Below are 72,089 nucleotides of genomic sequence, written 5' to 3'. Positions count from 1 at the left end.
ACCCTAAGGATGAGGCAAAGCAGCTCATTCGTCTCCATTCTTGGTTTATCTCTGAACAGGAGGGAGCCATGGAGGTCCATTGTCAAAAGCACTGCTGAAATGGCGGGCTGTTCCCTCAGCTGGGCACCTAGGATTTGGTATGGGTGGGCTGGGTACCCAGGCACTGAAAGAAAAGCTGATTTCTCTGGAGCTGATCCTTATGGGGCGTCACTCTTCCCTGAGCTTCAGAAGAGGTTCTAGAGAGAATGACAGATAACGCTGGGCACATCTCTGAGTCAGGATGACCACCTGAATCTGGCCCAGGACTCTGAACACATTCCTCGGTCCACCCAGCCCAGCCCTGGAGGCCCAGCTCAAGAGCGTGGGAGGCCTCCTGCAGGTGCCCGAGTCCTGTGCTTCGTGCCTGTTCTTTACTTCTTTTTAATCCCCCGATGATGAAAGTCATGCAGATGAACACATTTTCTACAGAAATGGAAAGCTAACCAGGAGCAAGTTGCGAGATGCTCCGGAGTCTTCACACTTGGTTCCCTGCAATAGGCTGAATATAAAACTATGTATGTTAGAGGCTTGCTGTGTGAGTAACAGGCTTTGTGATTCGGGATTATGTTTAGAAGCAAGTTGTAAACATGGGTCCCTCTGGTACTTCCAGGAATCAGCACTCCAGAAAGGACTGGGAGACGGAAGCTGCTTGTCTCCACCCCACTCTGCTGTGGATGGCTCTGAGCGAGCTCTGAAGAGAGCTAAACCTGCACCTCCTCCTCTGAGTGCTGTATTTAACATGCCACAGATGGGCTTGATGTAGTGAGTGCATAGCCTTTCGAGTTTCACCGTAAAATGCCTTGTCAAAATGATGGGCCGTGTACTGAGGATTTGAAATCAAATGTCACAGTCTAGTTATAAGGGATCTTAGAAAAAGTCAGGTCTGGCTAGAGGTAGGACATCGCCACAGAAACCTGAAGCTTCTGACTCACAGAAAGTAAAATAATTAGGATCATATTATCCTGGAATCCTAAAAATGCAGTGTTCTTAAGGAATTTTTCTGTCTGTCTGTCTGTCTCTCTCTCTCTCTCGTCATCCACATATGTAAGAAGGTGTGACTTTTATTAACTTATGTCTAATCCCAGAATTAATTGTTCTTAGGAAGGGAGCTGTCCTTGTTTAAGAAAATACTGTCATAAACTATTTGGTGAAAATCTAAAACCCTGAGGGTGTTGCATGATAAGGTACAAAAGGACAAAAAGATAGCTAATCTGCCTCACTTTAAAAAAATGTACAAAAAATAGTTAAAAGGAATCTGTGAGATGGGTCATGTACAGTGATGTTGCTGGAGTCTCAGCTGTGGAATAGATGAAGGACTTCTAAGAACTGGAATGCTGCCATTATATTTTTAAAAATTATTTTAAAATTGTGAAATATAACATGCACACCAAACATGAGTGCATGTTTTAACAAGTGGTTATGAAACCATCAAGCACACATCTAGGGGTCTGGGGTCCTGGAACAATCTCGTTCCCTGGACCCCGGACCCCAGATGTGTCCTTTCCCCATCCCAGCACACCCGCTGCCCTCGTTTTGTGATAAATTCTCTTCCTTGTTTTGACTTTTACAGCCCCCCCAAAAATATAGCTTAGAATCTTCCAGAAATATCTACATATAATGTAACACTCAGACCCAAAGTGTTCAGTTTGATGGTTTTGACAAATGTAAAAGCAGCAACCCCATCAACATGTAAAATATTTCAATCACTCCAGAAAGTTCCCTCTTGCCCCCTTCTGGTCAATCATTCAGCTGTTGGAGGCCATGGCAACTCTGATTTCTATAACTGGGTTCAATGATCCAGTTCCCTAACTGCACATCAATGAATCATACGATATGTACCTTTTGTGTCCAGTTTCAGCGTGTTTTTGAGATTCATCCATGTTGTACGAATTGGTGGGTTGTTTTTTTTGACTGCTGACTAGTGTTCATTGTATGAATACACTACAGCTTTTCTTTTCACACCCAGTTCTCCTGGTAATGAATGTTGGAGTTGTCTTCTCTTTTTCTGTTTTGGCTATTATGAATGAAGATGCTGTAAATATTCCTGCATAAGTCTTTTTGTGACATATACTTTCACTTATTTTGGATGAATATCTAAGAATAGAATTGTGGGGGCATAGGTCAGGTAGGTCTTTGACTTTGTAAGAAACTGCTAAACAGTTTTGCAAAGAGGTGGTATCACTTCACACTCTCCCTGCTGTTCCACTCTTCTCCAGCACTTGGTACTGTCAGTCTTTCTAGTTTTAGGTATTTCAGTGGGTGTGGAGTGGTATCTACTAAAATGTGATTTTAATTCACATTTCCCTGATGAAAAATGATAATGAGAAAGTTTTCATAAACTTTTTGTCCATTCATAAATCTTCTTTTGTGAAGAGTCTATTCAAATATTTTGCCCATTTTTTAAAAAAAGTGGATGTTTTGTCATATTATTGATTTATAAGGGTTCTCTATATATTTTGGTTACAAATCCCCTGGTTATAGATATTTATGGTAATTATTTTCTCCCAGTCTGCAGCTTGCCTTTTAATTTTCTTAAAAGTATCTTTTTTTCAGAGCACATTTTAATTGTGATCAAGACTAGTTTGTTAATATTTTCTTTTATGGTTTATGTGTTTTGTGGCCTAGTAAGAAATCTTTGCCTACACCAATGTTAGAAAGATTTTCCCTTAGATTCCCTTCTAAAAGCTTTATAATTTTATACTTCACATTTAGGTCTAAGATCCATTTTGAGTAAATTTTTGTATATGGTATGAGATAAGACTTGAGATTCATTCTGTTTCCCCAAAGGGATATTTAGTTGTTCAAACACCATTTATTGAAAAGACTACCTTTTCCCCATTGAACTACCTCAGCATCTTTGTTGAAAACCAATTCACCTTATATGTGTTAGGTCCGTATCTGGGCTCGCCATTCCATTCCATTTATCTGTATGTCTGTCCTAAAGCTGATACCATACTCTCGATGACTGTAGCTTTGTAAGTCTTGAAATTGTGCAGAGTTAGCCATCCAATTTGGTCCTCATTTTCAATACTGTTTTGTCTATTCTCGGCCCTGTGCATTTCTGATAAATTTAGAATCAGCTTGCACATTTCTATAGAAACACTTTTTAGAATTTTGTTTGGGATTACATTGAGTCTATAGATCAATCTGGGAAAATTTGACATTTTAACAATATCAAATTATCTAACCCATTAATTTTATGTATCTCTTTATCTATATTGTTTCCTTTAATTACTCTCTGCACTTTGTAGTTTTCAATGTAGAGGCCTTACATACAGTTTGTCAAATTGTATTTCAGTTTTTGATGCTGTAAATGATCCCATTTTGTTTAAAATTTTATTTTTCAACTATTAGTTGGTAGTATACAGAAATACACTAGATTGTATATATCGTCCTTTTAACCTGTGATCTTGCTAAATTCACTTAATAGTTCTAATAGCTTTGTTATTGGATCCTTTGGAATTTCTTTATACATAATCTGAAAACAAAAGTTTTGCTTCTTTTTTTCTGATCCGTATGTTTTTCTTTCTTTTTCTTGTTGAACTGGCTAGTAACTCTAGAAAGATATAGAACGCAAGTGGTGAAAATGAAAATCCTTGTCTTGTTTCCAATATAAGGGGAAAAGCAACTAATCTTTCACCATTAAGAATTATGTTAGTTGTAGTTTTCACAGAGGCCCATTATCAGCTTGGGTAGGGACCCTTCTATTCCTAATTTGTTGAGAGGGTGTTTGTTTCTTTTTTTAAATCATGAATGAATATTGACTTCTGTTAACTTTTTTCTGTGGCTACTCCTATTATCATCATATGGTTGTTTTCCTTTATTCTGTTAATGATAAATTATATTGGTTGATTTTTAAATGTTAACCCCACCTTGCATTCCTGGGATAAGTCCAACTGATCATGATGCAGTTTCCTTGTTATTTATTACTGAATTTGATTTGCTAAAAAAGTGATATTTGTAATTATGCTCATGATTAAGGATATATGTCTGTAGTTTTCATTTCTTGTAATATCTGTGTCTGATTTTGGGTAATAACAGGCCTCATAGAATGAACTGGGGAAATATTGCCCCTTTTTCTATTTTCCAAAAGAATGTGCAGAGTTGCTATTATTATTTTTTTTAAAGTTGTGCTAGCATTCACCAGTAAAGTCAGCTACATCTAGAGTTTTCTTTATGGAAAGTTTTTTTTTGTTAGTATCAACTCAATTTTTTAGCAGATACAGAGATACTCAGATTTTCTATATTTTCTTGTGTCAGTTTTGGTTATTTGCGTTTTTCAAGGAATTTATCTAAGTTGTAGTTTTCGGCATAAAATTGTTCATTCTATTCTTTTATTATTCTTATAGTATCTATAGTATCTGTAGCAATGTCTTCTTTTTTATTTCCAATATTGGTAATTTATATGTTCCTGTTTTCTTAATTACTTTAGCTAACAGTTTATCAATTTTAATAATTTTTTTCAAAGAAACAGGTTTTAGTTTTATTAATTTTTCCTGTTGCTCATCTATTTTCAATTTTAGTCATTTTTGCTTATATTTATTATATCCTTCCTTTTACTTGCTTTGGTTCTAATATACTTTTCATTTTCTTCCTTGAGTTGGAAACTTAGGTCATTGTTATCAAATTTTTCTACTTTTCTAATATGAGTGTATAAAGCTATAAATTTTTAAAGCACCATTTTAGCTGCATCCCACAAATTTTGATATATTGCATTTTTATTATCATTCATTTTGAAATATTTTCTTTTATCTCTTCATTATTTTCTCTTGAATGCAAGGGTTATTTGGAAGTGTGTTGTTTCATTTCCACAAGTTTAGAGATTTTTCCTGATTTCTTTTTCTTATGGGTTTCTAATTCAAATCCATCACAATTAGAGAACATACTCTGTATGATTTCAGTCCTTCCATATTTATTCAGACTTGCTTTCTAGCCAGCACATGGTTCACCTTGGTGAATGATCCATACGCGTTGGTAAAGATGTGTATTCTGCTATTTGGGTGAAGTGTTCTACCAATGTCAATTATGTCATGTTGGTTTACAGTGGTGTTCAGGTCTCCTACATCCTTCTGATCTTCTGTCTTGTTCTATCAGTATCACTTTTTAAGTTGTTACTAGCACTGCCACAATGTAATTATCTCCATTTTCCTCACACAAACACCTTTCTGTATGTTTAGTCCTAACTCAATTTAAAAGGCTGAATTTCAATGCAATTGGAATAGGGACAGCCCAGGTAACATGGAGACAAGGTGCCTAAATTGAACCACATTAGAAATCCCAGATGGTAAGAACAAGAAATGTCCACTAAATGTCTGGACCTTCCTAGAAGATTTGGAGAAGGCTTGGGGAGATAACTGAACTATTATATAATATGTGGAGTGTGATTTAAATCCAACTTTATCTGGAATCCAAGCGACAGAGTAACAGTAAGATGTATACATTAATCAAATATTTTTTTAAAAATTATTTTTTTAGGGCCGAGCCCGTGGCACACTCCGGAGAGTGCAGTGCTGGGAGCACAGCAGCGCTCCCGCTGCGTGTTTGGATCCTATATAGGGATGACCGGTGCGCTCACAGCGTTCACTGGCTGAGTGCGGTACAGCCGGTCTCAAAAAGGACAAAAAAAAAAAATTATTTTTTTAGAGTAGTTTTAGATTCATAACTCATATATTTTTAACTGAGCATCTACCATGTTGCAAACACTATTGAAGCATTGGATCCCAATAGTGGAGAAAACAGTTAGGCCCTGTGTTAGTCAGGGGTCTTCAGAGAAACAGACTCAAAATGATATAGAGAAAGAGATTTATTGGGAAGGATTGGCTAAGCAGTTATGGAGGCTGAGAAGTCCCATGTTCTGCTTTCTGCATGCTGGAGGCCCAGGATAGCTGGCTGTGTAGTTCTGACATAAACCCGAAGGCCTGAGAACCAGGGGAGCCAATGGTGTAAGTCCTGGCCCAACTCTAAATGTCAGAGAACCAGGATTGCTGATGTCCAAGGGCAGGAGAAGATGAATGTTTCATCTCAAGCAGAGAGAGATAAGTTTATCTTTTTTCCACATTTTACTCTATTTGAGTCCTTAATGGATTGACTGACGCCCTCCCACATTGGTGAGGGCAATCTTCTTTACTTAGCCTACTGATTCAAATATTCATCTCTTCCACAAATAGCCTTGTAGACACACCCCAAAACAATGTTTAACCAGCTATCAGGGCATCCTTAGCCCAGTCAATTTGCCACATGAAATTAACCATCACAGTTCCTTTCTTAGTATAGATTATATTTTAGTGGAGAAGACATATATTAAGCAAATAAATAAATGTATAAAGTATAGATAATAATAAAGCTATGAAGACAAATGAAGCAGAGTATGAATATGAAGTGTAATGGGGAAGTGTATTTTTAGACATATTAATTATGGACAATCTCTCTAAGGAGATGATATTTTCCTGAGATCTGAAGTGCAGAAGTGAACCATGCAAAGATTTGAAAGGGAAGAAAGTATTTCACATAGAGATAACAGCTGGTGCAAAGGGCCTGAGGTGGAAGCTTGCTTGATCATGCAGAAAAAGCAGGAGATATGTCTGAATTTACAATGTTTTATGACACCTGGACAGGAATCTCCCTTTCCCATTGACCTTTATTTTGAGATGGGCATTGGGGGGCATGGATCATTTTTGCTACACCCAATGCCTCTTCAAACCAAGAGGAGTTATGATTTGCTGCACCTCGCAGCACTGACAGAAGAGGGAAGTTTCTGTGTCTTGTTAAAAGTTTTAAGAAGGGGGCTGGCTGGTTAGCTCATTTGATTAGAGCACGGTCTTGTCACACCAAGGTCAAGGGCTCAGTTCCCAATCCTGGCCAACTGCCTAAATAAATAAATATATAAAAAATTACAAAAAAAAATTGTAGGAGAGAACAATGTTGGAGTTCTCATGGTTGTATGGACACTCATACTGATTTTGAATGAGGCTGTTCTGGGAAGGAAATACTTTCTCCTAGGAATATTCTGATATCTTTAGGAGAATAGGTAGTAAAGGCCTCCCAGCTTCATCCCAGGCATCTCTAAAGCAGAGAAACAAGGACACACTAAGTGCAGGTAGGGTGACCACCTATCTTAGTTTGCTCGGGACTAGGTTAGTCCTTGGGACACATCCCAGGCAAACCAGGACTGTTGGTCACTCTACGTGCAGACACTGGCTAGGGGCTGAGCCTCCCTGTTCTTCTGAGGCTCAGTCCTCTCCCAGGGAGCCTCAGACCTGTTGACCACCCATGGGTGATTCAGGACACTCCAAGCTTGAAGTTCTTTACAACTGGGTAAAGTTGAGCTCTGTGACAAGAAGCCAACTTTCTTCTTCCTTTTTTTTTTTTTTTTTGGTGGCTGGCCAATAAGGGGATCTGAACCCTTGACCTTGGTGTTATTAGCACCAAGCTCTAGCTAATTGAGCTAACTGGCCAGCCCTAAGGAGCCAGTTTTCTGCACGTGCCTCTGTAGTTAGTGAGCCTGGGAGCCAACACCAGGAGATCTGCTGAGATCCCATGGTGAAGATTGTCCATTGTCCCATCCCTCCTTGCAAAGGAGGACCCTTGGGCAAGGAAAGAAAAATTTGCAAGGACTGAACAGTACTGCTCAGGGGCCTCAGCTTACATCTGAGCTTAGTGCCCATGTCTGGACACTTAGTTGCAGTCACGATAGGAAACTAGAACCTGAACATGGTTTCCCTGGGAGACCCCAGCAGAGACTGGCATGAGCAGGTCTGGTAGCTGACATAGCAGGTGGTGGTCAAAAATCCTCCCAAAATTCTGTGAAAGACCACTGTTGTGCTTGTAATTTTACTTCCAGGGTGGTGTTGCCTGGATCATTTACCTCGTACAGCTCTTCAAAATTAACAAAGTACTTTTCTTTTTATTATTATTGGGTTTTTTTTTTTTTTGCTGTACGTATTTAGGGTGTGTAACAATGTTTGATATACATAGTGAGATGGTTACTATAGTCAAGTGAATTAACATATCCATCATCTCACATAGTTACTCTTTCTTTTGGTGGTAAGAGCATGTAAAATCTACTCTCTTGGCGAATTATCAGTACGTAATACAATATTATTACCATAGTCATCATGTTGCACCTTATATCTCTAGACTGTTTCATCTTGCATATCTGCAACTTGTACCCTTTGACCAACATCTCCCTATTTCCTCCTCCCCTCCCCCTGCCCCTGGTAACCACCAGTTTATCCTTTATGCATTCAACTTAAAAGAAAAGAATTCCACATAAAAGTAAGAACGTGCAGTATTTTTCCTAGTCTGGCTTATTTCACTTAGCGTAATTTCATCCAGGTTCATCTATATTGTTGTAAAAGGCAGAATCTCCCTCTCTTCTGAGGCTGAATAATATTGAATATATATATATATATATCTCCATTCATCTGTCGACTGACACTTAGGTTGTTTCCATATCTTGGCTACTGTGAATAATGCTAAAATGAATACGGGAGTGCAGGTATCTGTGTGATACTGATTTCATTTCCTTCGGGTATATGCGCAGCAGAGGGATTGCTGAGTAGAAAGTATCTTTCATTTGTCATGCAGATAATAATGAGCATGTGCCAGAAAACTAATGTTTGCTCTTCGATACTTTCTTGAGTCAATGAAGAATACTGTAAGTATGACACCTAAAATTAGAGACTAAAAATAACGTCAATAGAGGTAGAAAATGTTGCTGAAGGAGAATAATTCAGAAGTCAAGGCCAAATGTCCCCTGGACGTGGCTGTGGACTCATGGCAAATACAACACGGAAAGAGAGCATGTGAGTCGGAGGACTGCACCAGTCGAAGTGGAAGCTGCACTCTGCAGATGCTGGAGAGCGAGGCCTACCTGCTGCTGCCATTCCACCGGTTGGTGACTGCTCCTTTGCAGAGGATTGAGGGCCCGCTAATGGGGAGTGAGTTGTAAAATATATACAGGCTCTAGGACCTGGATTTTAATGGCTCTAGGGACAACTTCAACTTAGGACAGTGGACTTTCCTAGACAAAATGTGATTTTTTCCTAGTTTAGTGAAGATACTAGAAATGTGACTTTCCTTCAAGAGTTGTTTAAAATGTATTTCATGTTGATTTATGAAGCAAAGAGGAATAAAAAAATCTAGTTGCCTTACTTGAACCATGAACATGCAAACGACTGGGCATTTTTCTCATGGATAAAAAGGAGGACAGTAAATGAAGCCAAGAGAGAACTGTAAGTAAAGGCCACAGGAACTTTACTGTGTGCTGAGGCTTGTTACACACCTTCCGTGTCTGTGTGCTCACCTCGCTTTCTGACCACAGTGGCCCTTGCAATGAGGGGATCTGGTCACAGCTGTGTCACTATCATCTCAGGACCCACCGTGGTGGCTACACCAGTCCCTGTGTGGCTCAAGGGCAGGACCTACTGTGCCTGGCCTCACACCCATGCCATATGCCCCTTGTCTTTTGCTTCTGGGCATCCCTTTTGTCACCGAGGAGTAATGATGTTGGTCCCACCAGGTCCATTCATGCCCAGCCCCAAAGTTCAGGGGCATCGGGGCTCAGGGGAGTGAGCTTTGACCAAAGGGGGATGGGAGCTGGATTGTCCATTATCCTCCCCTCCCCCTCTGGGTGGACGGTCTGGACTTGCAGTCACTTTGTAGAGTCTCTCTAAAGCGGTACTGCCAGGTGAGTGGTCAACTTGTCCCAAAGCTGTGGCCAGCTGGTGATGGCTCTTTCACGGCCTCCCCTCCCTGCCCAGCTAAATCTAGGCCTATAAACACTCAACAAAGAGTTGCAAATAAATTAAAAGTTTCATAGACATTTGGAACATTTTACTGCAGCACTGAAATTTATATATTTGAATATATATATATATATATATACTCTGAATATATGTATATTTTCAAAACTAATGGACTGCAGTCTGTTAATTTAGTTATCCCCCCTCCTTTTTTTCAAATTAAAATTTGCAAGATCTGCCGTATCTGTTGATTCTTTGATTCACTCATGATAGTCTTGGGGTCAGGACGGTGTTCTTTCTACCGCAGGATGATTACATTAAACCCTCTCTGGTTGAAGCCAGGTCTGGGCTTGTGGACACTTCCCGTGCTGTCCACTAGCCTTGCCCCTCCTTCCCATGTGCCTCTTTTAAGTGACCAGGACTTTGGCTGTAGTGGCTCTTCCTCAAGGAGTGCCGAGACTGCAGTCTGGCTGCCAGGAGCACCTGGCACTGACATTAGTGATAGGTAAACAGAGATTTTGCTCTTTATTTAGGAAACCATATGTTTTAAATCAATTTTTGATGTTTTGAATTCATGCTTTAGGATAGGACAGGATTTTACATTTGTACTAAATTATAAGCCACATGTTAAAGACAAATCTAGTTGAAATTGATGGTGTAGAACCACAGGAATCAGAGCTATTGTAGTTCGCCCTCATTTCTCCAGAGGGGGAAACTGAGTCCCAGAGAGGGGCACGGATTTGACCACAGCTGCACAGCCAGTGCCAGCACTGTGAGTGGAGCCCAGTCTTCCAATGTCCATTTCTCAGATTTTCTGGCACTAATGCTACCTCTTTTGGCTTTCTTTATTCCTATTATAATACATGTAAATACAGCCTTTCACCTTTCCAATTGACTGAGTATTCTTAACCCTTCTGTTAAAAGAGAATCTTTAAAAGAGAATTTAGTCATCACTCTTATACTTTTAACTTATTAATGAATGAGGGAATCTGTAAGATGTTACAACCTGTTCAAAGAAGAATTCCAAGTACTGTGCACGTAAAGGCACATAAGGGATACAGAAATGATTGTGCCAGTAGGTGCAAAATGGGTCAGGAATCAATTGCATTCTGGCTGACACAACTAATTTGCACTTCTATGGGCAAATGTAATTTGCATGAGTATCAGTTTTCTTATACAGAGTTGAAAAATAGCTCAAAGACTGGGAACAGGGACCCCAAAAAGGCATGCTAGACAGAACACACAGTAATCCTTTTTTCTTTGTTTTGTTTTTGCCCATTTCAAAGTCTTTCACAATTTCCCTGAGCAGTAGTAGGAACTAATAGCTGTAATTTAAGAACTGACAGTCTGAAGTACAGGTTTTTAAACAAAAGTTTCCTTGTCTTGGTATATGCACTATTCACTTGTCTACCACAAGTCCAATTTTGAAAACTGTTGAGTTTGGAGGGAAATCCTATTTAACGCTTCCCCTTTCTCCCTGTTTTCACAATAGGGGATTTTACAATCATATTGGGTCAAATGAAATGATTTTATAGCCCAGGTGGAATGACATCAGACCAGTTGTAATTATCTGTGTCAGTTCCACATTTACATAGCACAGCCTCCGAGTCCCTCTTTAGCTGGGGCCCCAGGGACATTCCTTCCCCTCTTTCCCTCCTGGACAGATATTTAAACTCATCCAAACCAATCGACCAATGCAAGTTTTCCCCTTTGCAGCTAGCCCAACTCTGACTTGGTGGTTCATTATAAATGAGCCCCAAATCACCATACTCACTGCTGGTCTGAGTAATTCTGCCTGGACTTTGGCCTTGAGCCTTGTTTTTGTTCCTGTAATGTGTCTACTCTCTGACCCACCTCCATTCACAGCCCTGCCTCAGTGGGGCTGGGTGTCTCCACCCTGGGGCCCTGAATCTAATAAATCTTTGTGCTCCCCTCCCCCCACCCAGACCAGTGCTATCTTCCTACCTGATGTCTGGCCATTTTCCACCCCACATCAACATGCCCTTCACGATCTTGCCTTAGATTTCCCGAGCCATGTCTGGATATCTTTGCATCCCTTGAATGTGGTAGTTCCCATTGGGCCGAGCATCTCTTTAAGTACCATCAGCACCTGCCTTGCCCCAGTGCAGAGTCTAGTGCAAAGCCAAGTGCTCTCTACTGTATAATCAGCCAGTCTTGCCAGAGTCTGAGGCTGAGGCTGGGAGCGAATCATGAAATAATGTAGAAGGTCAGTTAGCAGTTCGTGATCTTACGAACTTATTGTGCTTCTTAAATAGTTATAAAAACAAAGTGATCCAGGTGAACCCACATTTCATTAACATTCATTAAACAGAATTTGACAAGCACCTACTACGTGCCTTCATGCTTAGGCTTATTATTTTTAACACTTCTTAGAACACAGAAGTGTCAGGTGTGATGTAAATTTAGCCCACTTGCTCATGTACAGCCACGCACAGACACCAGCACTGTGGTCCGAGGTGAAGCAGCATCTCAGGATTTTTTCTTTAAAACATTTAGTAAGATTTATAAAATTACATTATTTACTTGTCTAGGTGTATTAGTAGTCCGGCTATGCATACTATGTCAACTCTTTTCATGAAAATTATTTAATCATTCTATCTCGGTGGCAGAAGAGCATAGTGGAAAAATAATGATAACAAATGACAAAAACAATATCAGTCATAAAACCTTGAGATGGGCTGTTAGAGAAGAGCAACACAGAGATGAAATTTGGTCTTCTTAGGGCCTTACAGTGTGTGTGGCTTAGAATGACCGCAAGGGACATCGATGCTGTCTCCATGAAGCTCCCAGGAGCAGAGGAAGTGACCTCGGCCAGAGTTAGTTGCCCCATGAGGGATCTTCAGGGTAAACGCCCTCCACGCACTGCTATACCAGACTCAAGAAGGGTCTAAATTTACACTTTTCCTGGTTCTTTTAGACAGTGCTTATTTAGCAAAATCAGGTACAATTTCAGATGTAATCCAGAAATTCTGCTTTAGAGAACAACCTTAAAAGGTGGCAAACGATTAACACCTTTGGAGAGTTCCTCTGCAAGTAGATGGTGATTTGTGGATGGGAGGCCCAGGAGAGCATCAATAACTGGAGCATTGTAATTATTTCAGGTTAGTTACATAGAGGATAAAATTAGTGCCACTTACGTTAGCACAGTATTCTAGTGAGAATGTGGCTATAAAAAGGATGACTTAGAAAAGTGTTATAATTTTATCTGGGCCTCTATTCTTTAATATACAAAACTATGATATGGTGGCAAATAAGATGGTTTCCAAGGTTTGGCTCACCTAATATTTCCTTTTAATAATGACTTATAAAGTCTCTTGTTAAGTAGAAAAGTGCATAGCACAGTTAATGGCAAATAAAAATAAGTTATTTGTAGGCTCTCTGGCTATTTGTCATGAAATTCTAGTTAAATGTTTATTGCTAGTTTAAGTTAATGACGGTATCAGAAAATTTCTAGCTATGTATTTTATAAAAGAAGAAGTGATGTGTTAGATGTAGCATCCAATAAACCTAGGCAAAAGCTGGCGATTTTACTTTCTGTGCTTGTAGAGGAAGTGGTTCATTACAATAGCTTCAGGTCCCGGTTTTCGAATCTGCAATTAGCAAAGCCGTTGTTTTACTGAGTCGGCTCCTTCCAAGGTCACTGACAAATGAGAAAAAGCCTGCCAGGTTCCAAAGGGGTGCCCCTGAAGGTGCCTTGCATGGTGGTGGCTCATAATGTGCCCTCAGGGCAACCATGGTGAGGACTGACGAGAGCACAGCCTCTCCTTCCCTTCACCTCCTGACTCGAAGCCAAAGTAAGCTGTCCCTTGCCTCCCGGGCCTCTCTGTGACATTTGACAGTGACCGCCCCAGCCTGCTCCCTTGAAGTGTATCCTGGGCGCCCCAAGCTCTCCTATCATTAGGATTCCCCTGGTCCCCTTCTCCCATGGGCTCCCATCAATTCCTGATTCTCTCAAAAGGCTGGTCTTCTCTTAAACTTGCAAACACGAGACCTTTAGCCCACCCAGGATATTAATCAGGGGCTCTTTTACCTGGAAGGCAAGGGCTCCTCATAAGTTTGAATGACTTGGGTTTTTTTGTTTGTTTTTTGGCTATCTATAGTTTTTCTTTCGTGTATTGCTTGGTGTCGTTATCTTTACGCATTTTCATTTGGGGGTACTCTTAAAAACATTTATTTATTTTTTACATAGTAATAATACTATGGCTTATATCCTTGGTTTGTCATGTATGTTGCAAAAATATTTTCTCATTTGCTTTTTAATTTTATTTATGGAATTTTTTGGAATTTTTGTTTTGTTACGTTTGTTTTATAAAAAAGTAATTTTTGAGTGTTGTCAAAGCCAGTGCTCTCTTAGGGATCGGGTGTGCCTGGCACTGGTACAGGGGGGTCCATACCCTAAATAACGGCTGTTTTGACTAATGCCATTCAGGCTTCCTGGAAAAAATTTCTCATCTCTGTCTCACATTCTTGAAAAAAAGTGGTCAAGTCCCAATGCTAAGACAGTGTGTATGCTGTCCTACCTCAGCTGAGAAGACACAGAGCTCTTGAATGGGGAAAACTGGGTCACGCAAGCGTTTGGGTGAGAAAAGAGACAGATTGGTCACTTAGTCACATTCTGCCTCTTGGAGAGTATGACTTCAATACGTTCTTGAATATTCAAGTACAATTTCTTGGTTGGGCTAAATGTGCATTTTCTTGCATCTTTGCCTTTTCAAGTTCTTGAATCTGGAGAGCTTTCATAATTGCATGTGGTGGCCAAGGAACATGTTGTAATACTGAATAATTTGTAGCTTTTTTTCTCTCTCTATACAGATGCACATACACACATAACACACACACCTTCTCTATAAGAATTAAAATCATTTCTCTCTATATAGTATCTTATACTCCCACACACTATTCTCTCTATAAGGATTAAAATAATTTTTGTACATATAGTATTTTATACATACTCACACGTCTAAACATAACAGGTATAAAGCATAATTCTATTTCTTTATATTGGCAACAAGACTGTGAATACTAAGTTTGCATATCGAGTTATTTTTATTAAAACATTTAGTAAGATTTAATTAGTGAAAATAAATTTAAAATTTCAGCTCTGTGTAATTTTGATTTAATATTCTGAAGCCATTAATTAAAACTTTGTCTTTTAATTTCAATAGATAATTTTGAATAGTTTAGAAGAAAAATATTTTTTGAAAACCCACGAAAATAATTTTACACTTGATCTTAGCCAAAAGGCTGAGAAGTTGATGAAAATAATTTTAGATTTTTACCTTCATTCAATTCATACTCTTGAGGAAAATAATTGAAATTCGTGGAATGCAATTAAGTTTTACTTTTTCATTAGTGTCAATGGAATACAATTCATGTTGAAAACTTTTTTCTTTAGCGGCTTTATAGAGGTATCATATACATATCATAAATCCACACATTGTAAGGGTATGATTCACTGTTTTTTTTAGCAAATGTTTACAGCTGTGCAACCATCACCGCTATTCAGTTTTATAATGTTCCTATCACCACCAGAAAGATCCCTCACACCCATTTGCAATCAATCCCCTTCCCACCCCGGACCCTGTACATTTTAGTATTTTTACCTTCTTAACATTCCCCAAATTTGTATTGTCTTGAATGTTTTAAAACTATAGATAAAATCACACTTTTGAGATCTATGTGGATGCACGTAGCTTCAGTTCATTTTCACCACTGTTTAGTATTCCATATATGAATCCCCCCTCCCACCATTTATTTGAGCTCCCATTGGGGACTTCAGGATGTCCCCGGCAGTTAACCATCTCATAACTGCTTCCTTGCACACCTGCCCAAGGTAGACTTACTGGGGCTTTGGCTTTGTGCATTTTCAACTTTGCATTTGCATCCCAAGGAGTAGTGGCTGTGGGTCCCCTTTGCTCCGTGTCCTTGCTAACACTCTGTATTGTCAGACTTTCCAGTTTTTGCCAATCTGATAGGTGCAAAATTGTATCCCAAGTAGGTGTTTGTTTACATTTCCCTATTTGCTGGTGAGGTTGGGCAGCTTCTCACACCTTCCCCGGCCATTTGAGATTTTTTTCTGTGAATTACCTATTCTGATCCTTTTCCTCTTTTTCAATATATTGGGTTATTTGTCTTCTATCGATTTGAAGGAGTTATTTATACATTCGGGACACTAATCCTTCTTTGACACAGGTGTTGTTCTTCAGCTGGTAGTCCCGAGGGCAGTCACACCACAGCTGGGCACCTGCAGCTTTTGCTGGTGTTGGCCTAGTGTAGGCACAGCAGGTGCATGGCCTGGCGCACAGGCATTGCTTCCGGTGTTCTTCCCCTTGTAATAGCCCTGCGTGTCCATCAGCCCTGTGAGCTGGCCCGCTAGAGTCTCCATCTGGGACCCACAGTATTTGGGAGCTTGGAATATGCTGAGCTGTGGCCAGTCATCCCCATAGATTTTATCTTTAAAGATAGCAAAGGCATGGGGGTGTGGGATGCTGTTCAGGATGACCGAGTGCTGCTGGCCACTGAAAGTCATCCTGTCAATACAGTTCAGATAGTCACCGGGCCAGTGGATCCACGGGTCATTCACGGAGATGCCAGTGGGCCACTTCACATCCTCTGACACAAGAGGTTGGGTAGTGGAGCCATCCATATCGCTTCGATAAATACCAGGCTTCAGGTCTCTCCGGTTGGTCCAGAATATCACCCCGACTTGAGGCATGAGAACTAGAGCCCTGGGCTGACAGAGCATCGAGGAACTGGTGATTGTGACCTGGAAGTCACCATCTGGAGTAGCTACCTCAGTCTTTTCAAAGCCAGCATCTACCCAGTGAAGTAACTGGCTGAGGGGCTCAAAGCTAAAGCTTCTACAGTCTCTAGGCCAGCACCAGTGACCTCCGCTTGCCCTGTACTCCCATTCAGACAGAGGTGCTGGATGACACCCCAGGCCACCTGGACCAACAAGAGCAGCTGTGCCCATCGTCACAGTCCAGGGCCACTGCTGCCCACAACCTGGTGAAAGGAAACGCTCAGTGGCTCCTGTGGCCAGGTCACAGCAGCAGATGGACTTCTGCATGGCGTAGAGGATGGATTCATTCTCTTCTGCCAGAGGACTGGGGACCTGTTCTCCTTCAGTCATGCTTCAAAACTTCCTCCACTACAAGTGTCCCCAGGAATCTTTCAGTATCCTCTAGTTTTCTGGAAGTGGAGCCCCCAGGACAAGGCTTGGGAGGGGAGTATGACTTCCCAGAAAATTCTGGAAATGCAACACAAACCACTCATAACAAGTCTTCACTCATGATGAAGCCAATGTCACATTCATAGTCTTCCCAGGTGCAGGTGCAATTGGACACAACCCCTGGCCTGTCAAAGTCTTACCCATTAAAGCATGTTGCATGAGGTGTGTGTATGTGTCCTGCATTTGAAGACAGCCTTGTGACCTAGCAAACACTCATTCCCCTGCTCATCAGACACAGTCTGTTGTCATTCTCAGTGCAGGAATCCCCAAGTCATCTGTGGCATTGACCTGGAAGGTCAGCCAGCCACGGATATTATCTTTGTTCAAGCCAAAGATGGAGAAGACCACACTCTTCTCACTGGGTTCCGTGATGAGGCCACATACAGTTACTGGCTTCTCAGAGGAGATGAGCGTCTCCCAGGTCTCCCCTGCATGGCATTGTGTTTCAGCTTGTTGGTTTCCACACCCTGCACAATGACCAAGCTGACGGTCTCCACATGTATAGTACTGAGGTCCAGGCAGTGCCCCTCGCCACCTGGCTCCAGCACTGCTGGAGTTGTGCATGTTTGTCTTATTGGCCAAGTTCAATCCCGCTGAGCCGGAGACAACGATGATGCCGGAGCTGATCCTTGGCCGGGACAGGCATTCCTGGGGCTGGAGGCTGAGCAGCTGATGGAGGTGCAGCGCCACATGGAGGGACCAGACCTGGGAATGCTCATGATTGATTTTCTCTCCAAATCCAGTGAAGGCTGGAACCTGAAGGAATTCCCAGGTTCCCCCTTTGTCAAAGGTGACTACCGACCTCATGTTCTCCTCATTTGTAGAACCATCAATCAGAGTAGCATAAACTCCTTGCAAGCCTTCCACTAATGATTCATTTGCAAAATACTTCTCCGAGGTGTCACTGCCAGTCTTTCCTGGGCTGTAGTAGAGTACATTCCCCAAGGGCAGGGACAATTTCAGCCCTTCTCCCTCTGAGATGTATAAATTGGTGCAGTTATTGCTATGACTGACACACACAAACACCTGGTGCTCAAAGCCATCCTCGATGTAATGTTCATTAGTGGAATGTCTTGTGACAAACTGGGCTGCTTGTAGGGGCTTCTGGCCAAAAGAGACCCAGAGCTGGACGGAAGACAGCTGCTAACTGCCCAACAAACAGATGCACCACCTTTGCAGCAAATATGTGCTAGCCTCAGAGCTGAACGTCTTTTACTTTTTCAAGGACCACTTCCTGGTTTTCCTGGGACTGGAAGAAGTCTGTACTCTGGAAAAGTGTGGAGGAGCCAGAAGGTTCTGGCTGCTCCATGTAGATGAGGTTTGGCTTCTCATAGGGATCAATCCCCAAGAAAAGAACTTCACATGTTTCTGAATCATGATCTAGGTCTGACCAAATTCATCTGGCTTCCATAGCTTCTTGTTGGGGTGAGACCTGTGGAAGGAAGCCCAGAAGAAGGGTGGAGGCCTTACTATGTAGGAGGAGGTCGGCAGCCTGGAATGAGATGAAAAAGCCTTGGATAGTGTTGCAGAAGTCAAATGTGATCCAGACGTACTGGACATAAGCATCTGCAAAGAGATATGGCTTGTCTGCAGGGCTGTGGCAGAACTGGGTGATCACAGCTTCACTGCTATTTCCCACGCCGAAGTTAAATTTCTCTGAAATTTTCTTGAGTGATTCTCCGTGGTTGTAGGATGAGTATACATCATTGCTCTCGGGCCTTGTGAATGCCAGGCTCTCTAGGCCTAAGACCACGATCACCAGCCCAGTGCACCATCATCTGATAGTGGGAGTCATTCAGACTCACCTGTCCACGCACCTTGATGGGCAGGGCTGCAGGGCTGCACTTGATCTCCTCTTCGCTGGCCTGGCAGTTCTGCACCATGAGGGAGCCAGGGGCTGGGGCTTCCAGACTTTGCAGAGAGCCTAGGGCGGCGGCAGTGTGACCAAGGTGAACAGGCAGGGTTGCGACTCCTTCCTGCTGATCCCTGTCTCCATGTTCCCATGAGCACTACAGCAAGTGCCATGGGGCTCTGGGAGGTGGCTTCTACCCAATGTGAGGCTCGTGGCAGATTTTAAAAATAATGTAGTGATTTTTGCCTAAGGCAAGGCAAGAAAATAATTTTTATGGAATCAATATAACATCTTATTAGTCATGTATGTATTTGTTTTATGGCCTTCCTAAATATTGCTGGCTCAGCAAGAGAATTCCAGACACAACATGATCATTATTAAATTCAGTCTTTGATATTTGGCCAACTTCCAGTCAGAAAACCATAGCTTTATGTAAACATATTTACTTTAACAATCTGTTAGCTGGATTTGTATCTTTTAGGTATTTACACGTGTGATATATGGACCACCATTTGCACCCTGTGCTTCTGACCTTTTGTCTGGACATCCTGGTCAAACCTTCCTGTTGACGTGTCTGTCTCCAGTGTATTGATTGGAGAAGTCCTTTTTCCACCTTGATGTAATATAAATCTTTCACTGGTATTTTTTTCTGTTATTGTTATGGCTTTGTTTTATATACTGGAATCCTTAGTCCATCTGGAATCCATTTTCATTGAAGATGAAAAGTAAAGACTAAATTATATCTCCCAAACTCTCAGCAAATAGTACAAATATGACTTGCTGGAAAATCTTTCATTTCCTCATTAATTTGTAACTCTGCCTTTGTAATGTGTTATATTCACTTGCTGCATGTGCTGAGTGCTTTGTATTTTGTTTGATTGTTTCTGGGCCATCACTGTACTCTTTTGATTGTTGAGTTTTTTTGTTTTTTGTTTTTTTGGTCTTTGTTGTTTTGTTTTGTTTCACAATATTCTTTAGTGTGGAATATACTAAAAAGCATATGTACTTCACAGGGCCTGGTTTTCCAAAGTCTTGCAGTTTCAAATATTGACCTTGTGGAGGACTGGAAATTTTCCTCAGGCTATAAGTCTCTGGTGTGAGATAAAGATTTGTGGCACAGCAAGGTTGCTGGCTCAAGGACAGACTAGTTACTGATTGTTACGTAAAGATACTGATAAATTGCTGTAAGAAGGAATGTTTGCTGAAATCAAGATTTTGTTAATGGATCACTTAATTGCCTTACTGGAATGTCATCTGGCTTATTTCACTGAAAGTTACCAGCCTATATTGTTAAACTATAACCCCACCTATGTCTCTTCCTGTAACTTCCTGGTCTGGAAAATAAATGCAGGAAGAGAACCCCAATTTGGGGTTAATTTCCCAAGGAAGCAGTGCTTCTCGCTTGAGGGTTCCAGTGGGAAATTAACCACTTCCATATCTCTCACTGCTCAGAAGAGATGGGCTTTGAGTAATCCTTCATGTCTCCATCACCCAGGGGAAGTGGGGTAACAAATCCGTGGGGGGTGAAGCAACACAAAGCAACACTTTAGGGTACATCCTGTCTCATTGTCTTTACTTTTCAAACATTTATCAGATATTCTTGAGAATATACTTTTCAGGTGTACTTTAGAGTGTTTGGCAAGGTGAATACAGTTTTCTTCTTTGTTATAACAAGAACAAAATATTTGTGAAATTTTGGGAGAAAAAGAGAAAGTCATGCAACAGCTCATCTGCTATTAGAGCATTATTTTCAAAGTCTTTCAGGCTTTGGAGAGCATGACAATACACTTTTGCATATTTATGAGCTCTGTTCTGCTTTGCTTTCTAAGGAGAATCTGCTCAGGCACGCCAGGAATGCGTGTTGGGGATGGAGCCCTGCGCCTGGGGCTGAGGGACTCTAATCAGGCTGGCGAGGCTGGCCTTGGCTATGTAGCTGCAGCAGTTAGGGCTCCAGGTGGGAAGGATACAGGAAGCCCACTCCGACTGCCCTGGCTGAGCAAGGAGAGGTTCTCTGAGGAAACCACTAGTGAGAAAGTAGGTGGTGTTGTGTTTCTAAGGACGGGTTTTGCTATGGCAGAGTCAAAAAGGGACAGTGTCCGGGAAGAGTCAGGAAGGGAAGCAGGCCTGAAACTAGAGACTCAGGATGGGGCTCAGTCGCAGGAGGGAGTTTGGGAAGGAAGGAAGCCAGAGAGATTCGAAACTGTCGATAGAAGCCAAGACCGGGTCTATGGGCAGGGCAGTGGGGAGAAACCCTGCATTATAGGGGTACCAGGGAACTTGGGGCTGCTGCTGTGCTGGGATCCCGAGTCTGAGGTGTATCAAGGTCTGTAGACCTAGTGGATCTGCCTGAATCCTCACTGAGTGCTGGAATGTCATCGAAAAAACCATCGACCTATTATAGAATTCTTTTTCCCAGTTGTCTCTGTCAGGCGTTGGAGAGTATGAAGACATATTTTAGCATATTGACGAGTTCCAGCCCTACTGGAAATATGCCATTTCTGAGGCAGGCTGCTTAGGACACTTTCAAGAGCCTGACTGCAGAGCCTCTACCATGAAAACCAAGCTGGAAAGTCAGCGACATCCTGCCCAAGCCTTGCTCGGATGGCCCTTTCTTGGTGGAGCTGCTCACATACAGCACAAAGTTGGTGCAACTTTCTCAGCATCCAGTGGTTAAAGATATGAGAGTATGGATTTTAGAAAATGCTCCTGTCTGAACAGAACTAGCTACGTAATTTGCAGGCCCCTGTGCAGAAAACATTAAGAAGTTTGAGACAGCAGGAGCAGAGCATTACACCTGGCCCAGGCTGTCTGAGCTCACGCCCATGAAGTCTCCAGAAGTGACTTGATGGTGTATGACATGTACGAAAACAACACATTCCAAGGATTAGCTGTTTAACCTGCGTAAGGAGAATCATAATTGTCTTGGGAAAAATGATTTGGCTCGAGAGTCTCAACACAAACAAGCTGAGAATATTTAGAAATCAGCAATGAGGGAGGTGGAAGATCATGTGAGAGAAACTGGCGAGTAGGGAGAAGGGAAAACGGGCCAACTACCCGAGTGCTTGTGGGGTGCACACCGCGGCAGCCACACAGCAAGAGAAGAAGTATCGGTGACATTGCCCAGAGTTAGTGACACCAACCAAATTACAGAGAGAACCAGAGGCAAGAGACGATACGTGGTACAAAGAACAAAATACACAAAATACAGGAAGCAAGAGAAATGCAGTTTGAAGTAACAAAAGAAAAGATTCAAATATTTAGACAGATAAAATCAGATTTCTAGAAATAAAAGTAAAGTAGTAACGACAACACCATAGTATTAGGGTAAAAGAGTAAAAAGTGAGAGAAAACAATATGGAATATTTTTAATTATAATATTAATAAATAAATAAACTTAAAATTTTTTTAAGTGATTGCAGTAGTTTTCTAGAGCTGTCTTGGTAAAGTACCACGGGCTGGGTGGCTTGAGCAACAGGGACTTTTTCTCTCACATTTCTGCAGACTAGAAGTCACGTCAGCAGGGCCTGTGTGTGTGTGTGTGCGTGTGTGTGCGTGTGTGTGAGTGTGTGCGTGTGTGTGTGCGTGAGTGTGTGTGCGTGTGAGTGTGTGAGTGTGTGTGTGAGCGCGAGTGTGTGTGTGTGCGTGTGTGCGCGCACGTGTGTGTGTGCGTGCGTGTGTGTGTGTTCATGTGTGTGTGTGTTCATGTGTGTGCGTGTGTGTGCGTGAGTGTGTGTGCGTGAGTGTGTGTGCGTGCGCGCGCACGTGTGTGTGTGCGTGTGTGTGCGTGTGTGTGCGTGTGAGTGTGTGAGTGTGTGTGTGCGCGCGCGCGTGTGTGTTCATGTGTGTGTGTGAGTGTGTGTGAGTGTTTGTGTGCGTGTGTGTGTTCATGTGTGTGTGCGTGAGTGTGTGTGTGCGTGTGTGTGCGTGAGTGTGTGTGAGTGTGTGCGTGTGCGCGTGCACGTGTGTGCGTGTGTGTGAGTGTGTGTGCGTGTGAGTGTGTGAGTGTGTGTGCACGTGAGTGTGTGTGAGAGTGTGTGTGTGTGCGTGTGTGCACGCACGTGTGTGTGTGTGTGCGTGTGTGTGTGTTTTCACAGACTGGAACATAGGCAAAGTAGCTAAATTGACCCTGAAATAAAGAGAAAGGTGTCCAGCTCACCCCAAGAGAATGTCACAGTTCGGGCAGGGAGGAGACGGGAAGTGGAGAGTCACGCCTGCCAGGTTTCAGAGAAAGCTTTGCAAGGGGCTTCTTGGGAGAGGACGAGGGCATTTTAGGAAGCAGTGGTCAGTTTTAGAGAGATGTTAAGAATGACAGAGATAGGGAAGGGTCATTAAAGAAAGCTTGCTTCTCAGAGTTTGTTTATTTTCCTTGTATATGTTTTGAGACACTGAATTAAAGATCTGAATTCCTTTTGCCTTTTTGTGTCCTGGGGTGTGACTCCCTGCCACCCGGACAACTGAGGTGCTTTTTTATACGCATTATTTTCTCAGAGTTATTTATGTACCTACTGAACACCTCCCGGGGCAGGAGATGGAGACAGTAGTCACCGTGATGGGCACGGCCAGCTCTCGGGAGGGCGTCTTCTGGTGAGCACGTGTCGCATCGTGGGCAAAAGCCGAGTCCACGTTCCAGCTCTTACATGCATCACCTCCGAACCATTTCTTACTCTCAGCGCCTCGGACACCACAGGTGTGGGGGCCACACCAACCAGTTCTCCTGTGCCAGCTGCTGTCCTACAACTCGATCCAGTTCTGACGCTGTGCACCCGCAGTTGGCACCAGCTCCCCCGAGTCAAGGGCTCAGTCTCACAAGTCCGCCCCCCCTTTCAGATGCCAATTGATCGCAAGTCCCAGGCTTCCCATACTTCTAACCCACCAGCTAGGAAGCGAGTGTTCCCAAGACCTCCTTAGGTTTGATAACTTGCTGAAATGGCTCATAGAACTCAGGAAAGTGCTTCACTTACTATTACTGGTTTATTATAAAGAATTCAACTCAGAAACAAGCAGGAGGAGGAGACACATGGGTGAGGAATGGGGCAGGGTATGGAGCTGCTGTGCCCTCTTTGCCACCCCCTGCACCTGCGTGTGTTCACCAAGCCAGAAGCTTAGGGGTTTAGAGTTTTTATGGAGGTTCTGTTATGTATGCACCAATGATGAAACCACTGGCCATTGATTAACTCGATCCCCAGCCTCTCTCCTCTCCTTGGAGGTTGGAGGGTGGTGCTGAAAGTTCCCACTCTCTAATCTCATGGTCGGTTCCTCTGGTGACCAGACCCTATCTTGATGCTGACTAGGGGTTCACCCAGAATCACCTCATTAGCATAAACTCAGGAAAGGTTAAAAGGGCTTACTATGAATAACAAGACCCTCCTATCCCCCATCATTCAGGAAATTCCCAGGGTTTTAGAAGCTCTATGTTGGAACAAAGACCAAACATATATTTCTTTTTATATCCCAATATCGCATACCTAAGTGACTTTCTTCCATAAAGTTTTCAGATCTTCTCATCTCTTTTCCTCATTGTCATGAGGACAATTAATAGTAGTGAATTATTATAATATCACTTATTAAGGTAACAAGTAATAACTCTGTAATGGGCTCCTCATCTGACATTACAGATGGTCAAGCTGAAACATGAGTTGTTACCATCTGGAGTGGGTAAAAAGGAGATGTCAAATACACGGGTTACTTATAACAGCTCTACACTGGCAGCTTCTAGAGTTCTTAGTCCATTCCTGAGTTCGCCTGGTGTGAAGTTGACTCTGTTTTCCCACAGGGGTGCTGTATTGTTGTGACCACTGTTATGGGTTCCACCTGAGTGGTTTCAACCTGGGAAACTCCAAACATTTAGTCTTGGCCAATTATTATTCATCTCACGATCTCAAACTTTCAAACATTCGTGATGATGTACCAAATGTGGTGTAAGGACAAACTTGGGTTAGGACACAGGGTACGTGATCTCTGGGTCACCAGGGCCTCTGTTGATGGTGAGACAGCCAGCAGCCACCGTGAAATGTCACTTAGCCAAGAAGACGTTGGTTTGTACGTGAGATGGAAGGAGCATGTGTTAACTTAGACACAAGGAAAGAGAGAAAAGGGAGCTACGTTTTTCAAAGAACAGAGAGGGAGGACGGAGTGCAGGAATGGAAGAAAGAATTTCTGGCCTTCCTGGGCCATGGGACCTTGGGAAATTCATAATTTTCTAGGCTTTGTTTTCTGCCTCTACTGCCTCTTCTCCAGCCACCTCTAATTCCAGGCTCTCATTTGGCTCTTCCAGAAGGAGAAATAAGAAACAGCTCAGGAAGCAGAATGAGCCTGCTCAGAGAGGGTAAGAACTTAATTATTAAACAAAAGGACTAGAATATATTTGAATGAATAATGAGGACAATATATCCATTTTTATCTTACTAGAGTATTTGAAATTCAAGATCACTGGTGTTTATACAGCATGTATTATATGTTCTAATCAACTGTACCATTTGGAAAGATAAGTGCTATCTAACTAGAGACAGGTGCAGAAATGGCTTATGATGGATCTGGAGTGTGCTCATCCCCTCCATTCCCATGGCCCCCTGCTAGGATTGGGGGTAGCTATACCTGCCTTCTAATCATCTCAATTTGCCCACTGTGTAGAGTGGCCAGGGACAGTCCTTAGGGGATAACAATCCACAAACACCCATGGGTGATATCAATCGGGGTGGACTGGGTATATATTTGTGAATGTTGTCAGAATCAGAATGGAGTCACTTATGTCAAACCCTAATAAAATGGAGCCAAGAGACCTTGAAGGAAGAATCCTCACGTGTATTTGCCTGAATACAAAAACTATAACAAGAGACTCTGCAAAACCATCTCTTGCAGTTAAGTTCACATTTATGAGGACATCTGTCCAGTAATAGCCAGTTCTTACCACAACCTTGCCAGCGGTCTTACTAAACCACAGCCTTGCAGTCAGGGCTGCTTCTATGAGGACCCTCCACCAGCAATGACCAGTACACATATCACCACCTGCAGTGAGCTCCCGAAACTGAAGAACTTTTGTTTCAAAACAACCTGCACATGCTTCTTTTTGCCTTTAAAAGTTTCCCCTCACCTCAGCCTCCCTGGATATGCCTGTGGTCTGTCATAGCATATATATCCTGGATTATAATCCCTCTGTTTATTCCTGAATAAGCTCATTTCTTTGGGGAGCCACTCTCTCTGTTATTTTAGGTTGACATATCTGTTAAGCAATAAAGATTTTTTCTGACTCATATTTTTTACCCTTACAAACAAACTTTTTTCTGTTATGATATTGCCAACATTTTTTATGGCTTCTTGTGGCAGCCAATGAAACAAACTTTATTTTGAGTGTAATTGTCCTAGTTGGAAAATATATGAAAAGTAATTCATTTAATTTTCTGCAATATCCAAGTGTTTCCAAATCAGAGATCATTTCCAAAGATACCTGGTGATTTCCATCTTATTGCATAGTGGAGATGAGAAGAGGATATTCAGAAAATAATTACATTTAACATAACGTTTCCTCAGCAAATGACTTTGCCGATCATTGCCATCTCTTTTCGGTACCACCTCCCACCCCACCAGCTTCCTTCTCCTTCTCGATCTCATTGTTGGGGCTGCCCCTGGGGTCTGCAGATATTTCTCTGTAAGGACACCCACAGAACGTTCAAACTGGGCGACTCCCAATAGTCAAGTCCATAACACTGGCAAAGGCTTTTGGAGCCATAGAAACAATCTGAAAACTTTGACCTAAGAACACTTACTTGACATGGCATTTCCCTAAGAACTTTTAGTTCTAAAAGAATTAGAAATGTTTCTAGGCAAAAGCCGTTGGGATCACCCCAGAGAGAAGCAGGGTGGTGTTGGCATCAAACTCACAGGCTCTGGAGATAGACAGGACTAGGTCAAAGCTGGCACCACCACTGCTCAGCCACGTGACCCTTAACAGCTCATGCCACCACACCGAACCTATTTTTCTTCTTCAGAAGTAAAGATGATGAATGTTGAATATTGAATTGAATACTGGCTCCTACGGGGATGAAATGGAATAGTACATCAGGCCTGGTACACAGCAATGACTCCACAGAAGTGAGATGTAGTTGTGGTTGTTTTGGCTTTAAGGAAATAAGCGCATGCTCCCCCGGAGAGACGCAGTGGTCAGAGATTTGCCTTTCATCCGTTGGTCTTCTGGTGGAGGGGACGGCAGAGTTGTAAGTGTTACACACCTGGCAAGAGCTCCTCTCCCCCGATTAGAATATCCCCAGCCTCCCGATCAGATGGGAGCTGTTGCGGACTGGCTCCTCTGTGCCTTGCGGGCCAGGCATTGATGTTCAGGGCTGAAGGGCAAAGCTGCCTTCTGGTTAATTTGTCCACCACCATGAAGATGCTTTCACAGGCTGAATTGTGTCCTCCAACCTTTATATATTCAAGTCCCAGCTCCCAGTACCTCCAATGTGACTGTACCTGGAGACAGGATCTTTAAAGAGGTAAAGTTAAGTTCAAATGAGGTTATTAGGGTGGGTCCTAGACCGATAGGACTGCTGTTCTTGCCAGAAGATTAGGACACACGGAGAGACTCTGGGGGCACACTCACACACAGGAAAGACCACGTGAGGACACAATGAGAAGATGGCCATCTGCAAGCCATGGACAGTGGCCTCAGAAGAAACCAACCCTGCTGACGTCTTGATCTCAGACTTCCAGCCTCCAGAACTGTGAGACAATAAATATCTATTGTTTAAGCCACCCAGTTTGCAGTATTCTGTTATGGCAGCCTGAGCCCACTAAGACAGGTGCCCTCCCACCTTGATGGAAGTCCTAGTGGTGACAGTGTTGGTGCCCCCAAACCCATGAATGAACAAACCTCTCCCCAAAAATGTTCTGCAGGGGTGGCAAATCAACCATATGGGCTTTTTCAAACTTAGTCTTCTTCCTGGTTCCTTATCTCAGTTCAACGCCCCCTCCAGCCTCAGTGGCTGCTCAGTAGAATCTCCTAAGGAGCTTTTGACAAAAGTAGCAATGTCCTTGCATCACCACTTAATTGCTCTGGATGGAGTCCCAGGTGGGCACTCAGGGTTGTGAGCCCCTGTCCAAATCATCCTGAGCTCCCTTTTCCTTCTCCCTGGCAGCAGGTGAGTGTCTCACCTGAACTCTCAGGCCCATGGCATTGGCTTCTGGATGCATTTGCTTGTCTCTGGTGCCCACGTCTCTAAGCTGTCCCACAGAGGGGTCCTTCAAGCACCCACCTGTATTTCATATAATTTCCACCATTGACTCTTTTATGTTAATTTTGGGTCTGACAACTTATTTATCTTTCTTATTAGTATTAATAACATGTAGTTAATGTACTTTGTTTTTTCAGGTATGAATTTTTTTTACTGTACCTCTCTAGTCCTCAACATGGTACAGAACACAAGATAGGTCCTAATACTTATATGTTATATGGCTAGTTTAGAAATAAATGTGTTCCTAACTGTCATGGTCTCATCTCTCAGCTTGCTGTGTGCCCCACAGAGGTCATCTAAACCCTAGTGTCATATGACACCATTGGGCAATCTTTTCTAGTCCACAGAGCCCTTAGATGCACGTCAGGTTGAGCTAGAGTGATGCCAGCCTGGATGCTGTTTAACACTCCATAGACAATGCAGGGGTGGGGTGGTGGTGGGGGCACCCTGTCATTTGGAGCAACCTCCCCCTCTCCCCACCTTACCCTGAGTCTCAGTCCTCAGAGGGACTAACTCTTTCTTGTAGAGCAGCAGCGGCAGCTAAAAGTGGGACAAGGTTCACCTGAGCACAAAACTGCACACAGCCTGGCTAATAATTTATGTAGAGTTTCTATTGCTCACAACCTGAATCCATTATTCAGCCTTAGAACAGGAATAAACTCTGCAAATGCCGCATGTGGGAGCGCAGGCACAGCAACCCTGGGCTTCAGTCTTGGCAATCACTGGGCCCACTGGAGCTCTAGAAAGAGAGCGATGCTTCATTTCTTCTGCCTGCAAGTCTATAGAGAGAGAACTAGGCCATGGCCTTGGGTATTTGTCATACCAGAGCACCGGCCTGCTGTTGGTCTTTAGACCTGGCTACCCTCAGGAGCACACAGCAGGGAGAACACAAGACCAGTCCCCAGGGAGAGGCTCGGGTCGGCCCAGCCTCCTGGTTCCCCCGAAGGAGGAACTCTGAAATGCTAGTCCCACTTTCCTGTAAAATAATTATATGGATGCCATCCACATACGAATGATAAGCCCCTTAGAAATTTTTTGTTTGACTTTTCAGGTGATCGCATTCCGCTACTTATTGGGTAAAGTAGGTGTGTTTTCTTCACTCTGACCTTGACCTCTATCAGATAAGTCACTGAGAAGAGGTCTATGCTCGCTTCTGCACCCCCAGTCATGGTTTTCGGGTCCTCATTCATAATCAGGCCTGCGTTCTTGGTTGTAAAAGCTCGTCTTCACGACAACTCCTTGACTCTGGCTTCTGCCTCTGGTTCTTCTCCTTTCTGTGGTTCTTACATCCAAAATGGAACTGGCTTGGTCGTATGTCCAGGCTGGGAAGATTTTATCTCAGTTAAAAAGTAACTTAATTAATGAAAAGAGGGCTGACTTTGACATCTCAAAATATGGGCTCAGGGACAACTCATGATGGAGCCACCCCAGTGGAGTCATTTTATGCCCTGGAGGGAAATGGGCAGCAGGTAACTCAGACTATTGGTGCAAGAGTCAGATGGGATGGTGGGTCTGAAAGCCTTTGGCAAGATGTGTTCTTTACACTAACATCCAGAGCTGTACCCCACTGACATGCTCCAGAACACAGTGCTGGTTATTAAAATGTTAAGTTATTTCTGTACCAGTTAGTAAATAGCTCCCTTCCCAAGCCCCACACCCTTCCCACTCCCCAGGGCTCCCACAGAGCTGGCTGCCCGTCCTGGCTCTATTCCAGAGACTCACAATTTTCTGCCTTTGGCTCCAGGCAACATACATTTATTTTCAGCATTAACTAGAGCTTAACCCCAATGTTAAAAATTAGAAAATGCAGAAATTAAAGTTGGCCACTTTAGGCGAATTCTCCCTCCCTCTTTCTGAAAGTATGAATTACTGCTTCTACCTTCTGGGTAAGACGAATTGAATATAATAGCCCTGATCTTGTTTGTTCCAATAGAATAGTTCACATGGCAGAGGAAGGCTAAATTATGTGTTTTGAAATCCCCTCAAGCTGCAATTCAAGAAATGTATAATTAAGCCCTGGCATTATCAAAGAGTAGAAAACATTTTTCTTCCAATTTTCCTATGGTTTAGAAACTACTAGAGGTTTTGATTTTTGTTGCTGCAGAATAGGTAACACATCAAATCTCTAAGCACAACTGTTAAGTGGTGCACGAAGTCAACAAATGTGACCGTGCCTCTGGCAGTGAGGACACATTCTCACAAATCTCGTATGGTATGGATTGAAGGTGGTCTTTCCTCCAAGGTAGCCCTTTGAATTTGTGACAGGTGCAAAGCTTTTCAGCCACAGTGCCTGGAAAAGATGTAGTTCAGCCTTCAGACCCCTTCCTGGTGGAGGTAAGACTAGAACTGGCGTGACAGTCATTAAGTTCATTGCCTTGGTGAGATCCCAGCACCTCCTTGAGGATTGTCTATGTTTCTCTAAAGATATAACTTTACTAAAAGGTGAAACCCTTTAAGAATGAACAGCTAAGAACTCAGGCCGAATTACGGAGGAGGACCCTAAAATCATGACTGGGGGGTGCATAAGGCAAGCATAGACCTCTTCTCAGTGACTTACCTGATAGAGGTCAACATCAAAGAACAGAATCACAAGAAAAGCATATATTCTTATATCACTTAAATGATGTATTGGTTTCCTAGGGCTGCTGTAACAAATTGCTAAAAACCTGGGGGCTTAAAAACAACAGAATTTTATTCTTTCACAATTCTGTAGGTCAGAAGTCCAAAATCAAGTTGTCATCAGGGCACAGTTCCTCTGAAGGCTCTAGGGGAGAATCCTTCCCTGCCTCTTCCAGCTTCTGGCAGCACCAGCTGTTCCTTGGCTGGTGCCAGCATCACTCCAGTCCCTCCCTGTGTCCTCACATAGTCATCTTTCCTGTGTCTCTGATCTCCTTCCTTCTCTTCTGTAAAAGGACACCTGTCATTTAGCATGCACCTGTCATTGCATCTCATCTTGAGATCCTTAATTACATCTGCAAAGACTCTTTTTCCAAATTAGGCCACATTCACAGGTACGGAGGGTTAGGACATGGACATATATTTTAGTGGCCACAAATTAACAACTCAAGAAAAGTACCTAAGGGATTGATAACAACGGTTACTTACTTGGGGAGAGTGGCAGGAAGAGGGAAGACACAGGGGAGGGAAGGAGAATTTTGCCCCTATTTTATTTTTAATAAAATAATAAAATAATAATAATAATAATAACGACAATAATCTCCCTTACTTTAAGTACTGAGTCCAGTAAATCTGTCACTTATTAAATATTTAACAAAGAAATCTAATTTGAAATGATAAAGCGGGGTATTGCCACTTATGGTGTCCAGCTAGATATTTAACATAAAGCCTAAAGACAAAATACATGAATTCTTAACCATCATGATGAAACATATCGGCATTAAAATTTTTGAATAAAGGAAGGCGAAGGTCTTAAACATTGACATTCATTTTATACACTGCAAGCTGCGCAAAGTACCAGAAAAAAAAAAAAGTAGCAAAATAAAATAGTGGCCGACTGATTTTTGTTACTACTCCCCGTTGTTATTGATTCGGCAAGCATGTGATGTCTATGACCAGGCATCAGAGGTTGAAGCAGGAGGCCCTGAGAAGCTGTACTTATTTCTTTATTTCTTTGTGATGAATATTCATGAGATACAAAGCTAATTGTCACCCCTCGTGCCCATGATGTGAGGGCCAAATTCATACCGGGGGCATACCCATTACCAGATATTACTCTTGTACCCCATGTCCCCCACCCAATTATCCCCCAACCTCCCTCCCCCTTCCCCTTCCCTCCCCCACTCCACTTTGTAGCCCTAGGAATGTTCCCTCCCTCTGTAGGATGATGGCACTTCTGTGGTCTTTCTTTCCTTCCTTCTTTCTCTCTTCGCTCCCACATATGAGTGAGCACGTGAGGTATTTATCCCTCTGTGCTTTGCTTATTTCACTCAACATAAGTTCCTCCAGGTTCATTAGATCCAGAACTTGTTTCAAATGCAGGAAGAAATCAATGGGCCGTAAGAAACTCATATGACCAGGGAACCTTGTCATGATACTTCCCTCTATCAGCCAACCGCTTATGTCAAAAATGAGGACTTAGAGGGAAAGGGCAGAAGAGGAAAACCTTCTCCTTTGCTTTCAGTCCTTGCTTACTCATCAGTAAGCCAAAAGTAGAGCACGTTGGTAGAAAGTGTGCATATCAAGAAGTGAAACAAACACAGTCGAGTTAATGTTTGCAGCATTTCCAATGTTCTGGTAAAAGTCAAATACATACTCATGTATGAGCTACAAAATGCAAATTGTGTGATTTTGGAAATTCTGCATGACTTAAATGCACTTATCTTGCATTTAAAACCGGAATTGCACAGTATAAAGTGAAATGGTAAAATTCATGCTAACAATTTAAAGTTTTCTTTCTTTAAAATGACATTAAATAGCAGATAAAAAAAAAAAGACCATAATTAGTCAAGAGAGAGATTGTGGAAGAAAGGGAAAAGCTTTATATGCTATTACATTTAATGGCCGTTTTCTCCAACTTTTTAAACAAGAAGACCCACATTTTAATTTTGCACTGGCAGCACAAATCGTATAGCTCCTCTGCAGGGAGCTGGATCAGAGTATTCCCATCAGTCTGTGGGGGGTGCATCCTCCTTTAGCCCAATCAACTTGTGCACTGAGGGTCACATGACACAATGTTTGCCAGCCTCTGAATGAGGCTGGGCAACTTAGGAGGGAAGGCAATTTTTTTTTTTTCCTTTTTGTCTTTTTTCGTGTCCGGCAACGGATCGCAACCCTCAGTGTCGCGCCCGTACCGGACCGGGACCGCCAACGGGATAGCAAACCTCGGTGCCGCGCCCGCACCTCGCTCAGCCAGTGAGCGGGAACCGGTCTGTATGTGGGATCCGAACCTTCGGCGGGAGCGCAGCCCTGTAGCAGTGCGCCACCGGGCCGGCCCAAGAGGGAAGGCAATTTTTTAAAGCAATAGTATTTTGACAGTCTCCCCCACCTCTCTTCCCCTGCGCAGTGCTTGTTACACTGCTTGTGTACAATACCCTGCCAAGTGCAGGGTGTGATGTTTCCTCAGCCTGCTAAACTTCAGTGTGTTGTTTTTTAACTGCTTTTGAGAATGTGGCTATTAAAATAGGTGGCACCTCCCTTTTACTGGCCTACACTACACTTTTCATATACCAGGATTTGCATTAGTTAGAGGTAACCACTTATTTTGAGTAAAGGGAAAAAAATAAAATGATTTGAGGGTATTTAAGCATTTCAGGTGAAGCTCAGAGCAATGAATGATTTAAAAGACGATTTCCATGTAGTCTCTCGAAAGGGAGAAAAATGTATCTTAATGACGTTTTAGGACTTCAGTTCTTTTTTTCTGTTTTGTCTTTGTTATTTAGACATGCAGACCTGTGAAATAACCCCCCTTCTCTTTCACAGACAGTAGGTTCTAACTTTGGTACCTTCTGAGCACACAGAATTGAAGCTGTGTAAAGCTTCCCTCTCTGGCTGTTTCCTGCTTTTGCTGCAGGAACATTCCTCTAGCTGGGCAGTCACGAGGATCCCATTAGCATGCGCATGTCTGTGCATTTCCCAGGCTCCCTCATCCACACCCCTCTCCCCTGTACCCTCCACACACCCTTCCCCCAACCAGAACTGCCATCAGGGACTACTGCTCCAATCCCAAATGCTAGTAACAGCGGAAAGCCCAAAGTTTGAAGGGAATGTGAGATTTTTCCCTTCCAGGAAGTCCCCCAGGAGCAGATTTTCTAGAAGATTCTATAAAGCTCTTGATAACCCCTGTTCTTTCAGGGGAAAAGTGAAAACGTGGACTCATAAGTTGCAGTGGATTGAATTTGTGTACCCCAAAGTCCATGTATTAGAGACTTAACAGTGACAGTGTTAAGAGGGTGGGAAATCCTATTATGGTAATTGAAAGGTGGGGCCTTGAGGAGGTGATTAGATTGTGAGGACCATGCCTCAGTAATGGAATAATAAGTTGATGGTTTAATAGTGGTCGTGGGTGTGGTTCTGAGGGCTGTAAAAGGAGAGCACATGAGGAGCTCTCTCTCTACTCTGTCATTCTGCCATGTGAGACACCCGTGTCACTGTCACCACTAACAAGGCATTCACCAGATGTGTTCTCTGGACTTTGGGCTTCCCAGCCTCCAAACTGCAAGCAGTAAATTTTTTTCTTACAAATTACCCAGTTCCAGGTATTTTTGTCATAAGCATCAGAAATGAACTCACACACAGGTCCTCCCCACCAGGTTCCACACAGAGCTGATATGAGCATCTCTGCAAGTCCAGAAGGAGATGGGTGACCTCTTTGGAAACACAAGGTTTGCTTTCCCTGGATTTTCATTACTTGTTCTCAGCTCTTTGATGTGCCTCCAAGCGCCTGATTTGTGACATCATAATTGCTCACCCGGGACAAGTGCAGAGATCTGATTTCACATCATAAAATTCAGTGCACCTGGGTCCCACATAATAGCTCTACTGAGATGCACATTACATCAGCTATGATTCATTCCTGTGAACTGGTTCTAGGCCAGAATCTGATAACACAAACCAAATACTTCAACTGTTAGAAGATGCTTAACTGGAAAAACTAAAAGAAATCTTTAGTTTTCCTCCCAGCTTTAGTCTACACCATATATGTATATATTCCAAATACTGCACATGACCTTTAAGGACAACAACAAAAACTCAGGGGAATAGGATCTAAAATATATTTTCTATGTTGAACTTGGATGGACTTCAGGGTCTTTTGCAAGCTGTGCCAAGCAGCATATGAAATCAGTGAGATAAGTTTTGATGCATATTAGCTGTGTGACCTTAAGGCAAATGACTCACGCTCTCTGAGCTGAAGTGCCATCATCTGTGAAATAAAGATAGCAATGCCTACCTCAAAGGATTGTTGTCAGGATTAAATTAAGTGATAAAAGCCCCTTGCTTAGTGCCCAATAGAGGCTCAGTTCATGTTGGTCTTTTTCTCTTTTCCACCAATGGAAAATACTCATGTAGTGGATGGAGTAGTTACTCCCCACCATACCTGGCAATTTCTCTCCCTATGCAGCAGTTTAAGCTTGGTTGGGATTGGCTCCTCTGGGGTATTAGGGGCATGTATTGATTGATTTCAGCCAATTACAATTATCCTGGTCCTCCTCCTGTCAGAGAGATTGGTTCTGCTGACTGCTGGCCAAAGTCTATCCACATATGTCTATCACCTGGCCACAGGTATTGGTTCTTGGGTGACCCAATCGGTGCAAAGATGAGCAATTTATTTTTCTCTATCTGGATGTGAGCTCTGGTTATTGTGGAAGTTGTCTTGTGACCTTAAGAGAAGCCTGCTGGAGGACAAAGCCAAGACAAGAAGAAGAGAGAGAATCTCCAAGAAACGGGTAGAATCCCTGTTGGAACGAGGCCTGAGCAGGACTTCTCAGTTATATGACCCTTCTGCCACCCTCTAATATGCCGCTCTCTGAGCTTCCATGAGAAGAGCCAGTCATGGGCTCTCATCTCCATGTTTTTTGATCCCAAGCTACAGCTAGGCAAGAATGCAGCTGAATCATATAGGACCCATTCTAGTAGCATTTTCACCACCTGAATCTTTTCTAGTGGATTTCAAGACCACAAGCTTCACATTAGCTGCATGAGTGAAGCTTCCACTATTAGAAAACACTCAACTGAATATGGCTGCCTCTATTTTTACCTGCTGGTAGGAACCACATGCAGAATGTTAAACCTCTCAAATCCCTTTATTTTTTTTAAAAGATGACCAGTAAGGGGATCTTAACCCTTGACTTGGTGTTGTCAGCACCACGCTCACCCAGTGAGCTAACTGGCCATCCCTATATGGGATCCGAACCTGTGGCCTTGGTGTTATCAGCACCACACTCTCCTGAGTGAGCCACAGGCTGACCCTCAAATCCCTTTAGACCATGAGAGTTGGCACAACACTATCTAAATCACGCCATCTAGCCTGTCAGAGCCCACCACAGCAAATAGTCATAGACAAGTAGCCTCAGAAAGGCCATATTTGTAGAATAAGCTTTAGGCAGAATGCTAGCCTTAAAGAAGTCTTTTTGTAACCTAAGCTCACAGCATAGCTCATGGGAAAACGCTACAGGACTTAATGCTCAGGAAGAGCAAGATGACAAGAGCTAATCAGGAACCTGGTGAACTAACTATTCTTCCTTTGGAGTCACAGCTGCCTGGGAACAAGATGGCATCCAGCTTGTGGGAGCCAGTTATCACCCAAGCATTACAGAACTGGATGAAAGAGTTGCAATACTAGCCCTAACGTAAAGAAAGCCAAGAATCTGCAAAATTTCACACAGCAGCTTTCTGATGGGACTAACCTTCCCCTTTTGTTTCCCACACTCTTCCCTTTAAAAACCCTTTCTGAGGCTCTCAAGCCTCTGAGACAGTTTGCAGCCAAATTGTCTCCCAGGTTGCGCTTCCTGATGGTAAAGCTTCCAACCTCTCATCAACATCAGACTCTCAAGTCTTTTCTTCTGTGTGAAGGAGTGGCCATTCTTGGTTGCAAGATCAGTTAAGTAGATGATACATGTTAGAAATTCTTTTTTATTATTATTTATTATTTATTTTATTTATTTATTTATTTATTTATTTTTGATTATATATATTTATGGGGTACAGAGCTGACTATTAGTATTTGTGTTCAGATGTGATAATTAAATCAATATTATTAGCATGTTCATCATTACAAATCATAATTACTCTTTGCATCCTTACCCAGTTACTCTCCACCCCTTTCCCCCTCCCCATCCCCCTTTCCCACCTCTAGTAACTATAGGTCTGTACTTTCCTTCTGAAAGTTCAACATTTTATTGTGTTCTCTCTCTCTCTCTGTCTCTCTCTTTCTCCTTCCCTCCATCCCCCTTATGAGTGGGGACATGGAGTATTTCTTTCTGTGCTTTGCTTATTTCACTTAACATAATTTTCTCTAAGTTCATCCCTGTTGCTGCAAATGGCAGAATTTCATTCTTTCTTATGGCAAGGTAGCATTCCATTGTGTATATATACCACACTTTCCTTATCCAGTCATCCAATGATGGACATTTAGGTTTGTTCCAAATCTTGGCTATCGTAAATAGAGCTGTGATAAATGTCAGAGTGCAGGTATCCCTTCGACATGATGATTTCCATTCCTTTGGATATATGCCCAGTAGTGGGACTGCAGGTATCCCTTCGACATGATGATTTCCATTCCTTTGGATATATGCCCAGTAGTGGGACTGCAGGTATCCCTTCGACATGATGATTTCCATTCCTTTGGATATATGCCCAGTAGTGGGACTGCGGGATCATATGGAAGATCTATCTGTTGTTGTTTGAGGAACCTCTGTACTGTTTTCCATAATGGCTGCACCAATGTACAGTCCCACCAGCAGTGTAGGAGGGTTCCCCTTTCTCCACATCCTCGCCAGCATTTGTTATTCACATGTGAGAAATTCTTGTACCTAAAAATAATAGTCAAGGGTAGGAAAAAGATGAGGAAGTGAAAATGAGAGGAAAAAGACCCACAGTTCAAGACACCCCATATACACGTCAGAAAGTATAGGACACATGGAAAAGAGGCACTGAACAAACAGAAACCTTTTTGAGCTAAAGAAAGAATTGGACCTCTGGGCTGAAACAGTTCATCAAAACAAGCAAAACTCATTAAAGAGCTCAACACCTAGACTGAGCTTTGTGGCACTTCCATATTTCAGGTGCACGCGCACACACACACACACACACACACACACTCAACAAACAGGAAAAAAATAAACAAAAGCAACAACCACAGCAAAAACCAAAGCAAGTAAGGTAACCCCCAACGAACCCCAAATCAGTTTGGCTTTAGACTTCTCCACAGAATCAAAACCCAGCAGGCAGCGTAGTTGTGTCCTTAGAAGTTTGAGAGAAAATGATTGTGAAAGAAATTGTCTAGAGGATAAAGGTAAAAGCATCCATACAAGTAAGTGAAGAGAACAGCTCAATGTTAGAAATGTAGAGGGAAAAATCTCCTTAATTCTATTTCTTCACGGGTGCAAATTTCAAAGCACCTCTTACAAATAAAAATATTAGTCAAAAAAAGCATAAACACCAGAAAAGAGAAAAATGCAGCAAGACAGTGAAAATAATATTTCCGTGTCAGATAGCAGAGAGAGATGGCAATACTTGTCTTTTAAAGCAACTCAGGGAAAATCCCTTTCTTTCTTTTTTCTTTTTGGCAGCTGACCAGCACTGGCATCCCAACCCTTGACCGTGGTGTCTGGTGTTATCAGCACGGTGCATCCAACCAAGTGAAAGCACCGGCAGTCCATGATGGATTTTCTCATTCTGTTCAGAAGTAGTCTCAGGAAGCACCCCGATGCATCTCCTCCTTTCTGACATTCCCAGGGCACATCGGTGTTGCCAGGGCAGCGTCTGCACTTCTGCTTGGAGGGAAGCTCAGACCTCCTGATTCAGCAAACGCAATGTTTAACTGGGGAGTGCTGTCCTGCCGGAGAGCACTGAGAGAATCACATCTGGGTCACCCTGCCTGTGATTCTGTTCCAAAATGGTACCCCAGTGAGAGGCAAGTGGCGATGGCCGAGAAGGGCATTTTCAGAGCCCCCCCAGACCTGCTCAGCTGCCTTCTTTGTGCACCTCCCTCTCCCCTCCCAAGGTGCAGGCTACACCTGAAAAGTTCTTTTGCTCAATGTGACCTAGACACCCGTTGAGCTTTTCATCCTCCATTCATTTTATTTCCACATGTGGGATCCACTTCATGCTCTCAATTTGACGCACCAAAATCCTACCCAAGCTGGAAATACCTGCTGTGCTTGGTAACCACGCTGAGCGGGGGGTACCCTTGGGAGCTGCATCCTCCCCAGCCCACCTCCTTAACTTCTGGTTGTGAAAAAAGCTAGTTCTGGGAATTGTTTTTCAAGGAAAAAGCCTCTACTTTTATTCTCAGAATCCTGGTGTGGTTTTTTGGTTACAAAGAACTTCTACTTCATATCTAATTTCTCACATAGTTCACAACTGGTGCATTTTCAGCTGGCTCAGGACTTTCCTGCACCTGTCCTGAGGATCGTGTCAGTCCCTGTCTCCTCAGAACTACGTTGCTGCAGGGGGCCAGGCGCAGCCCCTGAGGGCTTTGTCCTGCTAAGTTTCGCAGCTAATGCTGACTCTCCTAGGGGCACCCCAGGAGCAGAGGCTCCCAGCCATGTGTCCTTTCCCACCCTCCCTTCTTAGCACAGCAGCTGGGCATTTTCTACCCCTGCAGGGCTTGTCCTGGCCACCTCTGAGCTGCGCTCTGATTTTCTGAATACCACTGTTTTCCCAACTCTTGGCCTCTGCTCTGACCCTGAGCTCTCTTCTCTGCACCCTCTCAGGGAGACCTTCTGCCATATTCTGTGTATGGAGCCACTGTGGCCTTGCCACACACCCTCCTACACCATTCAGGTCAGCCTACGATGAGTTGGGTCCCTTACTCCAGTTTGGACTGGACATGGCTTTGTTTTCTTTCCTGCGCTGGCTGTATTTTGAAGTCCCAGTGCCTACTGGCCAAACCTTGTCAGGCTGTCCTATCTGTTCTACCACTGACACTGAGGTCCAACCAGATGTCCCTTGAGGACCAGATTTGAGTCATTTCTGAAGATGGTCCATTGCCAGTGGTTTCAGGCATGTTTCTCTTTCTCTCTGACTGGCTGAATTCTCCAATACCTAGGCCATCTGCTAGATTATTCATCAGGAAGCGGGGTTACTGCTCAAGGTGATGGGCTCCAAGGGACCTCCCTTTATCCTTTACCGAGGGAAACCACCTGCAGGAAGCCACACGTGGGTTCCAATCCTGAGTCTACTATCCAGAATGACCTTGGACAAGGTATGAAATGTCTTTGAGCTTCCATTTCCTCCTCTGTAATAGAAAAATAACAGCTCCACCTTCTGGGATTGTGAGAGTTAAATGGGGTCAAACGTGTAACAACACAGGAGAGTCAGTAAGTGTCACTTCTCTGTCTCCCTCTGCCATGGCCAAGGCGCACACATCCGGCTTTTCAGACATGGACCCAGAGATACTGTCCTCGGTTTTTAAACACAGTCAGATAGACTTTGATGTAAAGCTGTTTTGTATTTTTAAAATATTGGTATTTATAAGAAAGAAATAATTACCTTAGTGAGTTTGGCAAGTATTATTTTTGTATTTTCTGAGATGTACCATTAATGTCGCTGTGGGTAATTCAAAATAAAAAATTACATACTTTAGAATTTCGTGTAATCAGATTCAGGAAGAAAGAAAACTCTGCTTTTTATGCCATTTTAAATGGGACATCGTGAGGTTTATGTAGGCAATTGATTGTGAAACATTTTGTAGCTCAAAAAGATGCAAAAAACAGTTACATTTAACAGGAGGACACATGGGTGGTCATCGAGAGGTAGGGACCACGTGGAAAACAATGTTTTTGAAATATCATGGAGATGAAATCTGTGACCATCTAAACAAGAAATAAGCATGTTAAATGAAGACGGATTTCTGTCTCTCGCTCTCAGAAGAGTCAGAAGATGGTCAATTTAAACTGAAAATAGGAATAGTTTCAGCATAGACTCTAGCAAGCATTTCTTCATATCCTACAAGTAGAAAACGGCTCAGGCAGCACACCACCGTTCTCAGAGAGAAATCAGGCCCCAGATGTTGACTTAACTCCCACGGAGTGACATCGCTGCCCCTGCACTGAGCGCGTCAAAGAGGTTTCCACACCAATTAGTCTCCCTGCCCCACAGCTCTGAAGCTTTGCTCTGATTATATTCTTTTAAAGAAAACTTTTTAAAGGAAGACTAGGTAAAGCTTGTGAAGGTAAAGCAACTGACAGAAAATGGGGGCAGATTTGGAACAACCTAACAAAGGCAGAGTTCAAAGAGCCTCTGGCTCTAACCCACAAAACTCAGAGATAGAGGCGAAAGCCACAGAGGGAGCATCGACACTTTTTTGGGTAGAGAAAACAGTGTTGTCTGCAGGGTCAAAGGGGAAAAAGATCATTAGAACTGCAGTCTTTTGTTGTTCTGGGTGCATTCTTCAGAAGACAATGCAACATAAAACAAGAGTCAGTATTAAAGAAGAGCTCCTGAGTCTCTGCAACCTGGACTGTTGTCCTGGAAATGCCATCTCCACGTATGGAACCGGGGAAAGTTGAGCTCTCCTTCAGGGAAATGAGTTGGTCTGAGCTTGGTAATGAATGAACTATGAGAGGAATCATGAAGGCCTGGGATTGTCAGAATTTAGAATCCCTGCTCAGGCCTCCATAAACTGAGGGAATTGCTAAGCAGGAGCCTTCATGTATTCAAACCAAGAGCGGCGATGTCCCCAGACCGTCCTTACCAGATCTGATGAGCTGACTCAGGCCCTCCCATCAAGATTTATTATATCCAAGGCCATGAAAAGTTTAAAGTAAGATTAGAATTTCATAGAATCCTGAATAATTTCTTGAAGATTTTGTTTTGATTACACTTCTGTGAAATAGCCTGTTTTTTCTCTTTCTACCAAATATTCTCCATCCAAACAGGGATTAGAAGGGCAAGTCTTGAGTTCACTAGAACACAGGATAGACAGAGTTGATTTTAGTTGATTGGCAATACATCAGTGGATGTGGACAGTGAAAATTTTGTTTTCTGGAATCAGAGAAATAGGAAAATAGGACAAGGTCACTGGAAAGAAGTTTTGACTCTTTTCTTCTCAGCAGTCGAGCCAGGAGTGCAGCACACATGGAACCAGCTATGCAAAGGCTTCGGTCAAGAGGAGAGTGAGCAATGTGTATTTGGTGTCTCCGGACAGCCTCGGGAGGGAGGTAAGCCGGCTGGGTCTGGGTCTCATGAAAGTGTGTCTGGACCACAGGCTTCTGTGTACGTACAAATCCAGTGAGGAAGTTTTCATAGGTGGACACGTCTGTCTGTAGAATAAAGGCCAAAGGAAAGTTGTCCTCCTGATTCAGGAGTGTCTGTTTTAACCTTTCCTGAGTCCCCAGATGACCTTTCTGAGAATATAATAAATGCTACAAACCATTTTTCCTGAGGGGGGACATGCACATCCCAACACATAATATGTTGCAGATAATTTAAAAAGGATCCAGGTGTGCCCTGAAGTGATTCCAAGATTTCATGTAAGAATGACTAATAATAGTATGACGTTAGAATCATTCCCAGTTTACAAATGGAACAAAAGGATTTTGGCGATGTCTACATGCAGAGAATGAATTGACAAAATCTGTGAAATAAATGAAAGCTATTGCTTTAGTATGCATAATGCAAGCTGGACTGAATTTTTCCTGGCAGTTAATTGACTTGGCTTTGGAAGATGTAAGTCTAAGAACGGAGGGAGGTGTAGCTACTGTTACTGGGACAGCCTGGACACATTTGGTAAGAGCTGTTGTGTCTTCAATGGGGAGAAATTAAAATTTAAAGCTCTTCTCTTAGAAACCCTATAACACAAGAATATCAACAACAACAGAAAAGCACGGATGAATTCAGATTAGGAAAAGAATAAAACGTAATATATTCAAATAAACTACAGCAAGAGTAATTTTTGAAATGCTCCGTCACCGTTGTGAATGCAATCGTTAATCATTGTGGATACTTCATTAGTTTTGTACAAAAGTAAGGTGCTTCAGTGCACAGATCTCTCAGATAGTTTATGAACCAGTCGAGGTCTGTTCAATGTGCTTTGACAGAAAAGGGTTCAACTTGTGCCCCTTGGAAGCAATTTGTATCATAATTGGAAAGATATGATTCATTACAACCAAACCAGCCTTATAAATACCCTACAGTTTACATTTACTGTGAATACCATTCCTAGTTTGTCTCAGCAGTCCTGGCTGGGGACTGTTGTTCTGGCATAATTAAGAGTGTCCCATTTTGCTCTAAAAGGTGTCGTAGGTAGATGATAAATGATTTGGTCTTTTTACTAAGAGAGTAAGTGGGAAAGACTATTTCTAAATGGGTAGAATGTGGATTTATGTAACTGAAAGGGAATGATTTGGAGATGAACTTATTTTCTAAATATGTTCTTGCTGATAATTTCTCAAGGGACCAGTACAGAAGAGCAATATTTAAGAATTGCCACCTTTCATGCACTTTTTGACTCAATTATGATACAATGATATTTTTTGTGTCATGTTCCTCATGCTCAAAACAGTGCAACTAGAAAGATTTCTAGAACAGGTATATTTTATATAGAATCATGGTCCTTTTTTGATACACTTCTTATACTAAATAAACCACAGAATTCTCCTGGTCCTTAAAATGTTTGAATATTAAATACATAGTAACACAGTTGAATTAATTACAGACATTATTTCAAGTCACACCCCCCTCCCCCCAATCTTACGAGAGGAAAATCAGGAAAAACAAGCTATAAGAAGTGTGACTGCCCTGAGCACGTTGTGCTAAGAGGCCTTATGTGAACCTGAGGGTGGCTGGCAGCCACATGCAGCCCTGCTGCCTTCTCCAAACAGCCCCAGAGGCAGCTGACCCTCATTTTTTGCAGACTCTGTTTGCAAATTTAATGCTCACTAAAATTTGTTTGTAACCCCAAATTAATACTTGTAGCACATTTTTTGTTGTATCTTTAAAAATTTTTTATTAGCATATTTATTGTTACAAATCATAATTATTCTTTATGCCCCTTACCCAATCACTCCCCTCCCCTCCCCGTCTCCCCACAGATTTGCTCTCTCCCTCTGATAGGTTAACTGTTCCTCTGTGGGTTTGTTGCCTGGATGATCTGTCCAGTACTAAGACAGGTGTGATCAAATCCTCCCCTGTTATTGTAAATCAGATGCTGCTTCTATTACTCTGGAGCATGCTTTGTGGAGAGAGGACTTCTTCTTTTTTCTCTTTCTTTTTTTTTTTGGTCTCCACTGGTGCCTCTTCTTGTGTCAATGCAGTTGAGAGTCTGGCGTGCCATGTGCATGGTGGCTGTGACCGCTGCTATAGAGACTAGTTGTTTTTGTGGCAGCCACAGCAATGATGGTGACGATGGAGGTCTACCCACATGGAAATGGTGATTTTGGTGTGCTCTTTATCTGCTTGTGGCTGGGTTCAGCTTCCCCTGGCTCCGTAGCTCAGGACCTGGGTGGGGCTGCAGGGTGGAGTCATGCTTGCCGCACTTTTGTAGTTATTCACGAACATGTGCAGAGCGGCAAAAAATTGAGTCTCCCAATGTGCATGTTCCCAGCTGAGGTCAAACAAGGCAATGCTCTGCCTTCATGTTTCAGCTCTCAATACTGCAAACAAGCGTCCTTTCTGCAATCTGTTGAGTGCCGTGGTTTCTAAATTTTTGTGCTTTTTGTTGATTTTGCTGTTTAAAGTGGCTTTCAAGTGTAGTGCTGGTGTTCCTTGTGCCAGAAAGCTGTGAAGTCTTATGGAGAAGATAGTGTGCTAGAGAAGCTTCGTTCAGGCATGAGTTACAGGGCTGTCGTGGGCTGTGAGTTTAATGTTAATGAATCAACAATATGGTACATCAAGGAAAAGGAAGAGGAAATTTGGCAATCTGTAAGTGAGGCCGCTCTGCAAAGTGCTTAAGATTGTTAGTGCATCATGAAGCAATGGACAAGATGGAAAAATGGCTAAATTTGTGGATTTGTGAGATGATGACCAATAAAAAAAAAAAGAGTAGCAGACAACGTTGTGATGAGGCTGAGAGACAAAGAAACTTGTGCTCACATGACCCAAGGTCAGGAAAACAAACTTTTCTCAGCTAGCATTTTATTATAAAGCAAGCACTGCATATAATCAATTCTTTTAAAGTAGTATATATTCAATAAGGTGTCTTTAAACAAAAACATGCAGAAAACAAAGCTGCATATTAATCAGATGACCTGAAGCTCACGGGAAGCTTATCCTGAATTCCCCTGGGAGCGATGGCTCAGTCCTGGCTAGTTCAGTGCTCATGCAGTTCTAGAGAACACACTTACTGCAAGTGACGAGAAGTGACTGTCAGCAACGCTGTCTCATACCTTCCGGGCCGGTCTATCACCCGCAGGTACTGCTGAGCGACAGCAGTTGACACATGAGCTCTGATGAGGATGTCTCCAAGCCCTGCCTGGAATTCTGACTCACAGAATCTGAGAGATTTCATAAAATGGTTGCTGTTTAATCCACTCTGTTTTGGGATAGTTTGAGATGCAGCCACAGGTAATCAGAACAGAGTTTGGTACCAGCTGTGGTAACTTTTATAGATATTCTCTCTTTTGTTTCTAACTACTATATTGCAAAGCATTTGCAACACTTTACAGATGAGGAAGCTGAGATTTCGAGAATTTAACTAGTTCTAGGTCTCACAGTTCAGAAGTCGTGGAGTGTTGATTCAAACCCAGCACGGACTGCTCAGGGCTCCCTCGCTGTCACACACTGTCTGCCGAGATGCCTACAGACAGCTGTTTCCAATGCAACCATTTAATGCGGTAATGATTAGGCCACTTTTTCTCTGTCGTGTTGTCAGGCTGTGTAGCTGTGATAACGAAGAATACTGCAGTTTACCTGTTTCCGTAGGCTGGGCAGTGGAGATCCTTAGCAGCACCTTTGGTTCCCCGGGGACCACACGCCTGCTGAGCGCGGTGCATGTACGGAGCAGGAAGAACTCTTGGAAGTTGGGCGCCCTGTCAGGTGGGAATTGCTCAGGCTTTGAAGGACAAGGATGGCTTGAGGCAGCTCCCGAGGACTGTGGGAACAGCCATGTGAAGACAGACCCGGAGAGAATGAGAATCGGGCTTTACTATACAGCCATGTGCAGGGTCCTGGGCCACCACTGTGTCAGGGAAGAGACTGGCCATGTAGCTGTCTCCTGAGGGCCGGGCTGAGTCACTCCAGGTTACACAGAAAGGGAGTGTCTGCTCCTGGAGGGGCCCTGGGGTTTGGCTCCCAAATGCCCGAAGGGGACTTTCCTGGATGTGTGGTCCAAAGTGTTCTGGAATTCCAGAGGAGATGCTGCTGAATTAGGGTGCAAAGGGACAGAGTGGGTTTGGGCATGTATTTGTTCATCATTTTGATTCCAGACAGAGGCAGAATGGAGGCTGGCTGAGCCATGGCAGATGATAGCTCTGTCCTGAGGTTGGCAGGCGAGGTGGGCAGAGTTGCATAGTGTCACACTGGGACACGCAGGTCCTATGGGACAGTGCAGGATGGTGCATGTCTTCCAGCTTCCTGGTGTGGTGTGTGCCCCGGTGTATCCAGCTTCTGGGGAAGCCACTCAGTTACGTGGTGAGCATTCTGCTCTTGTCCTTTTATCACCCCCGCCACCACTCTAGGAGAGCTATTGTGGTTGGCAGAATAATGGACCCCCAAAATGCCCACGTCCTAATCTGTGGAACTTGTGAATATGTTACCTTACATGGCAAAGGGGAATTAAGGTTGCAGGTGGAATGAAGCCTGCTGATCAGCTGACCTTAAAACAGAGAGATTGTTCTGGATTATCTGGATAGGCCCAATGTAATCACAAGAGTCCTTCTAAGCAGCAGCAGCAGCAGCCAGAGTAATACACGGGAGTGGACTCGAGTGGCCACTGCTGGCTTTGACGATGGAGGAAGGACGACGAGCTGAGGAATGTGGGCAGCCTCTAGAAGCTGGAAGGGCCGAGGAAACGGTTTTCCTCTAGAACCTCCCGGAGGAGCGCAGCCCTGCTGAAACCCCGACTGTAGCCCAGTAAGACCCGCATCAGACTTCTAACCTCCAGAAGGATAAGTTTGGGGAGTTTTAAGTTGTCATATTTGTGATAACTTATTACAGCAGTGATAGGAAACTGATACAGGTATTATTAGTCACACTTTAAAGATATTGAATGGAGACTTAGAGAAACTAAGTTGTCCAAATCGACGACATTCACAAGCGAAAATGACAGAGCTGCCATTTGGTAACAGATCTGCACAACTGCAGAGTCTTCACTGTACAACCCAGTGATGTTGGTTCTGCACCAGGAACTGGCATTGTTTTCTCACTCTTGGGAATTAGATCTGGCACATGTCAGGGCTGCCCATGTGCACGGGAGCTAGAGGGTTACCTCAGTCACTTGGGATGCGTCCTGACAGGGACATTGTATCATTGCCACTAGACAGAGTCAGGAATAACTCAATATAAATGCAAAATGTGAGTTTTCGGGGGAAAGGATAAAATAATAATAGAATTAAACTCAACATTTTACAAAACTGCAAGGGCTGCATCTCAATTCAACCCGGCTTCCTGTCCCGGCAGTGCTGAGGCTGAGCTCAGATAACTGCTGAGCCAACGGTCATTAATATTCATGAGGTGTCAGAGCTTGCTGGGTGCTGCCACGTGGGCTCGCGGAGCACGATGTTCCAGGTTGGGCCACCGCATAAAGAGCAAGAGGATGCCCTGGCTTCAGCCTCTCATCAATCCATATGCTAAGCTGGCATGAATGCTTCCCCAAGGGGCCTCCTCTCTGATCACTGTGTTTTTCCCAAGTGCTACCTGAGGGAAAGGTCATGTGGACATCTTTGTCAGCTTCCTTTTTCACAAAATGACCATATTTGTGTTTCAAACTTTGTTCTTTGTAGCTCAAGAAGCTCCCTGGAGGATTTCCAGCCCCAGCCCAGAGGCATGGGGCGGGGCTGGGCATGGGGTGGGGCTGGGTGCGGACCCCTCTCCCATCTGCTCTTCCGTCAGAGTAACCCCACTTTCATCTGTTTTGTATTTTGAGCTTCCCCGTGAGTTTTTATTTCAAGAAAGCCATTTGCTGCTTCAAAAGCTTGAGAACTGTTGATATAAAAATCTATGGTGGTGGAGCTCTATGCGACATTTATTTAGATAATAAGTACAAGTATTTACTATTGCTGCACACGAGGCACTTGGCAGAGGCTGGCTGGTTAGCTCAGTTGGTTAGAGCACAGCCTTGCCTGACATCAGGCACTTTGCTGGTCCCTGGAGTGGAGCATTCAATAAAGGACACAAAGATTCCTGTCCTCAAATTATCGTTAGGGGGGCATCTGGATGCTCCTGTGATCTGTGCTTTCCTGGGCCCCCAAGACTCAAAGTTCAACTTGGTGTAATTTCCACGCTTAGAACATGTGTCTTCGTTCCTCTTCCCATCCTTTAGTGCCGTTAGGCTGTCCACTCCCCAGTAATTCTTGGGGTCTCCAGGAGATGTTCCACTTGTACCCTGGCCCCCTCCACCAGGCCCCCAGCTGCTTCCCTGGCCCTCCCTGCTGTGGTGGTCCCAACTGCTGGGGGTCTCCCATGAGAGCTCAGCGGAGGGCTGCTCTGAGGAGCGGTGGGAATGAAGCCCCTCTCTTGTTACTAAAGTGAAACACGACACTTTTCTTATGAGGACATCTCTTTCTGTCTTGGTTCCCCATCTTCTTTCCCCAGGAATTTGGCCAGAATCCCTGGGCTGTATCAGGGTCATGTGGGCTGGACTCGAAGTCTTCATCCTCCGATGACTAAGGCTTCATTCCGGCCTGACCTTGCCTGCCTGGCTCTCTTCCCTTGGGAAAATTCTCTCCCAATAAGAAGCTCGTCTGGCAATTCCTTCTCAGAATGGGCTTTTGCCAGATGTTCCCACCAGTTTGCTGGACAAACCCTTTCCTGCCGCCATGTCACCAGTGAATTTAGCTTTTCCTCTCAATGCATCCCCTCCTTACATGAGTCTTTTGCTCTTAACCTAGTGGGGAGGTCTCTCTCCTTGCTTGACCCAGATGCTCCCAAATGACATTGTCATTTATAAGACAGTCACTACCAAGAACCATGAGCAAATCCCAGAAGCTTCAGAAATCTTATGGAAAGCATCCCTAGACCTGTGGACTGTGGGGGAAAGAGCCTTGCCTTCCATTCTTAGATGGAACTGAAAAAATTTACACACAGTAAGCAAACTAATCCCAACTGTCCACATCTCAGCAAGATCTTATTGAATTCAAATACACAATGTAATAGTCAAAAGTAATTCAATGTTTACCTGAGCGTCTCAAGGAACACTGAAGATGATCTAATCTTAATTCCTGACAATCATTTCCCCTGACAACAACCTCTACATCCACCAGGCATCTTAAACATTTTTATTGCATTTAAGAAGTACATTTCACATAAAACCCCAGGTTTCTGCCTGTCTTGAGAAGTTGGACCACTTGGCAACTCCAAGTCCCCAGGGCGCAGTCAGCTGGGAGGGTTCCCTCGGACCAGCTCCCTTCCCCAGTTCACACAGCCCTGCTCGGCCCACCCACTCCTTTTCCTGTCTAGCCCCTGGAGGCTTCTGCATTTTCAAGCCCTGCCTTTATTGTAATGGTTCTGGAATAGCTTAAGTTATTTATAGAACTCCCATTTATTTCCTCTAGGCCACACACATTTTGACCCAAGTAAGAACTGTGTACCCAAACATTACAAAGTGGGAGGAAGGACGTTATTTATTTAGTAGATATAGTAGAAAAGAAGGCAAGAGCACAGGTCACCAATTACCTGCCTCACCTTCTAGTTCCATACACCAGCCCATGTGACTGGTGATGGAAGTGACAGGGCTATGGGTTAGACGCATGCCCCAAAAGTTCACGTATGGAAAACTTGACCCCAGTGTCATAGTCTTAAGATGGTGGGACATTTTATTCTGGTCACTGAAAGGTGGGGCCTTCAAGGGGTGATTAGATGTGAGGACTATATCCCCATGAATGGATTAATCCATTGATGGTTTAATGGGAGGTCATGGGCATGGTTCTGATGGCTTTAAAAGGAGAGTGAGTGAGGAAATTAGCTCTCTCTTGCTCAAGCCATTTGCCATGTGACACCAATGTCACTGTAGAGTCACCACCTGCAAGAAGGCCCTCACCAGATGTGCTTCCTAGACTTTGGACTTCCCAGCCTCTGAAACTGTGAGAAATAAATTTTGTTTCCTTATAAATTACTCAATTTCAGGAGTTCTCTCATAAGAAACAGGAACAGACTAATGCAGACAGTGTTGCCCTTCTCGGACCAAGTCCTGGCTTTCCTGGACACCATTTCTCTTGCTTGGCTTGAGTCGTGGGTTTGTGCAGGGTCTCAAACACCATCAGACAATGGCAGCACCCCCCTCCCCACCGGCCCCCAAACTGGGAGCAGCCTTCTTGCAGTGCTTTGCTCGGTTCTGCTCCCCTGTGCAAGGCATTCTCTTTAAGTCCCTGCTCCCCTGCTCCAAGGTTGGCACAGGAGCAGCGAGCAGCTAAGCCCTTGTGGGCTTATTTCCTCCAAAGCTTCAAGTGAAAGTAGGCACTTAATTCCTTTTGGCTCAGTTGTTCTTTCCTATTTAGGGAGACACAATTTGTACAGTAAAATTCAAAACACTTCTGTGGTTAGGTTGTCCTGAACTGTATAAAATTATCTCTCATTAATTAAGCATCTTTTCTCCCTGCCCCCCACCCCACCCCTATGGGCCTTGACTCAGGATAATAAAGCATCTTAAAACAAGTATTTATGCTTATCTAAACCATGAACACTTCAATATGATTTAAATTTTTTAAAAAAAATTTTGAAATAACTATAGATTTACAAGAAGGGCAGAGTGGATTTGTGTACACTTCTCCCAGTCCCCCCCAATGGTAATATCTTATATATTTATGGTATAATATCAAAACCAGGAAATCAACACAGGCACAATTCACAGAACGTTTTCAGATTTTATGCACTCATTTTGTGTGTGTGTGTGTGGGGGGGGGGTTCTAAACAATTTCATCCCGTGTGTAATTTTGTGTAGCCACCACCCCAATTAAGATGCAGAAAACTCCATCACCCCAGAGACCCCTTGTGCTGCCTGTTTACAGTCACATCATCCTCTCCTGCAACCACCAGATTGTAAATGAGATTATATAATATGGGCCCTTTTAGAGATTGGCTTTTTTCACTTGGCATAATTGTCTTGAGATCTCTCCAAGCTGTTGCAGGTATCCGCAGTTCACTTCTTTTCGTTGCTGAGTAGTATTCCACTGTATAGACATGCCACATGTGTTTAACTCTTCACTCACTGAAGGACACCAGGGTTGTTTTCACTTTCTGCCTATTATGAATAAAGCTGCTATGGACATTCAAGTAAGGTTATTGCGTGGACATTCCAATATGACTTTTCTAATTTTCAGAAAAATATACATTATTTTTATAGGGAGATTTCCACAAAAAGACTTATCCTTGATTTATCTTTTACAACCCACCTTCCATCCCTCACTTACCCCTTCCCCAGTTAGATTTTATTGAGCACTTATTATAGGCAAGGTACTCTATGCACAGGGCTCAACAGATTCTACTTCATGAAGCTTACTTTCTAAACACACACGCAAATAAGATAATACCAGGTAAGTGCTCTGGAGAAAATCAAACCAAGTAACGTGGCAGAGCATAGGGTCAGCAAGCAGTGGGGCGGAGAATCCCAAGCAGACCTTCCTGAGAAGCCCGTGTAGTTCTCAGGCTGGGGTGTTCACAGCACTTCTCAAATTGTAATGTGCAAATGAGTCACTCTAGGATCAGGTTGAAATGCAGATTCTGATTTTCTTGGTGAGAATGGGGCCAAGATTCTGCATTTCCTACAGCTTCCAGGGGATGCTGAGGCCATGAGAGTCAGAGCTCCAAGCTTGCAGTTGTAGGTACCAGATATGAGATAAGGTATGAGATGAAGCCTCAGGAAACACACAGTGCATTAATTGCACTTGATGGTAATTTTTTGGATGTTATTAAACAAATATATATATAATATGGAATTGGATTCAGGGTTCCCATGAATTTTAAATATAAGTGAAAAGGCCTACTTTGGGCCAGCTCTTCAGGGCTGCAGCTTCAGTCCCCGGGATGTGTGTCCACCCCTCTGTCTGTGGAATGCTTTCATGGAAAATTCAAGAGGCATTGCCTCTGGGTGCTCACTTGTACACATGCCTGGGAAGCCTGGCCCTGGCTGCTGGCCATGTGGCTTCACAGGGCGTGTCTCCTCCGAACCTGTCCCCTTCAGAAGACTTCACCACCATTCTAACAGCATGGCCAGAGCTTGGTGTACCTCTGAAGGCAGCTTGCTGTGGCTTTTGCCCTTGAAGCCTGAGGCACGTTTATTGAATCTCCTCTTTGGGGCAAATTTTCATCCTCTGAGGACCCAATTAGACTTAAAGAGAGACTTGGCTTCTGCACCCTTTGTCTTCAGAACGAATTCCCAGACCCCCTAGTAAGATTTGAACAAGGAACACATTTTAGTTTAATACCCAGTTCTTGCCCAAGAGTTCGCTGTGGGCTCAGTGTTGGTTCACCCCATACCCACACCTTCTCTGCCTTCTTTTTCCTTTGGGACCTCACTTGGGCAATCTGTGTGCTGGAGAAGGCTGTGCCAGTTGCATTCTTCACGCAGATGACATGGCCTGATGTGGTTGGGCATAGCCATGGGGAGGCCAGGACAAGGGCTTTGGGGGTGAAGGTGGGAGGCTTATTCTTTCCCCCAAAGTACCTGGAACTTGGTGGCGCAGAGAAAAATCCTGGCTCTCGGTCATCCACTTCCTTGCTATCGATAGCGAGGTCCAAATCCTCCTGTTCCTTACAGCAAAGAGAAGCGTTGGAAATGGGATCAGAGACCACGTCTGCAGCAGAGCATCCCTGGCAGCAGGAAGCCTGACACAGACCCAGATCCAGGCTGCTGAGGGTCATGGACCAGAAGTAGCCAAGGTCCACCTTGTAGCCGGTGGGTTCTGTGCAGCATCCAGCAGGGAGGCCATGAGCAGTGGTGGCAGCGGGCCTCGCTCCTCTTTCCCAGCCTGGGACTCCACAGACCCCGGGGGTCCTTGGAGGAGGTGCCATTTTGCATGTCTTTAGGCACATGCTGCGCTTGTGCTTTTCTTCCTGCGCATCCGGCTAAACTTCACTTCTTAGGCTCTTGCAGGTGGGCTAAGATGGGCTGACGGAACTGGGGCAGAAGTATTGAACCCCACTTCCAAGCCTGGCCCACAAAATCTCCCACAGAAGATTCTCTCCCATGCCCTGAGGGCCTTGAAAGCCATGTGTTGAAGATGGCAGCACCTCCAAGAGGAGCAAGGTGAGTCCCTGAAGGAAGGTGTGGGACAGGGCCCCTCCCCCCATGTGTCTTCCCCAATCTCTAAAGACTGAGCTTGAAAGAAACCAGCCCTGCTCCTTACTCCAGTCAACCTTCCCGACATACAGCCCCGGATGGCCTTCCTCTGAAGTTAAAGGACTGGACGGGCAGAAGCCAGCTGGAAATGCCACTGTCCACAGGCCTTCACTTTCCTCAGATCCCGGCTGCCTGTCATGCCTGCGTTACTCCAGGCACAGGGCAAGGACGGTACTCACGGGGTCTTAGGTGCTGTTTTCAGAGTATTTCCTCTATACGCCTCCCTGTTCTTCTCTTAAGAAAATTACAATTCTCAGCTGAATGTAAAAGTAATCCTTGTTCAGTGTAGAAAATGTGGGCCTTACATAGAATTAGAAAGAATAAAATGAAAATCATCTGTTATTTCCTTATTCAGAGGTGATCACTGGCAACAGTTGGTATATTTTTTTCCGTCCTTGTACATATGTGTGTGTGCGCATTATGTGTGTGTCAGATAACATACATTTATATATAATAGCTCATATTATATTGTGAGCATTTTCTCATGTCATTAAAAAACTTGAAAGGATAGTTTTACTGGGTGAATAGCATTCACTTAATGTCTATATTCTAAACAAGCAAACTGTGCGGAGCATCTTTGTATACAGATCTTTATTAAAATCTCTGCTGGAGTCCCAAGACGCACCTTCAGGCTAGATCCCCAAGAATGGAGTTGCTGGATGGCAGAAAGTGATAGTTCCAAGTCTTTCTGAACTGACAGCTGAACTACTTTCTGAGAGGTCACATGATTTACACTCTTACCATCTGAGTACAAGGGGATCCGTCTCCAATCTCTCTAGAATTGAGAATACCTTTATTTAACTTTTTCTTTAGGGTACCTTATTGACAGGCTGCAATACAAACAAAAATCTCATTCTGAGCCACTGGTTCTTAATTTTCTTTGGGGCTGGGTGTAGGTTCATTAAGATCTTGGAAAGAGGTGAACTCTCAACTTTTCTTCATCCCCCCCCCCCCCCCTGCCCTCCGTGCACGTATTCAGTGTTTAGAATGGATTAATGGAGGGGGGGGGGCGCGTCTGGTGAGGAATGCTGATGGGACAGTGATCATGGAAGAAGGAGACATGACTGAGTGACAGCAAGGGGTCCTGATGACCTTCTGGACCAAGCGAGGGGGAAAGGGAGAGAGAGGAGATGAGGATTACTCTTTGGGCTATGGGCATTTCTAATTATTATTATTATTATTTTTTAAAGATGACCGGTAAGGGGATCTCAACCCTTGGCTTGGTGTTGTCAGCACCGTGCTCAGCCAGTGAGTGAACCGGCCATCCCTATATAGGATCCGAACCCGTGGCCTTGGTGTTATCAGCACCACACTCTCCAGAGTGAGCCACGGGCCGGCCCATGGGCATTTCTAATTATTGTAAGCTGTTTGTTAATACTTAGCCCCAACCCTCACTGCCTCACTGGTTCTGCCCCCAGAATGATTTTCTTGCCTCCCTCCCCCTCTGTCCTTCAATGTATATTCATTGTTCTTGAGCCAGGCCTCATGCTAAGTGTATGAATTCAACATTGTGTACACCACCATGGGGAAGAGGAGAAACAGCAAACAAAGAAATAAAACACAAAACAAAGCTTCCACTCGTGGTAAACTGCAATGAGGAGAGAGACTGGGAATGCTGAGGGGTGTGTTAGTTATCTGTGTCTGTGTAAGAGATTGCCCTGCATTTAGCAGCTTAAAACAACAACCATGGATTACCTCCATTTCTGTGAGCAGGAATCTAGGAGCAGCTTCCCTGGGTGGTTCTGGCTCCAGGGCTCTCATGAGGCTTCAGTGTGGCCGTAACCTGGGCTGAGATCTCATCTTAAAGCTCAACTGGGGCTGAAAGATCCACTTCCAAGCTCCCTCATGTGGTTGTTGGGAAGCCTCAGACCCTCATGGGCTGTTGAGCTGAGGGCCTCAGTTCCTTGCACTGTGTTGCTGAAAGGCCTCCTCAGTTCTTTAACATTTGAGACTCTCCACTGGGAAGCTCATAACACAGCACCTGTCTTCTCTTGGAACAAGTGATCCGAGAGAGAGGGCAAGAGAGAGCATGCATCTGAGGTGGGAGCCACAGTCTTTTCATGACCTGATCTCCCAGATGACATGCCATCACTTCTGCTGTGTTCTGCTTACTGGGACTGAGTCTCTAAGTCCAGTTCATATTCAAGGAGAGGGAAACCAAGCTCTATCTTTTGAAGCAAGAAATAGCAAAAGATTTGTGAACATATTTTTAAAACCACAATAAGGGGGAAGGAAAGGTTGACATTACTTTGCAAAGCATGGTCCTATAAAATTTTAAAGATATACTTCAAATATTATTTATAATTTATTGCAATAAACTTATACTCATCTAAAACCCCCTAGTTAAAAGCCTTAAGGCATTTATGTTTCAGATTTCAGAATTTTTGAGATTTTAAAAAAAGCAATACATTGTACACAACATATGTTATATAAAAACCCCTAGTGAGCTCTGGGACTGCAGTCTGTAATTAAATACATTAATATTAGTACAGTGAAACCTATGAATATTCATAACATGCAGGATAAACATAGGCTCTGAACAACCTCCTGTCAGTTAAGGTCAGATTTGTGGACAAATTTATGCCAAACGTAGGAAAAAACCTTTTCTTCCCAGAGCTTTTGAATTTTGCAAGTGCAGGTAGGGACTTGCGGTTCTTTATAAATCTTTAATAATATACTCATCTAAAATAGAGTAGTTACCTTTTACTTGCTGTGGTCTGAATGTTTGCATCCTTCCAAAATTCATATGTTGAAACCTAATCCCTAGTGTGATGTTATTTGGAGGTGAGCCTTTGGGACGCGATGAAATCATGAGGGTGGAGCCCTTATGCTGGGATTAATGCCATGATAAAAGAGGCCCCAGGGAGCTGCCTTGGCCCTTCTCCCATGGGAGGAAACAGCGAGAAGGCCCCATCTATGAACCAGGAAGCAGGCCCTCAGCAGACACCGAATCTGCTGGCAACTTGATCTTGGACTTCCAGCCTCCAGAACTGTGAGAAATAAATTTCTGTTTATAAGCCTCAGTCTATGACATTCTGTTGCAGCAGCCTGAATAAACCAAGACATAACTTAAATTATTTCTTTATCGATGACCATGCAAAATGAATGAAATGGTTTTTAAAAATCCTAAGATCTCTCAGGAGATTATGGAAAGGGCTGGTTATTCTGAAGGTCGAGCTTCCTGGGGTGGGGGCAGAGAACGGTGTGATGAGAGAGAGAGACTGCAGAGATCTGCAGAGATCGGGCCCGAGATCTCTGGCCTCGATCCCGGACGTCATGGGGAGTCGCTGAAGAGTTTTGATCCCTGAGTACAGAACAATGACTTCTGAACCAGCAGGGATGAATGGGAGAGTGAGAGTTTAATGAGCCACCTTACAGATTTCAGCACAAGCTCCATCCACGTCTTCCCTGTCAAAGCTGTGACCAGCGCCGCTGCCCTGCAGTGAGGCTGTCTTGCTCCTTGAGGGCTTCTGCTCTGCTCTCTCTGCAGTAAAGCAGTGGTTGCAATGGGGATCTCTTCACACAAGCCTCCTCCCCTTATTTTCCATCTTTTAACTTTCAAAACGTCTTCCCAGAGCAGAGACTTCCCCACATGGACCAGCAGAGGAAGGGATGGAAGCCGAGACAAGGCAGAGCCTGGGGGGAGTCAGGGGTGAGGAGACCAGGGAGGCAGGTGGTGGGTGTTGGAGGGAGAGAAGGGTGGGAAGCCGTGAGGCACCACGTGGGCTCTGGGTGTGGTGGGTGAGACAGAGAAAGGGCAGACACACCCCGAGTTCATGCCAGGGAGAAGGAAGGTCCCATGGTCAAGGTGGCACCTTCCAGACTCCTGAGAGAAGCTGGACTTGGGTGCAGGACTCTGGGGTTAGACACACCAAGTGTGAAGAGCTGAGGGCCTCTGAGGGAAGAGGGGCCAAGTCACTTGGCAGTTATCATGACGCAAGCCCTGAACCAGGTCAAGTGGCTCCACTGTGGCATATCCCTTCCACGGCTCAACTGCAGGACTTTGGTGAGGATCAAGGGAGACCTTACTTACAAAGAAGCCCAGCATAAGCAAAAGCTAGTTTTGTTGTGGGCTAAGCTGATTTCCACTCTTTCTTTGAATTGGAAAAGAAAGAAATCAAGGATGTGCTGGGGTGTGTCCTGGTGAGGCTGGGAGGGGACCCCCTGTGTCCCCGACTGGGGATTTTCCAAGTCTTTCATAGAGAAAGGGGTGGCGAGGAACATGAGGAATCAAACCAGTGCGCCTTTCGCTAGCAGCCCTGGTGACAGGTTTACAGAGAAGTTGAAAAGTGGCAGGATAATTTATTGAGATGTTAATACTTGTTTTGTTTTGCCTCTGTGAAAGGGTCAAGAGAAAGGAGATGCATTCTTCTTTCCCCACTCTAGCCTGCTGCCCTTTTCTGCCTTAAGTTCCAAAAAATCTGGACACCTTCAGCACCCAGGTCAGAGTTAAGAGGCTTTTGTTTTAGAAAAGAGTTGAGCTGAATGTCCCAGAGGTCGTGTGGGGCTCTGGAGACACAGGACATGGAACGATGTGGCCAGCTGGCTTTACCCAAGATGGAGCCAAGCAGGCACCTTGCCTTGCTCCCCACAGCACAGGGAGGCAGCCGGCATGTGGCTGGGTGATGCTCCTAAGGATGGCTGGACCCTGAGTCAGAACATCCCAGCCTGGATGAAGATCTCCTTGTTAATGCTTGGACACTGAGTCTGTCAGAGGTGGCCAGTGGTCACGGGCATGAGAAGATCTGGACACAAGCTTCTGGATAATTGCAGTTTCACAGTTGACTCAGAAAAGGCTGCCATTGGATTTAACCTCAGCCCGGTACTGGGGACAGGGAGGAAATTGCGCTTGATTTATAGAAATAGAAAACATAGGCATTTCTTACATCCTGTGCACTACAGGACCCTTTACTCCAGACTCCGTCTGGGTTACCTGTTAGGGTATATTGCTCTTCCCTGGGTAGCTAAGACCCGTTAGCGTTCTGCATGGGCCGTCTGCTTCCCTTTCCTCTTGAAGCCTCCTGAGCCTGTATTTGCCCCCTGGTTATCATGTTCCAGAAGGAAACTTCAGTGGTTATGAAAGCAATAATCTTGAAACAGTGGGTACCAAAGTCCGGTGAGCCCGATTGCAGGAACGACTGCAGTTCTCCACGGCTCCCGTGTGCACAGCCTTTGCAGTGTAACCCTGCAGCCCTTCCTGTCAGGACTGGCATCTCCATCCCTGGCATCTGGACTGGCCTTGTCCCTTGCTCTAGCATCAAATGCAGCAGAAACGAAGGTGGGCTAGTTCTGAGTGAGGCTCAGGGGGTAGGGGGTGCTTCCAGTCTGTTTTGGAAAGCTCCAACTACCACGAGAACAATCCAGCCTCGCCTGCTGGAGGATGAGACACCACATGGAGGTAAGCAGAGGAGTCGCAGCCGAGGCCATCAGAGACCAATCAGCCCACGACTGATCTACCTGCTGACCACAGGCACTCGAGCCAGTGTAGCTGAGATTAGCCCAGCCGGGTCCAACCACCCTAAAGACTCATGAACAGCAAACCGTTGTTTAATGTCATGAAGTTGCGGGTGGCTTGCTGTGGCCGATACAGCTTGTATACCTGGGCCATCCTGAATTCTCCAGGCTTATGGCAGACAAACCAGGCAGACACTCATTACACCTCAAAGCAGCTTGCTTTTTCATTATTTTTCTAAAATAAAATTTTTATAATCTGAAGTCTTCATGGTCCTCTGTAGAATTCTTCCCAGCACTGCCTTCTATTTTAATAATATAAACTCCAGGATTCAGATGTACCAGATGCAACAATTGATGAATGTGTAAAACTCCACTGGCTTCATTTTCTAGGTCTGAGTTGATCTATGGTTCTTTTACAGAATTATAACCTCCGTGTATTTATCCCAAAGAGAGCTTAAATCAGGTGCTTATCTGCGGCTCCCAGGGAAGCACACCTCCAGCCAGGTGCTTCTTAGATTTATGTTTCTCTGGCATCTGGTGCAACCGACAGCCAGAATTTCTAAATTAACACCCAAGATATGCTCAAAGTAGCCTTAAGTTGCTTTCTTTTCTCTTTCTGTTTCTTCCCAGCAATAGCTCTGAGACACTGGTCCATGCCTCCGCGAGGCTCAGGGCCATGCTGCGTGCCCTGCATTTGGTTCCCAACACATGGGTTTTTAGTTTTTCAATTATCAGTGAGGCAAGAGATATATTTTACCTGCGGCTCTTTGAATGTTAAATAAAACTAAACTGTGATCCTTCTGGTAAAAGAAGAGGCTAATATTTCTGGGAAAAATATGAAATGTAAAGCAATGCACTGGATTTTTTTTCTTTTTTTGCAGCAGGACTAAAATGCTAAAGTAAACACTCTTGAATTTCTTTTTAATTTTTTAAATGCCTTTCTGTTTTATCTACAATCGGAGCTTTAAGGGAAATGAAACAAAGTAACAAAGTATACAGAGACAAGAGGAAAAGAAAACTCATTCCTTTGATTCCTCTCAGTAGCTTTAGAACTCAGGACCCAGATCTCCTGCAAGACAGAGAGTAAGAATGGATGCTGCGAACCAGAAGAGGAAGAGAAAGAAGAGTGAACCAATGCTTACTGAATGGTATTATGTAGCGGAACAGGTTTCTGGGTTACAAATATTTTTCCAGTGGGACACCAGGAATCTAAATATCACTGACCCCTGGGTTCAAACCAGATGATGCTATGGACTTTAAAACGAGGGCATAGTGGAAGGCCAGCAGCTATGGTTTTGATATCTGGATTTCTATGGAAAAGGGAAGCATTGGGCCATGTGTAGAAGCCAGAGGCCTCCCACTAGGATGAAGAGGAGCAAGATTTGATGAAAACAGTAAAGTGAAATTGAAAACCCAAATAGTGAGTGGTAGTTCTGAGGTTTCCAAAGAATGCAAGTTAAATTTTCTGATGCTTATGAAAATATCTGTCCTTGGGATTGTTCTATATTTACACCCCCACAGCCTGATCTGAAAGTGTGGGGCAAATTGTATTTCAAAGCACTTCCTTTCCAGAACATTCTTAGCAAAGGATAAAAGGAACAGGACAGAGCCCGCTGTGCAGAAGCTGAGTGAGTAAGGAGAGAGAATTAGCACTCCAAGGTCCTGGGCGAGCTGAAGAGAGGCCGCCATGGTCTGCGTGGGTGGAAGAAGTCCTTTAGGAATACTGCAAAGTTCACTTCCAAAGCTGGCTAGCGTTGGAGCCTCCTATGGTGGCAACAGCGGGCAGCCCACCCATGCTGGAGCCAGCCAGGGTGGGAAAGGAAGCGAAGACTGACTTTGGGCTAGGAACTCTGTTAAGTGCTTTTACATGTATAATCCTATTTAACCCTGAAAGGAAACCCTATCACATGGCTACTCCCAAGTAGGACTTTGCGAAGACTTTATGAATAAGACTCCAAAAGTGCAATCAACGAAAGAAAAAATAAATAATGGGACTATATCAAACTAAAAACTTCTGCACAGTAAATTAAACAATCAACAGAGTGGAAAGACAACCTACAGAATGGGAGGAAATATTTGCAAACTATGCATCTGACAAGAGATTAATATCCAGAATATACAAGGAACTCAAACAACTACCCAGTAAAAAAACAAATAAGTAACCCAATTAAAAAATGGGCAAAGGAGCTGAATAGAAATTTTTTGAAGGAAGACATACAAATGGCCAACAGGTACTTGAAAAAATGCTCAACATCACTAATTATCAGTGAAATGCAAATCAAAACCACATTGAGATATCATCTCACTCCAGTTAGACTGGCTATTATCAAAAAGACAGAGAATAACAAATACTGGTGAATATGTGGAGAAAGGGCAATTGTCCTGCACTGTTGGTGGGACTGTAAATTAGCACAGCCATTATGGAAAGCAGTATGGAGGTTTCCCAAACAACTACAGATAGATTTACCATTCAATCCAATAACCTCACCACTTGGTATACACCCAAAGGAATGGAAATCATCATATCGAAGGGACCCCTGCACTCCCACGTTCACTGCAGCTCTATTTACAATAGTCAAGATATGGAAATAACCTAAATGTCAATCTGTGGATGATAGGATAAGGAAAATGTAGTATATACACAATGGAATACTACTCAGCCATGAAAAAGAATGAAATTCTGCCATTCTCAGCAACATGGATGATCTTGGAGAAATTATGGTAAGTGAAATAAGCCAGGCACAGAGGGAAAAATACTGCACGTCCACACGTGTAAGTGGGAGCTAAGAGAGAAAGAAGGAAGGAAAGACCACAGTGGTGCATTGGACTTACAGAGGGAGAGAAGAGAACTAAGGTTGCCGGGGTGGAGGGTGGTGTGGGGGGAAGGGGGGATGCGGAGAGGGGTTGTGCAGAGAGGTGGTGGGCATACTGACAGTATTGAAGCACTGTGAGGAAGGCTTACAGCAGGTGAAATGGGCAGAATACCAGTGTGCAGGCTCTGCCTCCAAATAGCTAACACTGCATTATTCACATTCAACAGAACCACCATTTACATCTACTATGTGTCAGGCACTGCATGAAGTGTTCTCATGTGCCTTTCTCGTTAATGCTCATGGCAAACACGAGACAGTTCTCATTACTTCTGTAGATGGAAGGGTTCAAGCTGAAGATTGGTGTTGGGATATGTGGAAGCAATTCATGTGTCTGGCAGAGATTTAAGTCACAGGACACCAAGATCTATTCCAGCCAGAGATTCCATGATCCAGCCATGACTTATGTGTGAATTCCACCCATCCCTGTCTGGGAGCAGGATTCTGGTCACCTCTCTCTGGACCTCTTTGCTCCCATCACAGCCCTAGTAGTAAAGCAGCTCTCAGTCCACAGAAAGCACAGGGTGTGTCTGGGAGAGTTGGCCAAAGGTCACGGATGAAGACTTTCCTTTTTTTATTTATAAAATTTAAATAGACAGTGTGCAAACCATGTACATGATTCAGAAGATATAACAGGGATACAAAGTAACTGTTAGGGCCCCTCCACTGGCCCCAAGCCCCACATCCCTGGTCCCTTCCCCAGTGGCAGTCACTGCTGTTATTTCTTGTACCACCTTCTGGAGGAAGTCCAAGCGCATAGAATACGTCCTGAGGACAACTATCTTTAACCTCTCTCTTTGTATACCCAGAGACTACACACTTTCAGTTTTCCCCCTGCTCTAGTATTTTATGCTACATCTTAGAGCTCATACCACATAAGGGCATATAGTCCGCTTCCTTCTTTTTTAAAGGCTGCATAGATTCCATTTTATGTGCCCTAATTTATTTGACTGTTGCTTATTGAAGGATATTTATGTTGTTTACAATTTTTCTTAATGCAAACGATGCTACAATGAATATCCACATGAATGCAATTGTATAGTAGATTCCTGGAAGAGAAATTGTTTTGTCAAAGGACATGAGAATTTTTAATTTTGACAGATCTTTCCAAATTGCTTCTCATAGAGATTGACATAGTTTCATCCCACTCCCCAGTGCTATTTGAATTAGGCTCCAGACTTCATATTCTGGCTCAAATATTTGGTAGTGGACTAGAAAAAGCACAGGTTGGTCCCAGTGGAATGAATCTGGGCAACTCCCCCAGCTCTGTGAACCTTGATTTCCACAGCCATAAAAAGTAAGACCCCCTGTCCAAGCAGCGTCACACCTCCTGCATAGACTGAGTGTTTGGGGTCGAACTTCGTCCACTCCAGAAGTGTTTGGCACTATTTTGTCTTCTGTAAAGCTTAAAGGGGTGTCTGCTCAAGGCCAGCAGGAAGGTTTTGTCCTCTCTTTCCCATGCTAGGTAGGTTCTGCTCTGTGGGAGTCACCACATGAGCATCAGAACCAGGTAAGTGGGCCCAGTAAGGAGTAACACCTTGGAAAGGACTGGAAATCATAGGTCTGACATCCCTCATAATCCTGCAGAGTGACAAGCCCAAGGAAGCCAAAGCTGTCAGGGGCATCTTCCCTGCCACCTGGACATACCTGGTGAGATACCGCAATGTCACCTGCACTAAGTAATCAGTGAGGGGACCATTGAACCTATCTTGGCTGCCAGAAGACCACAGCAGAACTGGGAACCATAAATTTCAGATTTTCATATTGGTCTTTTGGGGAGAAAGAGCAAGTTGAATTCTAATTTGATCATTCTTTTCAGAGTGCAGTTATTAGACGAGTGAGTGCTTGTTTCCTTGCAGATTTCACCCTAGTGTTACAAAAAACAGAGTGTAAATAGTTTTTTTTTTTAAAAAAAAGAATCATCGAATGACTCTCAGAAGTCAATATTTTTATTACTTAGTTTTAAAGATAACACACACTTATTATAAAAACTTCAGTCAATAGAGAAGTGTGTCAAGTGTGAGATCCCCCAATTCCTTGCCCCCATCCCCAGCCTCACCACCTACATGGGATGGCAAGGAACAGTTAGGCATTTACCCTTTGCGGGACTTTTTTCTGTGCATATTAAAAACTATGTGTATACACATGTATATGACTGCACATATAGAACTTTTTACAAAAATGGAACTGGTGTTGTGTAGCTTACTGTTTTCACTAGATGCTGTCTTCATGTAGGTTGGTAGTTTCAGAAGCACAGCTCGCAGGACAAAGGACGTGGCTTCTGCATTCTGTTCTGTGCTGACCCTGCCTGTGCAGAGAGTGGTGTGGACGCCTCCTGGCACACTCGCTGCTGTGCAGAATCGGAGCGAAGGATGTTTACCGCAGAGAACAGAAGCGAACTCAGGGGGCACGGGAGCTGCCTTCTACCTGAAGGATTGTTAGAGGGAAGCACTACTGTTCCATTCTGGTGGCCCCTAGAGGGTAGTGACTGTCACCAGCTGATGGAAGCTTCAGGGAAGCGGAGATCAGCGCATCCTATGTGGCATCCTAAATGAGCTGGTTTTCAGTCAAACTGCCTGAGTTCTAATCTTGACTCTTACCTAGTAGCTGAATAAAGTCTGTGCCTCAGTTTCCTCATTTGTAAAATGGAGTAATCAAGCACCTATTCTGTGCTATTTCTGTGAAGATTAAATGAGATATTCCACGAAAGCTCTAGGAATAGTGTCTGGAGCAGAGTGAGCTCCACACGAACACACATCACATTGTAGTGCATTTGGTAGTGACCTATATGACCATGAGCTTTCTGGCCACCAATGGCCATATTACCTTTCAGTGCTCAAATGAGTCATTGTCTATGTCCCTCTCCAGTATGACTTTAGAAAATCTTGTCTTTCACCAGCTATCCCTCTCCATACATTTCTGGGAGTATCCTGGCCCCAGGCATACCTGATTCTCAAACTGCCCAGCTCTTTCCTGTCACCTCCGTGGCTGCCTGGAACTGACCACTGCTCTCCTGGGTGGGCTGACCTTTGCTACAGCAAAGGTGGCTTCCTCCAGGCTGGGTGGATCTTCCCTGTTCTGCTCCAGCAAGCATGAGCCCAGCCTTCTGGGAATCCCCGAGAGCACAGCCAGTAGCACACTGCATCAGTGGGTAAAGCTCACACAGTGTGGGAAGAACCGTAGTTCCTGTGCCCAAACCAGAGGCTTGCTGGTTGCCTGTACGATGGTCATGGCTGATGTCCACTCGTGGGGACATCACGAGGCCTGGTGATGCCACCCAATCAAGTCTGGGTTGCTCACACTCTTTAAACAGTGATGACTTGCCTCAAAGTCCTGCACCTTGGCCAGATCCATCTCAGTTTTCCTGCTTCTCCAGCTCAGGCAATGGTGTGCTGGCAAATTCTCTCTCAACAAAACAAAACAAAACAACCCAGAAAGTCATGATTTGTAGCTTTTGCCAATTTCTGTGGTGTAAATACTCCCACCATGGTCTATTTTGAGCTACCAATGGTTTAACAACTAGCCTGGAACATTCTCGCACACTTGATTATCGGCTCTCTGAGGTACACTGCGGGGCACAGGCTGGTGCAGCATGCCTCATGGCAGAACTGGTTCTGGGTGTGCTGTGGGGTGTTGATAAGCAGGAAGATAGGTGGCTAGAAGCTCACTTCGCACTGCAGAGAGTTTCTGTGGCAACTCCTCCTGTCGAGTTTCAGAACTAGATTTCTGAGGTTGGATGAGCAGAAGGATCTGAACTATCTTTTCTTCTTCACTTCAATCTCCTGTGTCATTGCCACAATCCACACTGGCTCTTCTTTTTGTGTGTCTGTGAGAACACTTCCTTCAATGGACCTGAAAGCTCTAGTTTGGGGGTGAGAGATCAGGCACCAGGGCCAGTTTTCTAGAACTATCTATGCTCTTTTTATTTGCTAGCTATAAAAGAGGGAATCAGGCCCCTTGACCTCCACAGGTATCTGTGACCATCACAAGTGCTTCTTTCATAAAGTCCTGTCTATATCCTATTATCAACCAGTTGCAATTTTGTTGAAGAAATAAACAATAACACAAGTCTTTGGAACTGAATACTGACGACCATTTCTTGTTCTCACGACTTCCCCTGTGAGAATCCGTATTAGCCACAAATCTGGGTTAAATTACTTCTCGCCCAGGATTTTCAGTCTCCAACAGAATAAAGAGCAACCTCAGGAGACAGACACATCTGCAGCCCTGTCAAAGGGTCACATGCCTTCTCCTCCCTGTCTGGGAGACAGCACTGCCATCCCCGTGTCCCCCAGACGGACGCCAGATGCAGGGGAGTTTCCACTCCTTGGCTCATCTTCCAAGCAAAGTGAAGAATTCTTGGAGCGTGACTCATCTGTCCTGACTCCAGGCAGGACTGCAGGGCCTGGACCTCCTGGGAAGAGGAGAGTGAGAGACAGCCGAGCCCATGTTCTGTGTCTCTGAAAAGGGCTCCCAGCTGCCGCCGTCTTCTCCAGCGTCCTGCCCACTTTTTTTTTTTTTATCATTATGGTAAAACATATATAACAAAGTTTGCCATTTTAAGCATCTTTAAATGTACAGTTCCATGGAATTAATTACATTCACAATGCTGTGTGACCATCACCTCTATTTCCAAAACTCTTTCATCATCCTAAACATAAAGTCTGGACTCGTTAAGCAATAACTTCTCACTGTTCCTTCCCCCAGTTTCTAATCTACTTCTGTCTCTGGAATTTTTTTTCTTTTTAATTTATTTTTTCCTAATCGACTCATAATAATTGTATATATTTATGTAGCACACTGTGACATTTGGGTACATTTTTATGATGCATTATGATCATATCAGGGTAAGTAGCATATCCGTCATCTCAGATACTTGTCCTGCCTTGTGTTGGGAGCACTCAAAATCCTCTCTAATAGCTACTTGAAGTTGCACAGTTATTCGTTGCTGAGTGTAGTCTCCCTGCAGTGCTATAGAACACTCGATCTTATTCTTTCCATCTTCTGCCTGCTTGTTCTTCACGTGAGGGCTGCAGTTTTCAAAATGAGACTAAAGACACGGGACCACGTATGAACCTGCAATGTAGAACCCAGGGTTGTCACGAGACCAAGGAGAAGAGGAGAAAAATCTGTCCCTCTTCTTTCTGCCCTGGTCAGAGCTGAGGGCCATGTCTGATAACAGGGCCTGGCCCTGAGGGGGTACAGCTTGTATTTCAGTGAAAAATCTACCCTCCTGCACAGAGTCACCAGGCAAACCCAGGGGCTCCAGAGAATGTTTTTCTAAAGGGGAGTGAGAAAGTTCTGGCCCAGATTTCCCAAATGCAAATATTCCCTACTGGTTAAAAAAAAAAAGCCCATTCAAGGACAAATCTCCTTCATTCTGAGTTGAAGGTAAATTACTACTCTTTGTGGTCACCAGGCAGTAGTTCTGCCAGTTTGTTTTATAGCAGATATGTAATTTAGGAGGTGAATATGTATTCTTCACTTTACCACAAGATTCTTTACACAGGATTGCATAGAATTTTTGAGGGTTTGCTTCAAGTTCATTAACTGCTTGGATGGCCAGAAAAGCCCACAATGTCCAAGTCATGTCCACTGAGGTCAATCAGGAATAAAGGCAGAGGCCTCTGGAATCCTCATCCACGTCTTGGGTGGTCTTTCGAACAAACTAAGTTCCCCAGAACCCAGAGCCTTAGGACATCAGTGCAGGCTTCTTTGTCACTTAGGTTTGGAAATGCTCCAGTGTATTTCTTTACTACAAACCTACTCAGGACTTTGCATATGAAAATTTGCTTTGGGAAGGTCCTGAAGCCAGTTATGTTGCAAGTCCTGTCATCCTATTTGACTATGTAACCCTATGTGTTTGTGTCTATTCTTGTTGACCTTGTTGTGAGGAATAGGATTAGGTGGCTCACCCACCAATCATGATCCACAAATACAGCTGGTATTTTATGCAAGAAATGCTTTTCTGCAAAGCGTGCTTGTTTATTTTTATGCAGATTATTGAAACGCTGAATAGCTCTCATATATTTGCTAATGGCATCTGAAGACCCCACCTGGAGAAGCCAGATGACTCCAGAGAGGGATTCCTTTTCCACACTGTTTCCATTTCTCACCTGGGCTCCTGTCCCTCCAAGAAGCTGGTCAGGACATTGTCATATTCAGCATCATGCCATCTGCCACTATGACAGCTTCCGAGGAAGATACTACCTCAACTTCTTCCAAAGCCTGATTCTGTGTTAGCCTGGATTCTGTCAAACAAAGACAGTGGCAGAGCTTTGGTTTTGCTATAAAAACAAACATTGTGTTGCATAAGTGGTCCCAGGGTGCATGCCTGGTGTGCACTTAGGAACACTTTAAGCCAATGATCGGTGATCAGGTGGCTTGACCTAATTAGTTTATGAGAATCAGGCTTGGGTGTTCTTTTCCACGAATACCCTTTCCACTGCCTGGGGGCCTGTCGCCATCCTGGTTTTACCACTCTTGTGGGGTTTTCTCACCATAGGCACTAAGTGTGATAGGAGATTTGATGGCTCCCAGTGCTGGTTTTTTTAAAACAGGCACCCAGGTTAGGATTGTTGAACATATAATATGCTTCAGAAAGATTGTAAAACGATCCTTCCCTTGGTCGTCTCTGGGAAATCATCTTCTGAAGGTCATTTTGAGGAATACAATCACAAAATGAATTAAAACAGCTCACCAAATGGCCGCCGGGATCAGAATCCACATGCATTTGTAATCCTGATGGACTCTTAGAGGCGAGTGTGGAGTCAAGTCCTGGTGCTGTGTTCTGGATGGTTTATCCGGCTCTCCCTGGCCGCGCACTGTTTACCGGCAGAACTCTAAGCCTTTCTTACCATCAGTCTTCAGAGTGTGCATGTCTGTGTGAGTTAATCAAAGAACAGTGCAATGAACAGCATCTTTGGGGAATATACTTTAAGGGTTTGGACATAATTATTTGGCTTGGAATTGACTTGAATGGAAATTCCTCTGCCGAACGTGAGAAATTATACACTATGCATCCTAAATTCTACACTGCAATGGAAAGTTAAGCCTCTTTTGATAATGATTTGTGTAAAACTCACTATAACTGCTACAGTATTGGGTTTGCAGTACCCCATCTGCTAATGCTGGGGAGTATTTGAAAACACCACTAGCAAGGATCACAGCAGCACTGAGGTGGCTAGGGGTTGGGACCTGGAGTCACGTGGACTCGGGCTAGGTCCTGGCCCTCTGTTTAGCAGCTGTTTGACCTTGAGCACTTTACTGAAGCTCCCTGAGTGCCAGCCCCTTTGTCCGTGGAATGCGGATGGCACTCATGCCGACCCCATTGTCTAAGCGTTTTCCATTGCCCCATCTCACAAACGGTTCTGTGCCTGACGCTGGCCTCAGCTCAGGGAAATAGTGCAGAGGAAGCTTTTCACAAATATTCAGTAAATATTGGCTCTCACTCCCAAATCATGAAAAGAAGGGAGAGGTGCTCTTGCCTTGTAAATATCTTCCCTACCTCCTGGGATTTTCTTGTCCCATTATAATTTCTGTAATAAAGAACTTCCACTGCGAGGAGGCGAAAGCTGCGAGATGCTGTCCTGAGAATTAGAGCCGTGACAAAGTGCTTTCAAATAGCATCTTGTAAGAGCACTGTGTGAGGGACAGTTCTGGGGCTTCTGCTCCGAGGGTTTGTGTGTCTCATGTCCATCGAGCATGGCGCTTGCCAGAGCCCCTCTCCAAGGCCCCTCCTGAGGCTGCAAGAGTCCTGTAGACCTCGTGTAACTCCACACCGTGCAGCTGCCCTTCCAGCCCAGGAAAAAGGCTGCAGCCTGTGACCTAGGAAGACTTTGGACACCAAATAGAGATGCAAATCAGGAGAGGTGAGAAAGTGCCCCACATTTGCTCGCAATAAAGAAAACTCTGATTTCAAAGCTGACTGCCCCTAAAGCCCCTTGATTTTTCACCACACTTCAATGAGTTTTGGAAAATGCAAAGATGGGCCTGTAGTGCCATTTGTTCAAGGTGCACAGGGGCTCAGCTGTGTTCCTAGGAACCTAGGAGGCTTGAGGCTGGCTAGGAATGGAGGAGAGAGGGAGCCCCTCGGAAGCACCGGGCAGAAGCCAGGACCTAATACTGCAGCCGTAAGCAATGCCCTGTGTGAGGCCGCTGCCTCAGGTGGGCCACCATTGGCCTTGCAGTGAGGTGCTTTGAGGGACTGGGGAGGAAGGCTGGCCGGGGCTGCGTGGCTGAGTGCCAGGTTTAGGAGCAGCAGAGAGACAGGCGGGGGCTTGGGTGGCTTAACAGAAGAGAGATGCCTCCTCCCCATGACTTATTAGAGGAGGGCAACCCTGGGGAGTGGGTGTCCCAGGTCAAAGTGGAAATACAGTCGCTTGGGAATAGCCACATACATGGACACGCTCCTCTCCTCATTTATAATGGCCAACACTTAGAAGCTCTGGATGTCTAACAGTATTGGACTGGTTACCTAAATGTCAGCATTTGGTAGTCGTGGTCTATAATGCAGTCATTAAAGCCAATGGTTATGAAGATTGTGAAGCAACACGGGAGAGCTCATGGCATATGAACAAAAAGCAGGACATAGCATCTGTCATGCAGTATGATGGCAGCTAACAGCATCCAGCAAGCTGTAATTGAGCACCTACTGTGTACCAAGGAAGGATGGGCGCTGGAAGCAACACAGAAGTGCTTGTTCTCTTTGAGAATGGGGTCCACAGGGGGTGATGGGGCAAATGAATGCACAATGAAAAATGATGGAAAATTTTAAATAAGTAGCCAAAAGGTGCCTATGGAATGACAAAGTATCAGAGTTCTATGCAATATACAAAAAGGGCATAGTGGGTGATGGAGTTCGGGGGTGTTGTCCCCTCCAAAACTCATGTGGAAATTTGATCCCCAATGTGGCAGTGCTGGAAACTGATTGAGTCATGGGGTGGATCCCTCATGAATGGATTCATGCTCTCCCTGGGGAGGGGGGAGTAATGAGTGAGTTCTCGCTCTATTAGTTCCCGTGAGAGCTCGTTGCTTAAAAAGACCCTGGCACCTCCTCTCTCTCGCTTGCTTCCTCTCACCATGTGATCTGCTTGTACCCACCGGCTGCCTGACACTTTCCACCATGAGTAGAAGCAGCCTGAGGCCCATGCCAGATGCAGCTGTCCCAGAATCGTAAGCCAAATAAACCTCTGTTCTTTATAAATTACCCAGTCTCACGTATTCTGTTTTACCAACACAAAACGGACTAAAACAATCCCTGAATCTCACCCTGCCTCAGTTTCCTCATTTGTAAAATGGGGATGCCAGGAGCACCTACCTCCTAGTGTGTTGTGAGGGCTGAATGAATTAATGCAGGAGCCAGTACTAGGGTAAATGCTCAGCAATTCTTAGCTATCATTCTTATTGTGCTGTTGCTTTTCCTAGTCTTGACATTTTTGAAAATGTATTGATATTGCATGGATAATTATAATGTCTGAATATAAATAAAATAATTTTCAATGCATTAGTCTGGATCCTCCAAGGAGCAGAGGCCATGGCGGATGAAATGTGCAAGGATCATATAACAGAGCACACCAGTGAGAGAAGACCGGGAGGGAGCTGAAGGGGTGGCATCAGACTGCAGTGCAGGTCTGACTGCCAAATAAAGGAGAAGTATAATCACAGTCATCCCAGTAATGAGGGATTGCAGTCTGAACCATCATCACCATAAAGAAACTGAGAAAGGAGTGGATTCAAGAGATGGTGCAAAGAAAAATATTGACAGGGCCTCATAGGCAGGTGGAGAGCAAGAGAGAGGGCCGCTCCACACCTGGGAGCCTGAGGGGATCGTAGTCCACTGGAAGCGTTCTAGCCTGCTGTGCCGTCTAAAGAGAGTTCGGCAAGGCGGATGGAGACCTCAGCCAAGCTGGCTGTGGGAGGAATCCCGGGTCTCCCAGCACCGGCTCTGTCTCTGTCTCTCTGCTGTACCCAGACATGGGTGGGAGCAGCCTGGGGGAAGGGTGGCCTCCAGCAAACCCTGCAATGGATTTCAGAGTGCAGCCACTGGGGTTCTTGGAGATCTGCGAGGCACATCCTCATGGCCACCATACTTAGGTGATGCTAAATTGTTCTTGTCCCACAGTGAGAGACAGGCAGCACCCTGGAGCCAGACTGCCTGGGCTCTTGGATCCTTCAACTTACTACTTTGGAGAGTTTTGAAAAATGAGTAAACATCTCTGAACCTCAGTCTTCTCAGCTGTAAAACAGGGATAATTATGGTATTAGTCTCGAAGGGCTGTTGTGAGGATTAACTGAGTCAATAAATGTGGGATCATTCAGTAAATGTTACAAAGATGTCTGCAGCTTGAGCTGCCCACATAAATAACAGCTCTCAGATGTTTCCTGCATGCCTGGCAGCATTCTAGGCAGGACAAGTCAGGAGGACAGCCATCTCACAGCTAACTTATTGCATGAGGACAGCCATCTTACATTGTGAGGACAGCCATCTCACAGCCTGAGGACAGCCATCTTATTGCATGAGGACAGCCATCTTATTGGATGAG

General features: G+C 44.2%; 1 pseudogene; it reads right to left on the bottom strand.

The window, feature by feature from the left end:
• Positions 1–16,028: 16,028 nt before the first annotated feature.
• On the bottom strand, positions 16,029–52,893 carry LOC103597899 (annotated as a pseudogene).
• Positions 52,894–72,089: the final 19,196 nt, after the last annotated feature.

This window comes from Galeopterus variegatus, unplaced genomic scaffold, assembly GCF_000696425.1.
Source record: "Galeopterus variegatus unplaced genomic scaffold, G_variegatus-3.0.2 Scaffold2458, whole genome shotgun sequence".
Lineage (NCBI taxonomy): Eukaryota > Metazoa > Chordata > Mammalia > Dermoptera > Cynocephalidae > Galeopterus > Galeopterus variegatus.
The sequence above is the reverse complement of the archived record's forward strand: the minus strand, read 5'-3'. Positions and strand labels throughout refer to the sequence as shown.